Below are 72,089 nucleotides of genomic sequence, written 5' to 3' on the forward strand. Positions count from 1 at the left end.
TACTTTTGGGTGAAGGCTGCGTCCTTCTGACCTGTGATCTCCGTGGAATCTGGTGTGTCTATTTTTACACGAGCAGACTGCTGTTTGCATCTTGTACGTGTTCCACACGGGTCTACGGAGCGTCCGTGACGTGCCGGCTGTGATTCTACAGTGAATTTCTCAGTGAATCACACGGACACCAATGCCTGCCCTCCTGAATGTGTCATTCTAATTATGAGAGCTGCTCTTGGTATTTTAACCACTCTCACACTTCTTAGCTGTCTTTAGATCTTTATTTTCCCGTGGCCATTTTAAATTTTACATTTTTTTCTTTCCTCAGAAAATCCACCCGAAACTTTAAGTAAGACAGCTTTGCATGCATCGTTTGTGGGACACCAATATTTCTATAATATGTTGTCTCATGGATTTATTTTGATGCTCCCCATCCTTTAGTCAGATCTCCCTTTTTGCCTTAGTATATATATTTTCTCATTACTACGTATTTTACGGTATGCTTACTTCATTTTCTATCATTTCACCGTAAACAAATTCTACTGCCTTTTTTGTAATGTATTCATTTATTCAATAAATTTGCTGAGCGCTCATTAATTATCATAGTTTATCGGATGATCATGTTTGTTGCATTCAGAGAAGACACCGTCCGTTCCCCCAAAATTGTTACGTTGTTCGCTTTGGGTTTCCATATTGGCCAGGAACTCTGTTTTCTGTTGAACAGTTGTGGTGGGGTACACAGGCTGGTCCTATTCGCCTTTTAAAAGAAAAGAGTGGGGGCGCCTGGGTGGCGCAGTCGGTTAAGCGTCCGACTTCAGCCAGGTCACGATCTCGCGGTCCGTGAGTTCGAGCCCCGCGTCGGGCTCTGGGCTGATGGCTCAGAGCCTGGAGCCTGTTTCCGATTCTGTGTCTCCCTCTCTCTCTGCCCCTCCCCCGTTCATGCTCTGTCTCTCTCTGTCCCAAAAATAAATAAACGTTGAAAAAAAAAAAAAAAAAAAATTTAAAAAAAAAAAAAAAAAAAGAAAAGAGTGAATAATTTATCCATTAGGTATAATATTTTATGTAGATTTTTGAAACACAACTTTTGCCACGTTAAAGGAGTTCAATTTTATTCCTAATGTGCCGAGGGCTTTTTAAAATTATAGATAGATATTGAACATTGTCAAGTGCTTTTTCTGAAAGTACTGAAGTGATTATATGACTTTCCCCCTTAAGTCTGGTCAGCTGCATCGATAGGTTATTTATTATTGAACTATTTTTCCATTCTTGGAGAAATACTAGCTGATCATGATTTATTTATTTCATGCCCTGTTGGATCGGAACAGACAATATTTTATTTCTATCTGCAAGTGTAGGTTAAATAGACCTATACTTTTTGGTACCTATCGTGTTTTTATCTGTTTTGAAATTAAGATTTTATGGTTCTTATACAATAAGCTCACTAAAATTTTTGAGAATTTTTACAGTATGTTGTTCAACCGGTTGTCCGTTGGTCAAGTTGTTCAGCTGACCTATTTTTTGCTCTTCCAAATAAAAATTCCTTTCACTCACATCATGTTAGTGACTACCGAGGAACAATTCATATTAGTGACTACTGAGGAACAATTTCTTGGCAATAAAAACACTGGGGTTGAATCACTTAAATTTTAAATACTTTATAAATGCGACCAAAATAGCTTCCAAAAAGCTTTGCGCTCCCACCAACATATTTTGAGTTTCTGCTTCTCAGCTGTGTCCGGGCATGTGGTACCAGAAAGGGACTTACCATTTGCAGGGCATTTGTCAAGAATGGATTCTGGAGCCAGCCCTGCTCCAGGGGAATCACAATTTCTGTACTTACTTGCTCATCTCATGGTGCTTTCGAGGGATTCAACGAGTTAATGGCGGAGAATGCCCAGCACCTGACACACGATCTTTGTCATCCATTTGCTAATATTTTTACAGTCAAATATTGTCATTTTCCTTTTCAACGAGATTAAGAATTTATTTTTGACCTCTGTTTGTTTCCTATGGTCTCGTTCAGATAGTTAGCTCTTTCTTCTGAGTCACTCGTCACTTCATCGTGAGATATGTGCGCAGAAAGCTAAATTTAGAGAAACTAAATTAAGAAATTCAGCGCTTGCCACATCATTTAATTTGTGAACTGTATTCTCTGTTCACCAGTGGACATTTAACTTATCACAGTCCTTTTTAATTCGGTAACTTTAAAGATTCATAAAATTAAATGTATCAATTATTCTCCTGCAGCTTTTGTCTTTTATTTATTTATACACTACAATTATAAAAAAAAAACATTCATCCATGTTTCTCTTAACCTCTTAAGGCTTTATGTGTTACATTTAAACCTCGGATCAAACTGGAATTTTGTTTGGCTAAGTAATAAGGTAGACGTCTAGCTTTATTTTTCCAAGTGACAGTAATCCCGAACTAATTAATTTATGAAACATGGTTCCTCTTCCCACAAAACGAAACTCCATCATCATCTGAATTTCTGACTTTCTTTGGGACCCTGTGCTCTGTATCATCCAATGAACTCTTTGTTTCTTTTTTTGTACCTAATGGTGTTAACCTTTGTAGCTTTATACGAAACCAATCTGGCGAAGTTCTGGCCCACCATCATTTCTCCATATTCCCAAGTGTTTCCAGAAGTTCTGTGAGGTTCACAACAGTTTTGTACTTCCTGCGGAATGGGAAGGCCACAGACACCCGCACAAGGAACTTGAATGGCGGTTAAGGCATCCGTGTGTGTACGATGCTTTTTCACAGCAATTTCTAGCTCACAGTTGTTTACCCCAATGGCCCCTCCTCATAACGTTAGCTCAGACCTTCACCTAGCACAGACTCCTGTAGGACTGTCCTGAGATGCCTCATTAGGGCAACAGGATGTTGGAGGAACATCTCCAAACAATAGCAAATTGTCCACAGCTGAAAAATTTTGGCCCGGCACCATTTTGTTCACAAATATAGTTTTTCAAGTCTCCAATTTCGCTTGTTCAAGTTACCTGATGTAAAGGTGTCGCTAATGTCCTAAATTTCCTCGTTCATTTCTGTTTTCACGTTTATTTATTTTTGAGAAACAGAGAGAGACAGAGCACGTGTTGGGGAGGGAAGACACAGAATCCAAAGGAGGCTCCAGGCTCCGAGCTGTCAGCACAGAGCCTGACGCGGGGCTCGAACTCGTGAACCGTGAGATCATGACCTGAGTCGAAGTCGGACGCTTAACCTACTGAGCCACCCAGGCGCCCCGTGAATATCCTCATTCTTAACCTTGGGGAGGAGCATTTCAAACCTGCTATTTCTTTCTGAGGCATCACTTCCATGCAATTCACCTATAGTTTTGCTGACTTGACTGCGGTAATTCTGTTTCACTCCGTCTCCTTGGCTGAGAAATTGTCAGCGCTACCCTCACCGCACCCAGTGTCCCTGCACTGGCCTCTACCCTACTCTACCCACTTGCATCATCTCTACACCAACATTAAGAGTTATCTTCTCCTACCCTGGATTAATCATCACCGCCTCCAGAAGGACCCTTGAGGGTTTCCGATAGCCACTTACATTAAATTGAAACCTCTTATGCTAAGACCCTGAACAATTTTGTGCTTTGCTTCAGTCAGCTGGTCCCTTTCCACTGTTTCTGATAAACAAAATCACTTACACCTATTAACCTTTATTCCTATTGTAAAGGAATTCTCTCTATCTGTCCTTGTCCTTTCCTTCAAATCTCTCTTCCAGTCTCGTTTGACTCCTGAAATGTTTCTTATTTCCAATGTCCCTGGCAGTCCATTTCCGCAAGTTCTCTGAGTGCTCCTCCCTTTTCATTTATTTATTAAATATTGGACAATTTTGGATCCCAGAGAAAATGCTGTCTTTAGACCGTCATAACACAAAGTAATATTCAAAACATTAACTAATCATGAAGAGCATTGAGTCATGTATAGAATTCCTGAATCACCATACTGTACCCCTGAAGCTAATAGAACATTATATGTCACCTAGGCTCCATTAATAAAATATTTCTTTTTTTTTTTTAATTTTTTTATTTTTGGGACAGAGAGAGACAGAGCATGAACGGGGGAGGGGCAGAGAGAGAGGGAGACACAGAATCGGAAGCAGGCTCCAGGCTCCGAGCCATCAGCCCAGAGCCTGACGCGGGGCTCGAACTCACGGACCGCGAGATCGTGACCTGGCTGAAGTCGGACGCTTAACCGACTGCGCCACCCAGGCGCCCCAATAAAATATTTCTTACAAGAAAAAAAAGGTTAACTGAGCAAGTTACTTCTCTATTTCTTCTGCAAAAAGGAAATAGCACTGCCTACATCATATTGTTATTTCAGGATTATACGACTTGTATATGCAAAGTATTTGGAGCCTATCTATCCAGCTTTAGTTTTTATCTGTCTACTTTCTCCGCGTTCGTTCATTTTGTTAGCTATTGCCACAATTACTTCTTCAAAACCTGATCCAAATCTTTGAAGATTATATGTGCTCAATGACATTTGTCAAGTGATATTTACTCAAGAATGAATGGTAATACACCTGTGTGATTCCTCTGACAGTGTTCTTTGGTGAGCATGTATGATACAACTGAATATCTTCATATTAGGATCTATCTTAAAAAATGCCCATTGTTGGGGCCCCCCGGGGGGCTCAGTCAGTTAAGCATCCGACTTTGGCTCTGGTCATGATCTCGCAGTTTGTGAGCGCAAGTCCTGCATCAGGCTCTGTGCTGACAGCTCGGAGCCTGGAACCTGCTTCGGATTCTGTGTCTCCCTCTCTCTCTGCCCCTCCCCAGCTCATGCTCTGTCTCTCTTTGTCTCTCAATAATAAATAAATGTTAAAAAAAATTTTTTTAAAGGCCATTGCTACAAACTAAAGTGTTTTGACTATGTCATCTGCTCAAACTAGTTGACTTGCAGCTCGAATGATAATGAGTACTTGTCTCCTTTAATAATTAACAAGACAATTAAAAACATTTAAATTTTTTTACACATTACAGAACCATCACAATTTAAAAAACAAGCTATTTGTTTCAACTACAATTATATCGTGCTTTCTCTCTCTCTCTATATATATATATCCCTGAAATTTTCAGAAATGTATTCATTTGATAAATACAAATTTATCCATTATGCTCAAACATTAATCTCATAAAATGGCATTCATGATTACAATGTTAGTGTTTTACTACAATATGTGTTCTATAATCCCATGCCAAGAAATGAAGGATTCTCCTTTTATTAATCCCATAATGACATATAATAAAATGGAATTTAGCCAAAGATAAGATTTGTGGACTCCAGCACCAAAATAGTAAAGTGTCAATTTTGTGTTGTTTTAAACTTCTGTGAAACTTATTCTGTCTTTTTCCTCCCCTTTACAGACAGGAAAAGAAAATTGTTATAGCTGAAATAGCCTAATGGGCCCTCATTTTTAGCAGTTGATAGATATTCAATGATTAGAAATTTATGATTTGATTAATTCTTCTGAAGGATAATTATATAGACCTAATTTCATTTTTTTTTAAATTTTTTTTAACATTTATTTATTTTTGAGACAGAGAGAGACAGAGCATGAACAGGGGAGGGGCAAAGAGAGAGGGAGACACAGAATCTGAAACAGGCTCCAGGTTCTGAGCTGTCAGCACAGAGCCCGACGCAGGGCTCGAACCCACGGACCGCAAGATCATGACCTGAGCCCAAGTCGGACGCTTAACCGACTGAGCCACCCAGGCGCCCCGTATATAGACCTAATTTCAAAATATTTCATTTTTTTTTACAGTTTTTTTTTGAGATATAATTGACATAAAACACTGTGTAAGCTTAAGATGTACGGTGTGTCGATTCGATACCCTTATAGATCGCAAAATGATTGCCACCATAGGTTAGCTAACATCACTATCTGGTCACATAATGATTCTTCTTCTTTTTTCTTTTTTTGGTCTGTGTGGTAGGGATATTTAAGACATACTTTATGTGCAACTTTCAAGAATATAATACAGTACTGTTAATTACATTAGATCCTCTGAACTTATTTGTCTTATGACTGGAACTTTGTATCCTTTGCAAACATCTGCTCATTGCCCTCTGCCCCCAGGCTCTGGCAATGACCCCGCCATGCTATCTATAAAGGGATAAAGAGCTGTAGATAGAAATATGGGTGAATATTATCCAACTATGAACAAGAAAGAAGTCTGACCATTTTCAACAACATGAATGAATGTCGAGGGCACTCTGTTAAGTAAAAATATTTCTAAATTAAACATTTTAAATCATTTCAATGTAAGGACAGGAACCTTCCCAAGTAGCCAAAACATGGCTACTTCTATCAAAATTTTGAAGCTGTCTGCACTTTTTTCCCCCAAATTAAAGAAATCTGCCAGATAATTATAAAATAAAATTAGAAAACATAATTTCCAAACACATAAACAATGCACTTCTAACATTTAACTAGAGACTTTTTTTTGTTGTTGTTAATGCAGAGTCTTATGCTTTAGGTCTAGAGTGAGCTCTGAGATTATGCATTTCTTTTTTTTTTTTATGTTTATTTATTTTGAGAGAATGAGTGAAACAGAGCAGGGGAGGGGCAGAGAGAGAGGGAGAGAGAGACTCCCAAGCTGACTCTGTGCGGTCAGTGCAGAGCCCAGTTTGGGGCTTAAACTCACAAACTGTGAGATCATGACCTGAGCAGAAATCAAGAGTTGGACGCTCAACGACTGAGCCCCCCGGGGGGGGGGGGGCCCTAACTGCAGACTTTTCTGAGTACATTCAGTGAGAAGAGATGGCTTCCTGTAGCTCCTCTATGGCAGAAATTTAACTTTTCTGAAAACCATGAACACCCAGTATCTTCTCAGAACTCCTGTCTCAGTGGAAACCTGCTGGGGTAGAATCGCAACGTGAAATAATTCCTCCACTTCATTTCTTCAAGTTTTGTGGTATATTTGTTGTTTTTTAAAATAATTTTCACGCCACCCCAAGAAACCCTTTAATCACCAAAGAAAATTGTGTGGGTAATCTTTTAAATGGAATTGACTCTTGTAGTGAAGAAGTCTCTAAAAGGACCAGAAATTGATCCCTCCTTCTGAAAGTTCAAGACGGTGAACTTTTATGATAAACTGTAAAAATGCAGATAAATGATGTAATAATTACTTCTCACATGAACCGTCTATGAGTTGCTTTATGTTCTTTTAGAAGCCATAAATATCTCCATATTGCAAAGTAAACATCATTTGAAAACACACTTACGTTATTGTATTTTGGATGGACATTTATTTATTTATTTTTACGAAATGATATATTTCAACATCTGAAAACATGAGAACACCCTGGTCCTGTCCCCAGGTATTGTCCATCTTTCATTGTTTTGCATACTTTTTCCAGACATTTTAAAGACAATTCCAAAGGCAACTATTAGCTGACGTTCACATTGTTTAAAATACACTTAATTGTAAGGGCGCCTGGGTGGCTCAGTCAGTTAAACATCTCTCTTTGGATCATTAAAAAGATTGTTTTAAATATATTTTATTTTATTTTTATTGTTTTTTTTTTAATGTTTATCCATTTAGTGTGTGTGTGTGTGTGAGAGAGAGAGAGAGAGAGAGAGAGAACAAGTGGAGGAAGGGCAGAGAGAGAGACGGAGACACAGAATCTGAGGCAGGCTCCAGGCTCTGAGCTGTCAGCACAGAGCCCCACGCGGGTCTCAAACCCATGAACCTTAAGATCATCACCTGAGCCGAAGTCGGATGCTTAACCAGCTTAGCCACCCAGGCACCCCCTCTACTCCATGTTTTTAAAAACTTCCTTGAAAAAAAAATTAAAAAAAAAAGAAAAGAAAAAGGGGCGCCTGGGTGGCGCAGTCGGTTAAGCATCCGACTTCAGCCAGGTCACGATCTCGCGGTCCGTGAGTTCGAGCCCCGCGTCGGGCTCTGGGCTGATGGCTCGGAGCCTGGAGCCTGTTTCCGATTCTGTGTCTCCCTCTCTCTCTGCCCCTCCCCCGTTCATGCTCTGTCTCTCTCTGTCCCAAAAATAAATAAACGTTGAAAAAAATTAAAAAAAAAAACTTCCTTAATAACTGGTGAAGCTGTTTGAGTGGTGGTTTCATTGCTGTTTAGTATATTTTAAAAACTAAATTTGAAATTCAATCAATACGGAGAAGGCTCATGAAAACGTACTATGAATAAAGGTTACGTTTAGTCAAATTCTGAGGTTTACCTGAGGTAGTTTTTAAGAAAGGATAGAAGTCTCAATCTACACAGTTTAAGAAAATCAGTCTGTTTAACTTTAAGTAGATACAGGTGAAATTAACAGGTGCTTTCATGCATGTATTTTTTTTTTTTTTTTAAGCAGCCAGCCACATTCTGCAGACTCTCTTTGGTCTATGCATCTGTCAGTGGGTAGTGGAAACAAGAATTTTCCCGGGTTGCTGATCCCCCCCTCCAGGAGGGGAAATGAAAGGTCAGAGCACTGATTTGCCGACTGCTTGCAGACAGCGGAGTATTGGTGGCTCTCAGCTAATCTTAACACCAGAGATTTCCAGTCGGGGGAAAGTTCATTTCTAAACGATGGGCAAAGCCCTTGGAGACCGGCCAGACTTGTAAGAACGAAGTCCATTGTTCCTGGGGTTCTTTCTTCCTAAAAAACCAAGTCCACAGATTGCCGAAGTAACTTTAGACCCATTCATTGTAATTGTGTAAAATTTCAAAGTTTTGAAGCAGTCAGTGCGGGGGGGGGGGGTGGGGGGAATAATATAATGACAAACAGGCAGGAGGAATTGATACATGGTGTGTACAAACACACACACATGCGCCCGCGCACGCACCCACACGTACAGAGCTAAAATACCAAAGTAGTTGTCATTTACTGAAATGAAGTATGTGTGGATTATTTTGTACACGTTATTTAAATTACCCTCAAGATACGCCCTGGAGACGTGTGTAATGACTCCGTTTCATTGGCCAGCAAACTGAAACGTAAGCAGATGGGTAAGTTGCACCTGTTTGTGTGGACTGTACGTGTTCACCCTGACCGTCGTCCACCTCTGTGGCTCCCAAGCTGCCGCGCGTCCCACAGTCTACCCGTGCATCGTGCTGCCTATGTTTCGCATTCTTTATTCAGGGATGGAATAGTACCGTCACCCCCATTTTACAGGCAGTACAACTGAAGTTTGGGGAAACTAAGTGTCTAAGGCCATAGGGTGGGAGGGATGGCCGGGAGCCCACTCCAGTGCTGGGCAAACCCACCAGCGGAATCAGCGCTCGCTGATTTCTGGGCTGGGCTGGGCTTTGCAAGGATGACGGAAAAGGGGGTAACAGATGACTCCAACCATGTGCCTGCAGTCGTACCCCGGGTCATTGTTGTGGTTCATCCTGATGCCCCACGCCTGTGTTGCCATGGAGGCTGGTGTCTTCCCGTGACATAAAATGTTTTCCCATCATGCGCTAATTTGGGAGCTTCTTAAAGAAAAGATCGACTCTGGCAGAAATTCCAATGCAACCCGACGGGCTTGGAAAAGGAAGGCCCTTTATCCATTTCCAGAGTTAGGACAGTAAGTTCCTTGACTCAGATTACGATAAGCGAATAGCTGAGAAAGTGCTTTACCAGCGCAAAGAGGGAGGCCAAGAATTAATGCAGATTTTTGTTGGCTGGCATTTGGAAAGCCCAGTAGTAATCTTTGTGTACTCTTAGACACTGTGGTCGCAAACTTGATTTTAATTACGTGTGTTAATTCGGTGGTTTAATGAAAAAGAATCTGCTAAATTATTTACAAGTGATAAATTATAGAGAGGTATGCCGGCATGGCCGAATGGCGTGTTCCTGCCAGAGAGAGGAGGCGGAAGGTCATTAGCGAGAGGCAGATTCCAAAAGCATGGACCTTGGTCTTCTGCACGGCTTAGGAGCACCTGAATCTACATCCAGCTCTTGGGGATACGCACACCCCACGTGTCCGTGTGTGATCTGCTGGGTGGAAACCTGGGCTGGGAAGCCAGCGACTAGGTTTTGGGGTGACTTTATCTTATGAAGGTGGTGACTTCTTATTTAACCTCAAGATGATTTTCCACTTTTTTTTTTTAATGATAAACTCTCACTAGAGGGTAAATATGCGAAGCTGGAGAAGACCCAGACTGTCCACTGGAGTTTCCATCCTGGCGGTAAATGAGCAGTTAAAGTTAGCCTAGCCGGGTTAGCTGCCATCAGTGAGAGGGCTCGAACTACCAGGGGACCCTCGCAAAGAAAATAAAGTGGGGGAGGGAGGCAATACTTTAAACTCCACCACGAGATCTATTTTATTTTTATTCTACCTCTGTCTCATTGGTCACGTATCGTCTTTCACTACTGAGCTGGGCCCAGGTAAACACCTATTGGTGTGGAAGTTACGTGAATTCATATTTGCTTGCCTGTTGTTTTTTTTGTTTTGTTTTGTTTTGTTTTGTTTTTTTGGTCTTCAAAAGTGGAAGACACGCCAAGAGTAAAATTGAAAGAAATCTCCGTCTTTTTTCTGTTTGCATAATAATTTTATTTCAAGAGAAACGTCAATGGACTTGGAGTTGAAACCGATTTTTTTTTTCACTGATTCAAGTTTATGTGATTTTGAGAGACAGCACAAGCTGGGGAGGGGCAGAGAGAGAGAGAGAGAGAGAAATCTCAAGCAGACTCCTCGCTGCCTCGCAGAGCCCAACTTGGGACTCGATCTCTCACACACAGTGAGATCATGACCTGAGCAGAAACCAACAGTCAGACGCCTAACCAAGTGAGCCACCCAGGCTCCCCGAAACCAATTTTTTTTTTACCTCTGTAATGAATTATTGGGGAGGTGGAAAGAAATTCTTTACACAGAGTGGGGCATGGCGTAGACATGCTACTTTTTCTTCCTGAGTTTTCCATAGGATGTATTTGGCTCGCAAGAACAGAAACACCCCTCAAGAAGTTGAAGGAGATATTTGTTCTGTCTTGAGCCAAGAAGCTCAGGTCAATGGTGTCTCAAAGACCCAAGTTCTTTCCAGGACTCCACTCTGCCGTGCTCAGGGTGGGTTCCATGTTCAGGCTGGTAGCCGAAGGGCGTCCGCGCCTGCCTCGCGTGTGGACATATGCACAGGGAACTCAAAAGCCATCTCTCCTTGTAAACCTCTCCTTGGCATGAAGAATCCTTTCCAAGAATTTCCCAACAGACCAGTTCGAGCCATTTGTGGAGACGGTAGGCCAGGTTCTCCTGAAGCACGTGGAAAGAAAAAGGGGTAGATACGTGAAACAACATCAAAGTTCTCTCAGGAAGGAAAAAGAGTTTCAGTAGCCAACAAGCGTGCAAGGCCAAGTGTTAGAAGTACAGGATTATGTCTTGGTTTGAGTTGGTCGTTAGAACACGTAAGCAGTTTGTTCCGGGCTACAAGGGATGTGAAGCAAGAGATTAGCAAGCTCTTTGCAGGGACTGGAAGCTACGGTTTGGTGCAGTGCTCGACTGTAGCTCCTTTCTGCTGTTCCGGTTCCCATGCTTGGCGAAGGTGGCCGTGTATGCTTCTGATGTAAAGTCCTTAATTGACTTCCTCACTAAGGCTGCCCTCTCAATTTATGGTCACTAATTCTTATTCAACTTGCCAACGCACATACTGCCCAAGTAATTTGCCCTTTTGAAGTTCTACGCTAGAATACGCACCTGTTAAGACTCTGTGTGGTCTGTGTACCCGTCCCTATCTTTGCTGGAATTAGAAGATTAGGCAGGCATCTAACACAAAGGAAACCCACTTCTGTGCTTTTGACTGGGTAATTTCTTGATTTCATTCCTTTAGCATTTACCTCAGTTTGGCCCTGCAGACCTGAAGTCGGCCATGTTGTTTCCCCGATGTCAACAGACTTTTGATTTATTTCAGCACAGCTCTCCAGAAGCCACACTTCTTGTCCTCAGGGAATTCCACAATATTCTTATTTCCTGTGGGAAATGAGTAGATGTCCAACGACAAGGTCAGGAAACAGAAAAATGTTCTGGAAAAGCTTACGCCTGGGCTATTAAGTTCACACAAACAGGATTTATTGACTAAGGGGGAGAATGGCATATTATCTCACCCTATGTTTGTATGACTACTGTTGAGATTATTGGACTAATGGAGCAACTCCAATGGATATTTTTGCCTATTTTCCTATCCGCTCCCAAACTTCTGTTTCTTTTCTTTTTCTTTTTTCTTTTGTTGGTTTTGTCTTGTTAATCATGGGTGGTGACGGTTACTTCTATTTTCCCACAGGCTCCTCATTGACGATCCAGCCAATTTCCAGCTGAGTGGAAAGGCAAAAATAAATTTATTTGATAGGGTTTTCCTTCAGGTTTGTAGAAATATTCATGGATTTACAGTTGCTCACATCTGTGCTCATTCTGACTTCAAATGGTCACATACGGAAATCTATCTCATTTCTTTGCCTGACTTTCTCAAGTGTATGCACGATGTCACTTTCCTCCTCCATCTTGAGAAGGAGAAAGCTCTGGCTCTTGTCTCTGATAAAACGAAGCCCCTTGTCCTGGCGTTTGGATGACTTTGGTGGCAGGGTTTCTTCCTCACAGGGCCCATGAGTCTTGGTACTCTGAGCTATAGGACTTCGGGACCTCGTGTGTCTCCGTGGAAAATGACCTGGTTGTTTCCTTCTCCTTGGAGTTTGAATTCTTTCAAGTCGGCTTTTAAAATAGCTTCACTGTGTGCTGCGTCTCCGTTATTCTCACTAAAGTGAAATATTATTTGGACTGTACTGGCTGGTAAATGTTCTAGGAGCATGATGTAAATGTTCTTCCTGGAAACAACCAATCCATTCCTGCAAGACCTTAAATTACACTTGCTCTCCGTTCTCCTTACTCATTCGATAATGGATCTTTTCTCACTTTCTTCTGCTCATTAATATTTTCCTCTCCTATTATTTGTCATTATGGTCTATAGCTGTTGTTTAACTCTCTAAGGCTATTTATACCATTTGCATGAATAATGCTACATAAAATAAAACAGTACCGCAGCAGAGATTAAGGAAACTCACTTTATAATATGTGATTAATTGTGCCTACTCGTCCCATAATAAATTAATACAAAATGTGCTTCATCATATGTTATGGAGATATGTAACGCATGAAAAATATTCTATGCTCTGCTTTAATCAGCGTTTTATTCCAAATTCCATTATCATCTATAAAATACTTTGAAACTGTTCATAGGCAACCCAGACAACATAATACTTATTTCAAGGAAAACAATTTGATGTTTTAACCTTAAGTATTACATCTATATGGCAGTAAATAAAAACTAGTGAGATTTAGCTTCTTTTCAATTATTTTGATCACTTCTAAGCAAGCAAGTTTTACATAAATCAGCGCATGTCGTTAATTGGAAAAGCTTATGAAATATTAAAGCAAGAGATGAGACTTGGACAGTTTACGATTTCAGCCTAAGTCCCAGCTCAGTGTGTGAATGTCAAAAGTTCCTTCATATCTCAGCATCTCAGTGGCATCACCGGTAGAATGAGAATAACACTAATATCTCTCCTACCCTCATCACAAGGTTGTTGTGAGCATCGAATCCAGTAGTGACCTTCAGAGTACTCTGTACATATTAAAGCACCATGCACATGCAAGGTGTAATTATGACTGATTCCAACTCTCTGAAACAAAAAATGCCTGTTCATGAGTATTCCCCCCTTCTCACCGCGACCGTAGGAACCTCATGCTGCTGTCAGCCCCGCACACTGTCAATCTTGGCCAACTTGCTTGGGTTTGTGTCGGTTCCTAGGGGTGCTTTGCCCTCCTGAGTTTCCAAGGCACCTGTGGTACCAGCTGAGGAGCCCCTGAAAACTCTGCCATGCTTTGGAACTCCCTCGACTCCCTCCAACCTCCGTGGCTGCCACCCCAGCCTCCTGGCACCTCAGTGGTAAAACAAAGTCATGCTAAGTCACGAAGAGTTTAGCCCTGTTGCTACTGCGTGACAGTGTAGGTACCAACTTAACCTCTTAACCATTCTTTTGCACACCAAAACACTATTATAACCCCCTCTCGTGGAATGGATTTGGTCGTTCACATTAACTAATGAGGATTTCAAGGAATCGCACTTGACCAGTGGAAACAGCCAGTGCCCCACCGGCTCCCCAGAGTTCAGCATATTTTCTGTGAGCGTTTGTACCCCTGGGTGCGAATCTCAACAAGAGGGAGGGCTTCATTCTTACCACTTGGACTCATCAGGGAAGGCTATGTTTGCACAACGGTAGCAAAACAGCACACAGCCCAATCTCTTTCTTCAGAGTGCTCGATGGCTCACTGGGGCAATCTAGGTTGTGGGGGAGGGGAGGTGGGAGGTATGCAACAAGAGCTGTTGTCCAGATGGTCATTCAGGGCCCAGTGGGATGGAAACCCCATCACCCACAGCCTCACCAGGTGCTGTAGAGGAAGAAGGAGAGGCCAGAGAATCGTGTAAGACCTTTTCTTGCCTCAGACAAGATTGGCCAACATCACTTCCACTTGCCCGTCTCGGCAAGAATTAACCGTGCTGCAAAGGACCTGGTTGTCTTCTCTTTGAAGAAAGGAGAAATGGATAACGTCAACATTGTTGAGGCCTACCTCTTCTCTTCTCATCAAATCCCACCCCATGCAGAGGCGCTAGGACAGGGCCTGTGGGATGCTGGGACGTGCTGGCTCAGAACAACCTATGACCAGTAGAAGTCCCTAGTTTGTCTCCGCATCCTCTCCACACACACTGTACCTACCTGCAGGCCCTCCATGGACAAGTGGGGATGTGAGAAGGCAGAAAAGTCGGCAGTACCATATTCCTTTGCACGTGGACTGTACCCACATCAGGGGTCTCATGTAGGAGATCAGAGAAGGTAGCGAGTTGTCGCTTATTCAACCAGCTTTGTGAAGGCAACAAAGACCGTTTCTTCCACTTTTGTTTCTTGTAACAATTGCTTTTGCATCCGTTTGTTATTTACAATTGCTTTTTTTGCAGCGGGGGGTGGTTAGCTGCAGAATAGAGTTGACCCAGCTTTCTGCTGGAGACCCTCAAAAGGGTTTTGAGTAGCAGGCAGACCAATGAAAGGGGGAATCGTGTAGATGGACTTTTCCGATCTTCAGGGCCATGGGGAATTTGGATGGCAACCCATCCATCTTGGACTGATGGATGGACAGGAAGTTTCCCACCCACCCATCTTGATGCAGAAGCTCAAGAATGATTGTGGCAACCATAATTGGAATACATTTCCCATATCTGAGAATGATGCCCTCTGCCTTTGACTTTTAGAACTATGACTTTCAAACACCCTTTCATAAAGACATTTTCTAGAAAGTAAGACTCAGGCTTATATATTTCCATTTTAACTAGAGACACTGTTTTAACCAAATGATTCAAAATAAGCAGGGGTTTCAAGTAGGACTGTTCACGTTTTAACCTAAGGACCTAAGCCAATCTTGAAGCATCGCACTTATAGCATTACATAGATATTCCCCTTAAATCAGAAAATAACAGGACTATGATTTGCTTGGAAATATAGAAAGACTTTAGGCCCACTGACAAGCTGAATGAGGGATGATCCATTGCTAGGATTTGACTACATCTTATTTTCTTGCAGGAGAACACTCCCTGCACATGAGAAACTTGGTTATTGTTTTTTTTAATTTTTGTCCCCCAAGAGGTAGTTTTCTCAATTTTGAAACTTCATAAGGTAACGACTCTTGAACAGAACAAAAATTTTTCTTTCAGCATTTACGATTTGGCTGGATTGGAAGGGAACAGGAAAACACAGAGGACATTCACAGTCATGTATTGCACTGCCCCTGATAAAATCCTTCTAGAACATGTTCTCTCATTAACCATTTCCAAATGTCTGTTAAGAACATATTTCACTGTCCCCCTCTTCCCTATGTTCCATGTCTAAATGGCAAAACCCAGAACTCCTTGAGTGTCTTTCACTCAAGTAAAAAGTAGGCTTCTTTTTCATTCTAGATTTTTATTCATTACGGAGCAAGTATTGGTAGCAAAAAGTTTAATTTGGAGTGGGAATTATGCTTGTCATATAGCAGAGAGCCACAGGCCAAGGAAAGAGGGAGCCAGCAGAAGCAAGGGTCACACCCAACAGGTCAGCTCCTTAGGAATTTGTGACTTGAGTCTTATGGATTTTTTTTCATTCTTATTCTGCCTCACATTTTAAAAAATAATGTATTTAATGTTCTTTTTAAATTGAAACTTTTAATAGCCGTGTAGAATAGTAAATACTGCAAAAAAAAAAAGAGACATCTAAACAGGAGCATTGAGAGCATTTGTATTTTTTCAAAAGAAAATGCCCTGTAACTGGGATCTGAGAGGACTACAACGTTAAAGAGGTAGCAGCACGTGAAGCTTATGTGGTTCTTACTGAGACCAAAGGCAAGGATATGGTACACCGGTGGGGACACCCTCCCTGCCTGCAAGCCATGGACGGATGCATTAGAGAGGCCATTTCTCAGGTTCATCTAGTTCAACTCAACAGGAATTGAAAATATAATGTTGAAGGGTGGCTCCGTCGATTCAGCCTCCAACTTCAGCTCAGGTCATGATCTCACGGTGCGTGGGTCCGAGCCCCGCGTCGGGCTCTGTGCTGACAGCTCAGAGCCCGGAGCCCGCTTCGGATTCTCTGTCTCCCTCTCTCTCTGCCCCTCCCCCGCTCACGCTCTGTCTCGTCTGTCTCTCAAAAAATAAATAAACGTTAAAAACCGTTAAAAATAAATAAAAGATAATGCTACAGAGAGCCCCAAGATGATCCGCAAAAATACTTTCATTTCCACAATTTGTTTTCCTCGTTAGGATTTCAGACTCTTTTCCACCGTTTCCTGAAGGGAGTTTAAATTTCTTTTTCTTCGTCAAGGCTTCTCCAGCACATGACCCCCTAGCCCAGCACCGTCACCATGGGAACCCACCCTGCATCTTCGGTGGACTTGGGGTCCCTGGATGAAGGTGAGGGTCGAAGGGGAAGCCAGCCTGCTGAGCCCTGACTGTTGACCACAGGCACAGCTGTGGTGTGAGCGCCTGCTGATGGCAAAGGACCATTCCGTCCCTCGAGGCGCTCTGCTGGCTTTCAACATCAAAAGAAAAAAAACAAACAACCCTGTGGTTTCCTTTCCTGCAAATGCTTGCTTCTGATGATGGTTCAACTAGCAGTGCCTTCCCGAGACCTGTGATTGACAGGGCATAGCAAACAGCTGAACCCGCTTTCTATAGTTCCTTTACGTGCACTTAACTTTCCACGTCAACTGCATTTCTAAATTAACGTTATCTCCAAACATTCAGCTATCACTTAGCGAGTTCCCGTTCTACGTTCGGGCCCTGTTAAGTGCTTTGCGTATGGTACTCTATCTACGTCTTGCAACAATGGTGAGATCGATTCTGGTATTGTTCCCATTTCGCTCGCGACAAAACTGAAGCCCAGAGAAATCAAGGGCATTGTCTGAGTCATATTACCAGTAGGACATGAAGCGGGGATTCAAGACACAGTCTGGCTCCAAATCTACGCTTGCCATCGAAACACCACATTTAGTGCGTGGCCTTATAATTCAGTAGACTTGGTCTAGGTTGCTGCCTGGAAACATACTGAGCGGCAGCCCTCTGTGCAGGAAGGTGTCCAATGAGCGCCCCTCCACCTTCCTAACTCGTCACTTCACCATGACCTTACTCACCCGAGGCCTCGCGCCCTCAGCCATTTCCCCACCCCGTCGGATAACCCTGGCCCTTTTCCACCCATATGCTCTCTCTCTAGCCTCAAACTTCCCACCCCAAAGGGTTTCTCCTGTCTCCTAGGTCATCATTCTGTTCTCATCTGGGTAATCTGCTACCTGTAGCCACAACAGCAGAGTTTGGTCCCGCTCCAAGTACTGGAATCCATCCCAAAGAGGTGGGTGGGGCCACAGCACCAGAAGGCTCTGGAAGTCAGCAGCAGGGCAGCCTCTGTGCCCTGGAGCAATGGCCCAGGCTCGGTAAATAGAGGAGGATGCACAGGACAGGCTCGCAGGGTGGTGATGGAGTCAAGGCTCATAGGGAGCTTTACAGGCCCAGACAATAGCTAGAAGCCACCTGGGCCACATGAAAGTCCTGAATTTTGGTTTAGACATCAAATTGCGTGATCACAGAAGTGGACTTCTCTACAGTTCAAGGGCAAGAGACATGGCTTAAGAATCTGTGATTCTAACCATTCTCACCAGATGATGAGAATTACAAGGAGTTTTCTTTTCTTCTTTATTCATTTCTTCATGTTTCCCCAAGACATTCTCCAATGAAACACTGGTATGTTTGTACCTCCAGAAAAACCAACAAATTCTACAAAAGCTCAGCGGCAGGTATAACACTGTACGGAGAGGTGTTAAAGGGGAATTTGGGGCTATGCTACCGCAGAGAGGGCACCTATGCTAAGGGGGTCAGTACCCCAGAAATCACATCATGAGGTCTCTGCCTACCTGGGATGGATGTTAGCCAAGGAAAAGGAGATGACAAATGGACTGGAAATCTTACTTTCTGAGGTGGAAGAATGAAAGAATCTCTAGGCTGACGAAGCAATCATTTATAGGAAAGAGTCATTCTTTTAAAAAAGGAGGATAGTGAATTTGTAGAGGTTTTAATAATCATATTTTATGTGATCCACCAGGGCAGTAGGAATCTAAGTGTAAAAATTTTAGAAAGCGATATTTCAATTCAATCAAAGGAAATAATTTTATCACCTAACACAGATATACAAAAAATGAAATTGGGTGATTCCTTGCAGCGGTGAGGTCCCCTACCACTTAAGGTGTTAAACGAGTGTCAGACACCGATCTACTCTGGTTAACCTGAAGATTCTTGCTTTCATGCACTTAGCCCTCAGCTCGGACATTGATGGAGCTCCTACAATCGTCATGTGTTGCGCTATGTCACGGTGATGTGAACACGATCGCATTAAGACAGTATCTTGTCTTTTATCAGCTCATACCCTATAGAAAATACAAAACAACATGTGCTGTCATAGTGTGTAGAATGTGCTGCGGTGGCCCAAAGGAGACAGATTTTACAATAAACAGATTTTTCAAGCTTTGAGTTGCTGTCATTCTTTCATTATAACCTGCGAAACGATGAGGTTGAGCCAGGCTTCATGGGACATTTTTAGAGCCAGGGATTGTCCCTTAACCACACAAAACGATGGCGATTTCATGAGAGTAAGAACCAGACAGCAAGGCAGAAGTCTCCCGGTCATCAACTGCCTGTTATTTGAGCTTCTGTAACTTTTTGAGGACTTCCCAAATTGGATTTTAAGGTAATCTGGAAACACTTTCTTTAAGTTTAGTTATTTATTTTGAGAGAGAGAGAGAGAGCAGAGGAGGAGCAGAGAGAGGGAGACAGAGAAACTCTGTGCTATCAGGGAAGAGCCCAACATGGGGCTGGATCCCACCAACCATGAGATCATGACCTGAGCCAAAACCAAGAGTCAGACGCTTAACCGACTGAGCCACCTAGGCACCCTTGGAACCATTTTTTTTTTTTAATTTTTTTTTCCACGTTTATTTATTTTTGGGACAGAGAGAGACAGAGCATGAACGGGGGAGGGGCAGAGAGAGAGGGAGACACAGAATCGGAAACAGGCTCCAGGCTCTGAGCCATCAGCCCAGAGCCCGACGCGGGGCTCGACCTCACGGACCGTGAGATCGTGACCTGGCTGAAGTCGGACGCTTAACCGACTGCGCCACCCAGGCGCCCCGGAACCATTTTTTAATAAAAGATGTGGACTCAAAAACAATCCGGACCTTTGTAGAAGAAGAAGCCTGGCCAGAAGTTAGAAACCTAAGGGTTCTCTGTAGAAACATTGAAGGGTTATATTGTCACAGAATGTAGTTTGTGTATATGTTTAGTACATTTCTATTGGTGTGCACGCTTACCAGAAAGTATATACATCACATATGTACAGTTCAGCACATCTTCTGAACATTAACGCAAGAGCAAATTCAAGAATGAAAGCATTATCAGCACTCCAACACTGTAGTGTTCCTTCCTGGCCACCATCCCTCCTTCTCCAGAAGCAACAATTTTCCTAAGTTCTACCCTCACCAATGAGTTTAGTCTTCTCTGCGCCTTTATATGTGAACGGTTGCGCAGTGTGCTTGTTGGTGTTTCGGCATTGTGTTTGACATTACACTGGTAAGTGCCATCTGTGTGGCTGTATATGGTGCTGTCGTGCTCACGTGCACTGTCCAATGACGCGGTGTTACACTGTGTGGGCATCCCATCTTTGAATTGCTCATTCTTCTAGACTCGGTGGACATTTGGGTAATTTCCAGCTTGGAGATCTTATGTGCTGTGATAATTTTTGTATTGCTGCTCACATATGGTCATTTATCTTGAGCATATAACTGAAGTATAAATGCTAAAGCATGGGGTACTAAAATATTCAGTTTAACTAGATGCTGAAAATGTTTTTCTAGAGTGATTTTACATATTTACACTCCTAACAGTATAACACAATTCTACATGCTCCGCATGTTTCCAACGTTTAGTTCGTGACAGTCTTTTAACATTTTTAACCATGTGTAGAAATAATATATTTACTTGTCTCTGGTAACTGGTGAGGTCGAGCCCTTTTTATCTTATGAGCATTGGCCATTTGCGTATTCTATTTTAAAAGGTGTTTAATTATTTGGGTTCTTTTTTCTACTGCATTATCTGTCTCTTGTTATTGATTTGTAGAAGCTCATCTTTGTACAGGATGGCATTCATTTTTTTGTATTACAAATGTCTTCCAATTTGTGCCTGGCATTTTTATTTTGATTATACCGTCCTTTGAGGATTGGAAGTTCGTAATTTTAATTTTGCCCAATTGATTGACTCTTTTTTCAAAGGTAGGTGTTCTCCCTGAGATATATGCCTGCCTAAAATCAGAAAGATACAATTCTATGTTACTTTCTAAAAGCTTTTTTTGTTGTTGTTAACTTTTACCCTTGGATTAACAATCTGTCTAGACCTTCTGTTTGTTGTAGCGTGAGGAATGAATCAATATTACTTTTTCCATATGAATAGCCAATTGGCCATGCGCCATTTATTGCAAATGGCCTCCTTTCCCTGTGGAATCACAGTGACACCGTTGTCACAAGTCAAGCACCTAATGTGTGCGGGTTTGTTTCTGGTTGCAATCATGTTCCACTTAAAAACACTGTCTTGATTATTAGAACCCTATTGATTACATTGAGTCAGGGCATTGGAGGGACTATGAGACTACACAGAGCAAATTCAAGTTCAGCTTTGATAAAGATAAATGGTGCAGAGCAGGAAGGCACAGGGAGAGATCAGAGAGGCCCAGAGATGCCAGGGACAGGATGCACCCCTTCCTCTGTTGTAGAGGATGTGTCTCATCTCCGCATCTTGCATCACCAACCTCCACGCTAGATGCCTGGTCACCAGGAGCCCAGGTGCAAGGTTACAGAACAGTCTTTTTGCAGTTTAGCTGGATTCGTTGCTCAGTCTGTAGGCCGAAACCAAGATGCCCTCAGCTGAGGCGCTCACTGGTGTTTGGCAGAGGTGATTTCCCTAATGGTGGAACCGAGGTCCTGTTTTCTTGCTGACTGTCGGCCAGGGGGGTGTTCTGGGCCTGCTCCAGTCCACCAGCAGGTCCTTTCTTCTAGGAGGCCAGCAAGAGTCTGCCATGTGCCTTCTTCTGCCTTTTAAAAGGTTTGCATGATTCACTCAGGCCCACCTGGATAACCTCTGTGTCTTAAGGACTTGGATTTTAATTGCATCTGCAAGCACCCTTCACAGAAGTATCCCAAATGGTGTTCGATCGAATAGCCAGGGGACAAGGCTATTGGAGGGGAGGTAGGGGGTTAGGGGCACCTTCAGATCCCAGCCTACTGCACGCAGCCTAGATGCCAGCCCGGTTCATTGAGCGACCTGCATTTGCATCTGGAAGGACATACCTCATGGCCTCTCCTGGGTCAGTATGTATGTGCTTTCTCCTCTCTTCCCCATACTATATCATCTGTCTCTATTTTGTTATACCCATTTTTCTAAGCCTTTTTACTGGGCTAATCACCTTCCTTTCCCTTCTTTCTGGGATAATATCTCTTCTCCGCAAACAATACGAGCCAACGGTCTTCTCCCTCAGCTTTCTCTCCTCTCCTCATTAAAAAGAAATTCAGGGGCGCCTGGGTGGCTCAGTCAGTTAAGCGGCCGACTTCAGCTCAGGTCACGATCTCGCGGTCCGTGAGTTCGAGTGCCAAGTCGGGCTCTGGGCTGATGGCTCAGAGCCTGGAGCCTGCTTCCGATTCTGTGTCTCCCTCTCTCTCTGCCCCTCCCCTGTTCATGCTCTGTCTCTCTCTGTCTCAAAAATAAATAAAACGTTAAAAAAATTAAAAAAAAAAGAAATTCAGTTATTTCTAGCATTCCTAGATCTATGATAATTTTTCCCAAGACTTTGAGAACATTTCTGCCAAGCTGGTTTACCCAACAATTGAGGACTTACTGTTTATTTATTATTATTTTTTTTTAATTTATTTTTGGGACAGAGAGAGACAGAGCATGAACGGGGGAGGGGCAGAGAGAGAGGGAGACACAGAATCGGAAACAGGCTCCAGGCTCTGAGCCATCAGCCCAGAGCCTGATGCGGGGCTCGAACTCCCGGACCGCGAGATCGTGACCTGGCTGAAGTCGGACGCTTAACCGACTGCGCCACCCAGGCGCCCCGAGGACTTACTGTTTAAAGACATAAAGACAACTTGGATAGATTTTGGACCCTAAAAACGGTAAGTTCTCCAAGATAACGCCATATAGATGGTAGCCATCCCCAAATACACTTCAGTTTGAGTGTGCCAAAGAGCTTTCTCAGACACACTCAGCAAATATTCATGCTCTAAGCGCCAGATAGGTAAGCCCACCGAGTCACCTGTAAATTGATATTGGGTTTGGTTTTCCAAATGTTATTTACCATGATTATTGCTTCACACTTAAAAAAAACAGGGGGGAACTGGTCTGTAGACTTGAGGATAAAGTTACTATGACAAGTTGGGCACGCAGAAGATATTTTATGTTCCTCGTACCCAGGCAACTTTTCAACAGTGCCTTACCCGGCATTGGCCAAATCAAATCACAGAACTTCAATCCTCTTAGCTTGTCGCAGGACATGAGTTTTAACACCGTAGTGGTCGTGGCCACATTTTACTGCTAAAGGTACCACCGTTTCCAGATCTTGCGATTCTATGCGTAATTTCTCCTAACCCATCCTGGACTTTTAAACAGGAGACCTGCAGGTACTCATACACCTCTACCCGGCATATCCTTAATTAAAGCCAAGATTTCCTGATAATTCCAGGTATCCCAAATTGTTCTAAGTTAGCTTCTCAAGATGGTAGGGGTTACCCTCTAACGTGGCCAGTTAAAACAGGGTGAAGACAGTTGCACAACACCCTCTTCCCCCAGTGGTTTGTGTCAGGGGAAAGCCCTCCATTCAGACCGCACCCCTGCTCCTATAACATACATCCTACTGGGAGTTTGCGACTTCATACACCCGACACTCCTAACTCGACTAAATTCCGCTTCGGCTTTTCATGACAGGGTTTTAATAGGGCATTGCATTCTTTACCGCTGTTCAGAAATCTCAGTTTCGTCACTACCCCCAACCAATCTCCCCACATCGAAGCAAGTGGCCTCAGGACGTCTTGGGGGTTTTGCTTCCGAAACCCCCGACATTCTTTAACGCAGAATCATCGTCCTTTCCTTCACCTCACCTGTCGTTGAAAGGCTGCAGATTTCTTTTTCGTGTCATTACTAGATTTTTTTCATTCATCAAGACTAGGATAAACGGAACAAGTCAGTCACAGGTGTTGTTTGTTTGCCTGTTTGTTTTACGTGTTGAGCTCTTTCTGCAACAGCCAGACTCCTAGGCTTTTAGAGCGATTATTACAGTTGTGGTAGCGATTCCACCTGCCCTCCCCCTTTTAGTGAAACATCTGAACCCTTCCGCCCAGTATAACTGTTCTGAATTTGGGGGTTCTTTTATTCTTACTGCTTCCATTTTGGGGGATAATCCTGATCTTTCTTTCTCGTTTTGTTCCCACACTTCAACCCCACTTAGAAGTTCAGTAGCCCCAGGGGTATTCCGTTCAGTGCTTAAGGGAATGCTCACTTTGCAAGAACATTCTAGGTGCCCCACCGTCACCTAGCTCACCGGATTAGGAGTTGGTTCATCTGCCGCATAATGTGGCTAACTGAGTGCCCTTTGCTATAACTAAGACACTCCTCTCTTCAGCAATATCTAAAGCAAGGAAAATAGCTCCTTGGCCGCCAACGTACAACACCCATTTCCTCAGTGCCCGATCCAAAAGCTATGGATGCGCCTCAAAAAGTGGTTTTACTCTGTGACTGAATATCCAGCGATGCAGGCACACATATATTCTTTCTGTGATTATTGGCCAGACAAGGGTCATATTCCAAATAACACCCGGCTCCCGTCTTGGGCTGCACCCGTGCCCTTGGCAGATGGTGTCGTCAGCCACAGCGCACGAGATGTGGACACCTTGTGACCATTCACGGTTGCTCTCATTCCTACCGCATCAGCCAAAGCAGCCAAGGTTCTGAGTTGCTGGCCGACTTCCTTTCTCTCTTTGCTGCTGTTCAGAAATCTCAGGAATGTTTCGTTACCACCCCCAGCCAGACTCCCCAAATCGAGGCAAGGCCCACAGAGATAATTGGCAGGAAGATAATTGACACCAACCTGGTTTGTGGCTGTGGCTTCTCAAACCCCAGTGTGCCATACCAGCCACGGAACATTCGGTAGCAGTTTGAACGCTGATGGCAGTGCCTCAGCCGACCGCGGCTTGCCCACGGCATCCTTTCGCCAAAAAAGGAGACTTGGTATACACTTGCCACCTTGTTAAAAAAAACTAATTCAAAATAAGCCATAGTATTAAACGTGAAATGCAAAATAATATGAATTCTGGATGAAAACATAAATCGTAAGAAAAATTCTGCCTGACCTTGTGTTGGAGAAGTTCTTAGATACGACATCAAAGGCACAAAACTGAAGTGGAAAAAGTATAAATTAGACTTGATCAAAATTAAAAACGATGTTTGTGTTTAAGACTGTAAAGAGAGTAAAAATGCTGGCAGAAAATATTTATAAATCATATTTCTGATAAAAGACTTGTATATAGATTATATAATATAGTATCAAAACTCACCAATAATCAAACAACCCATTTTTAAAAAAGGGCTGCTTGCAAAAGACTTATTTTAAATATAAGAGCACAAAGGCATCCTTTCCTTGTTCAGATGTAGGAAGTCATTAATATTACCTTTGCAACAAGAATAATCTGAATAAACTATACAATCTTAGTGTAGGATAAAGAAACAGTTTTCCTATATAGACAGTTTAAATAGGGCTAAAATCCAGAAAGGGATGATTTGTAACGATTATGCCTGCTTGGAAAACTGCCCCTTTTATCAGGATGTAATATTTCTTTTCATATCTAATAATCCTCATCTTAAATTTCACTTTATTTGAAATATCCTTCATTGAAAGAGTTCCCTATATATCTTACTCTAGTCTTTTACTTTTAATCTCCTTAAAGAAAAGTGGGTTCCTTGTAGACTATATGTGGGTGTTGCTTTTTTTAATGCAGTCTGGAAATCTTTGTATTTTAAGTGGTATGTATAGACCATTCACATTTCAAGTTAGGATTAATACGGTTGGATTATAATCTGTTATCTATTTACCTACTTCCTACTTGTTCCATTTGTTCCTTGACCTTTTCGTTTGATTTTGGTTTTGGTTTTTATGGTTTTCCTTTTTTTTTTTTCTTTTCCTGTTTTTTTTTTCTTTTAAGAGATTGAGTGAGGGGTGCCTGGGTGGCTCAGTCGGCTAGGTGTCTGACTTCGGCTCAGGTCACGATCTCGCGGTTCGTGAGTTCTAGCCCTGCGTCGGGCTCTGTGCTGACAGCTCGGAGCCTGGAGCCTGCTTCGGATTCTGTGTCTCCCTCGCTCTCTGCCCCTCCCCTGCTCATGCTCTGTCTCTCTCTGTCTCTCAAAAATAAATAAATGTTTAAAAAAATAAAAAAAATTAAAAAGAGGGTGAGTGAGAGCACGGGAGAGGGGCAGAGGGAGAGAGAGAAAATCTTAAGTAGGCCCTACATCCAGTACGAAACCTGATGTGGGGCTCAGTCAGGTCATGAGATCATGACCTGAGTCGAAATCAAGACTCAGATGCTTAACCGACTGAGCCACCTAGGTGCCCCAGCCTTCCTTGTTCTTATTGAGCATTTCTGTGAGTATATGTTATCTCTCCCATTGATTTATTGCTTATAAATCATTTAAAAACATTTTAGCAGTCGCCTTAGGGTCTATATCATGCATTTCTTAATAAATGGTTCTACCATCAAAAAATGTCATATTGTTTTACATATGATACAAGGACTTTATAATAATATATTCCTTAAGTCCCCGTCCTATCCCTTATGTCATTTCATTATACGTTTCTGTTTTATATAGGGTGCAAACACGCAACGCTTCACTACCAATCTTGCTTTCAAAAGCTCATTATCTTTGAAAGCAATTCAAGTAAAAATTATTTTATCTTCATTTGGTTGCTTTCTGATACCCTTTGTTGTGGAGACCCAAGTTTCTGACATAGATCATATGCCTCATACTTGATAAACTACTGCTCCCCATTTTTTTGGACAAAGTCTATTGTCTTCGGTTTTTGTTTGCCCAAGTATTTATTTCAATTGAAGGAGATCTTCTCTGGGCTGCCTCGGTGGTTTTCTTTCGTACTTTGGTTTTCAGCATTGTGAATGTGATATTCCTTGTTGTGAGTATTTTGCCGTTTATCCTGCTTTTTGTCCTTATTCTTTCAGGTCTATGATTTGCTGTTTGTCACGAACATTAGAAAATTCTGGCTATTATGTCTTCAAATATTTCTTCTCTTTTTCTTCTCCTCCTGGGATTCCTATTCCATGTGTATGAACTGGCCCCACCCTCCGCCCTGGTGGGTTTTGTTTTGTTTTTTCCATTTTTTGCTCTTTGAATTTCAGTTTAGCTAATTTCCATTGGTCTATGTTCAAGTTCACGCATTATTTTCCCAGACTGGTGTGGAATCAACCAAAGAGCTGGTTGAAGACATTCTTCATCTTCTCTCAACCTACTCTGTTTTTGACTTCCAGAATTTCAATCTGATTTTGTCTTTAGTTTCCCTCTCTGCTGACATTACTCACTTGATCCTCTGTCTCATCTACCTTTCCCATTATTCTCTAATGTGGCAATCATAGTTATTTTAAAAGCCCCGTCTTACCTTTCTAATTTTGTGTCATTTTCGAGTCTGCTTCTGAGAATTTCTTTTTTTTCTTTTCTGATTGGGTTTTTATTACCTGTTTTAAGTCTATATAATAACTTACAAAAATTGAACGTATTATACATGACCGAAGATAATGAAGTTAAATGTTTTTTTTATTCATGAGCTTGTCTTTACTTTTATTATTTCGAAAGTCACCAAATATTAATCCCTTTCGTATTATCCCCATAGTTCTATAATTCCACGTACGATCCTTTTTATTTAACCTAAAGGACTCTTTTTGGTGTTGGTTGCAGTGCAATTCTGCTCTCAATAACTTCTTCCAGCTTTGGTTTGTCTGATAGTACCTATCCTTCTCTCAGCTTGGAAAAATACTTTTTCTGGATGCAAAATATATACATATACAGTTGTACCTCATTATTTATAGATTTTACACTTGCTAATTCACCCACTTGCTAAAATGTATTTGTGACTCAAAAACCAGTACTCGGAGTGCTTTTGTGGTCATTTCTGGACAAGTGTGGCATGGCAAGAAATTTGAGTCACTGGTGCACACGCTCCCAGCTGAGGTCTAGTCCACATACTGAGAACAAGTGGTCTTGATCTGTTTAGTGCCATGGTGGGTTTCCTTTTCTCTTTTCTTTTCTTTTCTTTTTTTTTTTTTTTTTTGCTCTTTGTCAGTGATTTCCTTTAAAATGCTGAAGTGCCGTCTAGTGTTTCTAAACACAAGAAGGCCGTGATGTGCCTTACAGAGAATACGCATGTTAGATAAACTTCTTCTAGACATGAGTCGTAGCTGTAGTTACGATGCTGTTGACCATGAGTTCAAGGCTCGTAAATTTACAATGTACACTAAATAAGATGTATTTAAACACAAATGTACCTAAAACAAAGTTATGTATTGGTTAGTTGACAAAAATATTCAGACCGTAAGTTTGAAGGAAGCTAACTGTGTCTTCCCTCTGAGACGTGGCTCTATTCATGAGCACAATGTTCATGGTAACTTTCCAGAACCTAGCTACCATGAGTAATGAGAATGAACCGTATATATGCAGTAAATGTGTGTGTGCTCCAAGATTTCTTGTTACTCTGAGTGGTCGCACTGATTTAGTTTTCTCTGTCTCATTATTATCAGAAGCAAGAGTTCCCTGTTTAATTCACTTCTGGTGTTTAGGTGTTTTAAACTGAAATAAGGCAGCACAGTATACGTGGTAATAAGGGAAAGTGACCAGCATTTGTTAGTCACCAAATACTAATTGACGACATTAGCTACTTAATTTTTAAATTATTCCTGTTGTTAGACAGTCTCCCTTATGAATGAGTAAATGGGGATTCAAAGAGATTAAATAGCTTGCGAAAGCCTGGATTTGAACTTAAGTCTGTTGGCTTCATCACCAGTACTTTTACTTTGATTGTCCCTTCACTCATTGATTCAGTTTTCTCATCTAAAAAATAATTGCTAATAATCCTACGTGCACAAGAATGCCGTGAGTATGAATTAGAGGATGTCAGTGTCGGAGACACATGGTAATTGCAAAACAGTGCCTGTCACATCAGATCTGTCATTGCTCCTCTCTAAAATACACTTAGCCTAGGAGAATGGCATGAGATTTCAGAACAAGTACCTACAATGTGTGTTAATGAAGATCCAGTGGTAGCTAGAAAATCGATACATGACACACTTTTTCATTATGATGTGTTGCGACGGTTCTATTTGCAATGTTTCACGGAGGACGGCTATTTTAGCGCTTATAAGAGTTGTTGGCAAGGCCCTTTGGGAGTGCTAATGCTTAAGTTTCTTCATTAACTAGAAAGATGAAAATCTGCCACTGGGCACCAGACATATTTTAACAAATCACTCGAGAGGATAAGGTCACTTCTCCAAGTTTAGTCTCTAACACTTGGGTGTTTCTCTGTGATGACTTAGAGGAAAATGTCTACTGTACTCATCAAAACTCGGGACTTGCTCATATGGACGAGCCCAGCAGCGCTTTAGAAAAAAATGCAAAAGCCCTATCATTCATCCACAGTCCGAATGTCAGTGGATCATTGCACATGCTCCTGAGATGCCTCAAGTCAACTTGGCAAAACAGCTTGTCCTATTACTAAACTAATGACCTTCCCTGTAACCAGTGCCCTCTGCATTTTATCCTGTAGGTAGAATCACTAACCACCCAGTCGCCCAAGCCAGAATCTTGGGAGCAATGTTGAATTTCCCTTTTGCCACACTTACATGACTAAACAAAACCTGTATTTTCATTTTCTCAGCTTCTCAAGTGCAGTTCACGCCACTAGACTCATATTAAGGATGCTTTCAGATAGTAGGGCCATCATGGCTTCTTTGGATTACTATAAGAGTCCCTTAATGTGCCTTCATGCCTTTGGCTAGGCCCTTCAGTCCAACCTCCACAAAGCTCTCGAGTGATCCTTCTGAAGCACAAATGACCATGGCACCCTTCTGCTGGGAAATGTTATTGCCCACAGCAGATTACCTAGCACATTGTACTTCATGGTAAAGATTTGTTCAATAGTGTATTGAACTGGTCGATGTAAATGGACTGCACTTCAGCCGGGCCGATTTTGCCAACTTCATTTAAGGATCAGAGCCTGTTCCTGAACTCAGATGAAAAAAACTCAAGAATGGAGATCTAGATTTGATTTGATTGCTCTCCGCTTATAGGTGGGAGGTTCAAACCATGATAGCAAGCATCATTGATTAAGAAGCTAGAAAAATTTCTATAAAAACGAAACATCCTTCACCAGACGTCACATTGTTTCCTACTTGATTTGGGGATATTGTATTAGAGCCTGTAATTTCACAATGTTTTATAATTCACAGAGAAAGAGCCTCTGTATTCATTCACTTGAGATTTTTAATAACTCTGTGAAGCAAAGTTCATATTATAGCTAGTGCAAGGTAGGCCCAGAAAGGTTTAGTAAAATTTTCAGGACATTACAGCTAGGAACTGGTAGAACCCATACTTGATTTCTAGGTTGAGGGAGTCTTTCCAGGAGACTGCATTGCATTTTTTCTATGAATGCCAATGGCGTTGCTTTTGCACCAGTTGACCCCAGCTGGAGACCCTGCATTGCGCTCCAATGTGTGCTACAAAGATGCACAAGGCCCCGCATTTCCAGAATTAATGTGAAGATGGAATAAAAATCACTAAATACAAAATGATGCACCTAGTGCTGTTATAAGGCTACAGATAGAAGATCGCCCAGCCCAGAGACGTATCCATGGCGACAGGGGAGGCAGCGGCATAGAGGAAGGCAAAGCTGTGTCTCTCCACTCAATGGACTAATAGTTATAATTTCCTTCTGCTTCCATATTCATCGTTCACACAACAAGTATGGTCTGAGCAAGCACAGGGATCTGATCCTGTTCTAGGTGCTGGCAGAAGGGCAACAACTCAATAGTACTTTGGTGAAAAGCCTTGGTGAGATGTCTGTTAAGGTCTTTGGCCCATATTTTCTCAGAGTTATTTGTTCTCATGGATACATAGACCCTAGCATGATGGGGAGAAAGAGAATAAACAAAATGCCAGATGGTCATTAGTGACAAGAGAAAAATAAAGCATGGAAATAAGGCATGGAAGGTGGAAGAAGCCCATAGTTTTAAGGGGAAAAGTCACACAAGGTTTCACAGAAAATGAGGCTTTTCAGCAAATAGTTTGCATTAGTTTCCTACTGCTGCGGTAACAAGTCACCACAAAATTTTCTGCTTAAATAGTGCCAGTTTATGCTCTTACAGTTCTAAAACTCAGAGGTCCAAAACCAGTTCCCCTGGACTAACACTTCAAGCTCTCAACAGGTCTGTGTTCTTTCTGGAAGTCCTGGGGAAGAATCCATTTCCTTGCCTTTTCTAGATTCCCGATGCTGCCTACAGTCCTTGGCATGAGACCTCTTCATCTTCAAAGTCAACAGCATAACATCTTCAGATCTTTCTGTGACATCTGTTACCACTGTCACCTGTCCTTCTCTGACTCCAAAGACCTCCCTCTATCGGGATCCTTGTGATTGGATCAGGCCCATCTGGATAATACAAGATAATCTTCCTATCTCAAGAAGTTTAATTTAATGACATCTGCAAAGTCCCTTCTGCCATGTCAGATAACATATTCACAATTTCCCGCCAGTAGGACATGGACGTATTTGAGGGACCATTATTTTGTCTACTGCTGCCATGAAGGAAGTCTTACAGAACTGCAAGCAGGCCATCTGGGGAGCGCATTGTAGACAGATGGAATCACAAGTTCAATGATCTGGGGACTGTGTCTGCCCTTGAAGGTACAGTAAAGAAGCAATTGTGGCTGATACTGAGTGAACAAAGGGAGAGGGATAGGGCATGAGGCCACAGATGTATCATGGGGCCTGATGGTGTAGGCTGTTGTGGGTTATTGTAAATAGTTTAGCTTGAATCCAAATAAGGTGATATAGGACAACTACAGAAGATTTTAAGTCATTGAATGACCCACTCAAATTTATATATTTTTTTTTAATTAAGAATTTGTTTTTTTTAGAGCAGTTTAAGATTCGCAACAAAATTAAAAGAGATTCCCCAAATGTCTCTTGCCTCCACACATGCGTAGTTTCTTCCATTATCAACAGATATGGCACATTTATTACATGTTATGAGTCTACACTGACACCTCATAATCACTTATAGTCTATAGTTTAAGTGTCTCTCTTGGCTTTGTATATTCTCTGGAGTTGGGCAAATATATGATGACATGAACCCATAATTATGATATCATGCAAGGTACTTTCACTGCCCTAAAAGTCATCTGTGCTCTATTTATCCCTCTTCCTACTCCCCCAGCTTCTGGTAACCACTGATCCTTTTACTGTCTCCATAGTTTTGCCTTTTCCAGTCATATAGCCAGTAGTCATATAGCACATCGCCTTTACAAATTGGCTTCTTGCGCTTGGTAATACACACTTAAGTTTCCTCCATGTCTATCTATGGTTTGATACCTCGTTTCCTTTTAGTGCTGAATAATATTCCATCATCTGCATATAGCACAGTGTATCCATCCATACTGAGGGACATCTTGTCTCCTTCAAACTTGGGCAATTATGAATAAAGTTCACGTGAGCATCCAAGTGTCTATTTTTGGGTGGACATAACTAATCAACTCCTCTGGGCAAATACCAAGGGGCCCGGTTGCTGGGTGGTATGTTTAATTTTGTAAGAAACTGCCGAACTCTCTTCCAACATGGCAGTGCAATTTTGCATTCCCGCCATGAGCGCATGAGCTTTTGCACATCCTCATCAGCCTTGGGTGTAGTCAATGTTCCACATTTTGTCCATTATGAGAGGTGTTAGTGGTATCTCATTTTTGTTTTAATTTGCATTTCCCTGATGATGTGGAGCATCTTTATTTGCTTGTTTCCCATCTGTATATCTTCCTTGGTGAGGTGTCTGTTAAGGTCTTTGGCCCATATTTTCTCAGAGTTATTTGCTTCCTTAAAGTTGCATTTTAAGTGTTCTTTGTATATGTGGTATAGTAGTCTCTTATCAGCTGTGTCGTTTGCAATATTTTTTCCCAGCCCATAACTTGGCTTCTCATTCTCTTGAGATTGTCTCTTGCAGAGCAGAAGTTTTTAATTTTAATGAAGTCCAGCATATCAGTTGTTTCTTTCATGGGTCTTGCCTTTGGTATAACATCTAAGAAGTGATTGCCATACCCACAGTCATCTAGGTTTTGTCCTATGTTATCTTCTAGGAGTTTTAAAGCTTTGCCTTTACATGGAAGTCCGGGATCCATTTTGAGTTAATTTTCGTAAAAAGTATAAGGTCTATGTCTAGGTTCATTTGTGTATGTGTGTGTGTGTGTGTGTGTGTGTGTGTGTGTGTACATGTTCACTTGTCCCAGCACCATTTGTTGAAAAGACTGTCTTCGTTTCATTGTATTTTCTTTGCTCCTTTGTAAAAATCATCTGACTACCTTTATATGGGTCTATTTCTGGGCTCTCCATTTTTTTTCCCATTTACCTATTTGTCCATTCTTTAACCAATACCACACTGCCTTATTTACCGTTGCTTTATAGAAAGTCTCAAAGTCAGTTACTGTCAGTTCTCCAGCATCCTTCTTCTACCTCAATATTGTGTTGGCTATTCTGGGTCCTTCTTTATCCTTATAAACTTTAAACTCAGTTGGTCAACATCTACAAAATAACTTGCTGAGATTTTGATTGGCTTTGCACTAAATCTATAGATGAAATTGAACTACAGTGAAGTACAGAGAACTGAAGTCTTGACAATATTAGTTATTCTTCTCCATGCAAATGGAATGTCTCTTTATTTTTTAGTTCTTTGCATTTGTTCCTTGGTTTATATTTTTCCTCATATAGATCTTGTATATGTTTTGTTAGATATATTCCCATTTCATTTCAGGGGGTGCTAATGTAAATGGTATTATCTTTTTTATTTCAATTTTCACTTGTTCATCGCCTGCATATAGGAAAAGACTTGGCTTTTCATTACCTTATATTCTGCAACCATACTATAATGACTTATCAGATCCAGGATTTTTTTGTCAGTTCTTTCAGATTTTCTTTTCTTTTTTTAACTTTTTTAATGTTTATTTATTTTTGAGAGAGAGAGAGAGAAAGAGAGACGGAACACAAGTGGGGGAGGGGCAGAGAAAGAGGGAGACAGAATCTGAAGCAGACTCCAGGCTCCAAGCTCTGAGCTCCGAGCTGTCAGCACAGAGCCCGATGCGGGGCTTGAACTCACAAACCGCGAGATCATGACCTGAGCTGAAGTCAGAAGCTTAACTGACTGAACCACCCAGGTGCCTCAGTTCTTTCAGATTTTCTACAGAGATGACCTAGGTGTCTGCTGACAAAAATAAATGTATTTCCTCTTTTTCAAACTGTACATCTTTTATTTCTTTTATTTGCCTTATTCTATTAGCGAAGACTTCCAGTATGGTGTTGAAAAGGAGTGATGAGGGGCGCCTGGGTGGCTCGGTCGGTTAAGCGTCTGACTTCAGCTCAGGTCATGATCTCACGGTCCGTGAGTTCGAGCCCCGCGTCGGGCTCTGTGTTGACTGCTCAGAGCCTGGAGCCTGTTTCAGATTCTGTGTCTCCCTCTCTCTCTGCCCCTCCCCTGTTCACGCTCTGTCTCTCTCTGTCTCAAAAATAAACATTAAAAAAAAATTAAAAAAACAAAAAAAGAAAAGGAGTGATGACAGTACTATTTTTGCGTTATACTTGATCTTAGCCAGAAAGCTTTGTTTCTCACCATTAAGGATGATGTTATCGATGGATAACTTTTGTAGATAGTTTTTATCAAGTTGAGGAAGTCTGCCTTTTTTTCCCAGTTTACTGGGAGTTTTCCTCATAAATGAGTATTGGATTTTGGCTTTTTCTGTATCTATTTACATGATGATGTTAATTTTCTCTTTTACTCTGTTGACACGATTGATTACAGAATTTGATTTTCGAGTATTAAACTATTTTTGCATATCTTAGATAAATCCCGCTTGGTCATAGTATATGATTCTTTTAAACATTCTTGATTTCAGTTTCCTAATACCTTGTGGAGAATTTTTGCATCTGTGTTCATTGAGGATATTGTGTTGTGCTTTTCTTTCTCGTAATGTCTTTGTCTGTTTTGGGTATTCGCATAGTATTGTCCTCATAGATGACTTAGAAAGTATTCCCTCTTCTTCTAGCCCCTGAAAGAGATTGCAGACAACTGGTATATTTTTTTCCTTAAAGAGCTGGTAGAATTTACTAGTAAATCCATTTAGGCATGGTTTTTTTTAAGGTTATTAATTGGTGACTCAACTTCCTTAGTAGGCATAATAGGCCTTTTCAGGTTAAGTATTTCTTCTTGTATAAGTTTTAGCAAATTGGGTCTTTCAAGGAATGGATTTATTTCATTTAGGTTATCAGATTTGTGGGCACAGAGTCGTTCATAGTATTCCTTTATTATCTTTTCAATATCCATAGAGTCTTGACAAACTTATGTTTTAGAACAATAATCTGGATGATGTCATGAGAATAAACTATAGAGGGACAAATGTGGAAGCCAGGCAGACAGTTAGAAAATGACTTCCATAATCCAATTGAGAAATGACAGTTGTTCAAGTCAGTATGCTAATATTGGTGGTGGTAAGAGAAAGAGATCAGTCAGTAAATACTAAGGGTTTTAGTAAAAAACAAACAAACAAACAAACAAACCCTGGTAGAATATGGAGAACATTGTGGTAGGAATGGGTTTTGACACAGGGCAGGTCAAGAGTTCAGTGCCGGGTAGGCCAAATTTGAAAGTCATATTCATATTTCAAATGGAAATGTTGACAAGGCAGCTGGGTCTTTAAGTCTGGAGTTCAGTAGAGAAATCCAGTTTGGAAACAGAAATTTGGGTTGTATTCAGAAATGTGAGATTATGTTAAATCATCAAGTTTTGGTAGAGAAGAGATTGTTATACCAAGCAAGCCCTGAATCACTCCAAATGAGGAGGAATGGCTACCTCGCCAAACATGAATGGCCAATGAGGTGAGACTAAAACCACGATACATTTGTTGTCCTGCAAGTCAGGCATAGAAGGAGCTAAGAAAGATGAGGATTGAACAATAGATTCAAATAATGTCAAATTTTACTTGTAATAGTAAATTGTCCAATATTAATATACCAAAATGCCAATTACTTAGTATACATTAAGTACAGTAATATATGTTATTTTCAGGCTCACATTGCAAAATTAGAGTTAGTTTTACCGTAAATTATTTTTGTTTCCAGGAAAGTGGAAAATGCTTCACAATAATGATGTCTCAGAAAGCATCTACTTAAAGAATCATATAATATTGTGGCTTCTAAAGATAGAAATAGATTTTTGGCAGAGTTACATTATTTCTATAAAAAGATTTACAATGCACAAGGCATCCGTCAAGGGAATAGTTTGGCAAAAGCCAGATTGGTCTAGGTTCAAGGATAATGGGGGGTGTAGAATCAGAAGTAGGACATCAATGCAACAGTTTGAGGGGGTTAACTGTAGAGTGAAATGGAGTATGTACTAAGGAAATGCAATCAAGAAGGATGGTGTTGCTTGCTTCTAACTGGAGAGAAAGAATGTCAGTGCTGATTGAAACAACGAGAGCACAGTCAGAGGGGAGAAGCAGGAGAGATGGGCGAAGATGGTTCCACATGGTGGTGGGAGGTGGTGGAAGCCCTCGTCTTCGTTTCTTCAATTTTTTCAATGAATTTGGAAGCGGGATCATGACCCGAGGGAGGCTGAGCGGCCATTTTGAAGTTTTGAGGAGAACGCAAAGGATATTGACCTGAGAGAATTGGAGAGTGAATGAACTAAAGAAATATATGTACTGTGAATAATAGTCGTGATTAAGGATCCAGTTGGGTCATTGTTTCTTAATTTAAAGTGGCTCCAGTTCACAGGGCTGCTGGCTGCTCCCAGGCCGCTCATTTCCACATGTGCAGGCTCGGGAGGGCAGCTGCATTTCCGGGATTGGGGCTTGTCGAGCAAGTACAATGTAAGCTGCCACTCGAGGCCATTCATTGCACATTTTCGTCTGCCTGATCTGTAATAAAGTACGGAACTCCTCGACTTCTCCTATCGGTCCCAATCGAGGGATAGTTTAAGGCAGAAAACCATGTGCTGACCATTCAACTGTGGGAGAGGTGGTTCTTGAGTACCTCGGCGTATTTTCAAAAATCCTTGTGAATCTTTAGAGCTCCACATTGTAGGAAGAATCTGCACAGATCCGATGAGCCATGCCTGACGTGATGAAGCAGTGCCAGGAGAAGGGCTCTGAATAGCAAGCAGAGTGAGAGGGATTCATTTTCTGGAATTTTTTAATCCATTGATTTGAAGTTTAGGGAAAGTACAATATAAGTCACTTACTGATAAAAAGGTATATACACCGTGATGTGCTAAGAGACCACTTCGTGTTTCACCAAAACAAGGTCAACAGTAAGTAAAAATGTATTTTTTTTAATTTTTTTAATGTTTATTTATTTTTGACAGAGAGAGAGAGAGAGAGACAGAACACGAGCGGGAAAGGGGCAGAAAGAGGGGGAGACACAGAATCCGAAGCAGGCTCCAGACTCTGAGCTGTCAGCACAGAGCCCGACGTGGGGCTCGAACTCACAGACCGCGAGATCGTGACCTGAGCCGAAGTCAGATGCTCAACCGACTGAGCCACCCAGGCGCCCCAAGTAAAAATGTATATTAAAGAGAGGGGAGGGGAACAGGAATTGCTGATATACCTGAAGTCAGTAGGGAAGCCAAGATTTTCCTTGGATTACCCAGACCTGCATCTTCAGTCATAGTTATGCCTAAAACAGTAAGACGGTGATTCATACCTTGCTATGGTATCACCTGACATAATGATCATCTCAATATTTAAACTGTACAATGCATTTCAATTATCAAGGGTGTTTTTTCGTAACAACGTGCACTTTCTTTCAGTAGATGCTTTATGAGACATCATTATCTTTAAGCATTTTCCACGTTTACGGAAACAAAATAATTTACGGTAAAACTAACTCTAATTTTGTAACGTGAGCCTGAAAAAAAAAAGGAGATATTCAATGTAACATTTAGAGACTTATAACTTTTTTTGGCTCCAATCAGTCCCGTATAGAGAAGTAGACGTGTCTCAGATAGTTCTATGGCTTAGTCAATTACACGCAACCAATTACACATCTGTGATTCCTCCCTGTTGACGGTTTGATTCTAAGATTTCTTGCATCATTGTTCCAGATACCATCTTTTTAAAGAGTCTAAGTATCTGAGTTGGCTTTTAAAACATAGATAAAATTTAAGAGTATAGGGCTATATATATAAATACTGAGCAATTTATATTGCAAAATACCCATTTGCTATAAATACTGAGCAAACCAGGTATAAGTGGGAAGCCGATAAAAGTGGAGTTACAAAAATACGGCCAAATTTTTCAGTATAAGAAGAAAAAAGGAACTATACCTAATTTGTATTAGAATTGATACATTTAGGTACCTGCAGCTCCGCATCTGGGGAAATTCTCATCCGAACTCGAACCAAAACGTTGGTTTCTCTGGTTAAAGGACTCGTGTAAAATGGGGTGGTTGTCACGTAGGGAATTGTTGCTGGGATCGAGCTGCAAGGCACCAGTTGGTCACACAAATAACTCCACGTTGCCCCTTACAGGAGATGTGCGTGTCAATTACAGATGCTGCTGTTTGCATATAGATTCAATGAGCGTCAGCACTAATTTCACTGATTTATAAACTGTGACAATTTTACAGCCTGCTTTAAATACTCTGTACTCATTGGGAAAAGCAGCCCGTGTTAAGGATTGTGCGGCATGTAGGAGCTTCTCTGTAGATATTCCACAGGCCATATGCATCTGTGTGGCAGTCCTAAACCTGCCAGTGATTCATACACGAAACTAACTCAGATTAATGTTGGCAGAGGAGAGAGAGAGGTTGCTGTAAATAGTAAATAAATAAGGCAGTTTCAAATTGGAAATGCTTCTTATTGAAAAGCTGAAGTGCCTGGCTATTTTATTTCCTGGGTACCCGCACAGGAGAGGAAAGATATTCTTGAGCTGTGATTTAAGTTTTGTTTTGCTTTTGTCTTTTAACGAACTGCTCATTATTAATTGACACGACAGGAAGGAGCTGCTGAGAGACACAAAGGTCTTCACTGAATGCCCGCAGTGACCCCTTTCTTGCCAGTGTCTCCCTCCACTGGTACCTCAGCGTCTGACGGTCATGAGCCAGGCGAGGCAGGGCCCTCACCCCCTACCCGCTGATATTTCTGCAGAGAGCCTCGTAATGGAAAGTCACAGGGGGCGCGGAGGTGAGCCATCAATCTTGCATCCACATCGTTGGCCAAGGAGGCCTTCTTCCTTCATGTGACTGATTTATAACTCCAGAAGACATTCTCCTGGGTAATGGCATTTACTAGAATTTTCCCAGCTCCCCCAGAAACCAGGGATCTTGTCATAAAACTCAGGAGCAAAGGAGAATGTCTGAACAAAGGCGCCACGGGAGAATTGTGCACTCCTCCTGCTTGGGCATGCAGGAAGAATTTTCTTAAGGAGCTCTGGTACAAATGTAAAATACGACACGTCTGGCAATTTCAATTTTTAACAACCAAGTCGTCAAAGAGAAGCAGGGCTAGGCGAGAGAGAGAGAGAGAGAGAGAGAGAGAGAAAGGAAGAAAGGAAGGTAAATTGTGGATGCAAATGAAGGGCAGCTGCGGCAGTGCGGGAGGGAAGGCAGTATGGTAAATGTGCCCATGGAGGAATTTGTAGTAGGTCGTTTTGGGTTCTTCTCTGAGGTGGAAGAGCCCTCCCAGCGGTACCTGGGAGTGATGTAGATGCAGCCCGATTGTCGGAGAAGGGAGGGAGGCTGGTGTTTTCTTTTCAGAATTCATGGACTTCAAACGAGGATCAGGTTCACTGTTATCACCAAATCCGCAGATGTCAATTCAGGACAACGGAAGACAGTAAAACCTTGGATTGCGAGTAACTTGTGCAGCGAGTGATCCACAAGACGAGCAAACATGTCTAATAAATCTTAACCTGATAAACGAGCGATGTCTTGCAATACAAATGTGTGATGCCGAATGTCACATGATCACCACTGAGCCAATCGTTCTTCTCTCTCTCTCTCTCTCTCTCTCTCTCCCCGTGGGATTGTTGGTGATCATCTCTTATGCTTGGATGCTTGGTCTCAGGCCACAGTGTTTGGCAGAAATCAATGATTTTTCAGAACGTTGGAAGGTGCCCACAACTGGCACTCATGTATTTTTGGTCACTTCCAAGCACCTATGGACAGTCCTTTGCTTTTCCATCCAAGAGTAAGCTTAGGAATGCTTTGCTTCATTCTAGGTCATTGGATAGGTTCCTCGTTAAAGCTGCACAAAAAGAAAAAGATGCCATTGGGCCAACAGATTTTGTTAGTGATAGTGAAAGTTGTCCTACACGGTAACCCTCCTCTCTCGTGTGTCCCTTACACCTGCCACAAAGGTTTTCAAAGGTAAGTGCAGGTTAATTTGCTTATTTTTCTTTGTATTTTGTATTTTCTGTATGATTTTGTATTATGTTACAGTATCCTAATCACTTTTATGTGGATATTTTTGGGTTGTGAAACGAATCATTTGAGTTTTCATTATTTCTTCTAGGGAAATTCGCTTTGATATACCAGTGCTTTGGATTGCGAGCGTGTTTCCAGAACAAATTATGCTCACAAACCAAGGTTTTACTCTACTTGGATTCAGAGCTGATAAGTCTGAGTATGTATCCATGGGGTGTTCTCAGGGTAGGGCCACTGAAAGTGGAAACAAATGGCTACACCCTATAACCACAGCGGGGTCTTACTCAAAGACAAGGTGGGAGCCTGATTCATACCTCTCCCCTTCCCCCTCCCGCTATACTTCTCTTTTGGTTTGCTGGGCAGTGGGAGCTGTGAGGATGATTCTGAGAAACAAGAAGCATCATGCATAGTCCCAAGAAGTCAAACCAGTCAGAACCTTGGAGAATTGATCTGCTGGGCTCTGGGGCTCTGGGGCTCTGTGGAGTGAATCAACAATACAGTGCACTGGTACGACCAGTGGATTCCAAGCAAAGACGCTTCTAACGAAGAAAGGACGTTCCTTCCCAACCTCCCTTAGAAACAAAATTGATCAAGGACGATCGTAGGGGGCTTGTGCTGCTGTTGAAGTAATCCACCGTAAGTCAAATATCATTCAGAGAAGTACTCCATACAATCTACAGAGACCAAAGGTGAAGGAACACCTCTGAGATCATAACGCACAAAAATTATTATAAATGGTTAGGCAATGGAAGGACTATCTCCACATCTTTTGGGTGAAAACAGAACATTTAAAGTAACGAAAACTCTTCTCCTTCTAGCCAGACAGACATTTCAGCAGGGCCTGGGATTGCAGTCTGTGTATTAAAACAAGGGAGAGCATTTTCTGTGGGCACCAGGGCCTCTCCACACCAATCCTCCGCAATCAGACCAGGCTGGCTCTGTCAGCCTTGATGGCAGTGGGCGGACTTGAGAGGCATCCAGGGGGTGGAATCAGTAGGACTTGGTGACTGGCTGGATGGAGAGGGTGAAGGGTAGGGAAGTTAGGGATGATCCCACTTGCTTTCAGGCTTCTGTGTGTGGAGGCTGGTGGTGCCCTCCACCGCGACACGAAGCACAGGAAGCCGGGGTGGTGGTGGGGATGCGGGAGGGAGATCACTGGCCATGATACTTGGAATTTTTAACGTTGTGAGTTTAAAGTTCTTCCCAGACAGGACGGCTCAGTCGGTTAAGCATCAGACGTGATTCAGCTCAGGTCATGATCACACAACTGGGGAGATCAAGCCTTCCTCGGGCTCTGCCCTGGCAGTGGGGGGTCCGTTTGGGACTCTTTCTCTCTCTCTCTCTTCCATTCTCTCTCTCTGCCCCTCCCCTGCTCACACACACACTCTCTCTCTCTCCTAAAATAAATAAATAAATGAACATTCTAAAGAAATAAAGTGCTTCCAAGATAGGAGAATGGATGTGATTGAAAGGAGTTATATATGACTTCGTCTGTGGTCATGAAAAGCATAAGCTGGAACCAAGAATGAAGCATGGAAAAGGAAAGGGGTTCTTTCCCCAATGATAATCCTGTTCCATCTGACCTATGCCCCAGACATCCTTCCCCCTCAGGAACCAAATGCTCCACTCTTGATTCTCCAGTGGAAGAGGAGTCCTTGGTTAACCCCTCCTTAATTATCCTTTCCCTTGGAGAGTGGATACTGTGTATTTTATGCCAAGCAACAGGGGTTCCTCCTGGGTGCGGGACTACGGGCACCTCACTTACCTTTCTCATTTCCGCATTGTCCACAACTGTAAAATGGGTATACTAATAGTAATGGCAGTAGAGAGTTGTTAGCAGAATTAACTGAGATACTATTTACAAAGGCTTTCAAACAGTGCCTGGACCTGATGAGTATTAAACTTGTGTTTTTGAAATAAAATAATGAACACCTCCAGCTAACTCTTACCGAGTAATGATATGGACGGAAAGGATTGGTTTAGTAACTTGTCCAAGATCACAGAACAGAGCAGGAAGTTAACGGAGACCACACTGTTCAAGACAGCATGGAGTGCTGCTCGGCGGGATTTCTATAGTGAAGCAGTTGTCAAAATTCGTTTATTGGTTTAGAGGAAAAGTGATTTCAGAACTTCTAATTTCAGCGTGAATAATAAAAATAAATTCCTGTTTAGTGGTTAATAAGATCCGTTGGCAGAAGGACGCTTTATTTTATTTAGATGCGTAGAGTTACTACATAATAAATTTTAGATTAAGAACTCAGTAAATGCCATGGGTATAATATTACCAACAGCAGTAACCAAGAGGTCAGCTAGAAGAGAAACACAATACTGATCATTTATTCCTGGAATTAGCCTGGAGATTTGCAAACATTTTAGGCTAGGAGAAAAATCCTTCTTTTAGCACTTTTGGGAATATTACATTAACAGAATTATCTTACTTCTCAGAATTGGCATGCATACTATCCATCATCTGTCACCGAAACTATTAAAATATGTATTTTCTGTATGCTTTCCGTATGCTTATTTTTATCAGTAAAAACATTTGGGTAAACAGGAAAATGGAGTTTGATTCCCTCTTTTTTTAAGTTATCAGTCTTATTAATTATTTTCATATATTTTCAACAATTGTAATATTTCTTTTGTATTATGTTTGCACCCTAATCTTTTCCTATTAAAATTATATGCATACACACACATGTATATTGTGTATTAGAATAATTTTTGACAATTTATATTTGCTTTTGCACCTCTATTCTTTTTAAATGCATAGAATTTTAATTTTCCTGCAGTTTGGCAAGTTCTCATTTACCAGTTTTTCAATGTGTTTATGCTACAAAATGCCTTTTCCCTCTTATATTTTCACCCTTTTCATTTAACTCTTTAATTTAAGCATACTTTACTTTTATGTACAATGCATGGTAAAGTTTTTGTTTTACTCATCATGAAATAACTGAGCAATTGTCCCAGAAATACTTAATAGATCACACACCTCTTCTCTAGTCATTTGAAAGATAACAGTGCAAGTTATAATTTTTTAGAATCCTTTTCTCCCATAACACGCAAAAGGAACAAAAAGAAAAAGAAAACTAAGAGGAAACTCTACACCATTAATGATGATGTTTCTTCGACGGCACTGTGTGCTCATGATCATATGTTTTTCTCTCTTGAGTTCTTACCTCAAAAAAAAAAAAATCTGACAATTCCGTTTTCTATTCTATTTTCCATCTCTTACAACACTGTCGTGTACCATCACCTTTCTCTGGATCAACGTCACCTGCCTTCTCTGCTCTCCCCTCTTGCCATTTTCAACCATGCTAAATTTTTACCAATGATAGCTTCCACCACTCTGTTCTTTGGAACACTATTCCTCACCAGATCAAGATTTTCCCAAGTCAAAGTTTGCAAATATAAATTTGTCCCACATGTATGATTATCATATAATTAAAATAAATAGTTCTACCACGTCTCGTTTGTCCTGGATCAGCTTTTGCGATCTTCAACGTCACAAGTTCCTGTGTCAAAAGCCAAAGCCAATGTAGCCAGGCTTTTTGGAGAGTGAGGACATCCTCTTTAAGTCTTCCAGATGGCAATGATCTTATCGATCACCTATTTGTCATATTGACCCTCCTCTCTCCTCCTCCTCCTCCTCTTCTCCTACTTTTCTTTCACCCTTCTTTCCCTTCCTTCTTCCAGTGCTGGCTAGCTTCTATTACTGGTTCTGGGAACGAAAGAAGTAAAAGATACAGAACTGACTTTTGAGATCTTTATCATATAGGCAGATAGACTGACAATTATTCTTATAAGAATTTCAGTGAAGTTTAAAACGTAACTCAAATAACTTAGTAAAGATGTCTGGAGTTTCGTATTTTTATATTTCGCACTGTAAGTGCATAACTATCGTTAATAAGTTGTATAACCAGGGAAGACTTTATTTTAAGATAAAAAAAGTTTGAGCTTTTAAGTATATCTTCTTGATTCAATCAGTGCTGAATTAATGTATATCAATGTATTGTGTAATTAATCTTGATGTATTTTCTTTCGGTTAAATAAATGCAATATACTATCAAATGTGGATGATGTTAATATCAGCCTATTAGTTATACATGTTTTCAGGGTAACTAACAGTACATTCCTACAGTTTTGGTTGCCTACTTCTGTGTCAAGGTACATGAGCGTTACCATAAACATTTGAGTGACACCACTATAAATGAATACATTCCCTTTTGGGACGTATTGGGAGAAATAACAGGAAAGAATCAAATAACATTACAGAAAATAGAGTAATATGGGTAGACATGAAAATCACTGGTTGCAGTGGGAAAATGTCAACCTGAATGTATTTTAAGAAAAAAAATAGACATAACAGCAGATGATAAAAATTTAATGGAAATGTTTATTGTGATCTTAGTAGCTTCAAACAACAGACATTTATTCTCCCACAGTTCTGGAGACCAGCTTCTGAAATCAGTTTCACCGAGTGTCTTCTGGGCATGCTCCTCCCCTCCCCCAGAAGCTCTGGCTGGAGAATCCTTCTTATCCCTTCCAGATTCTGGTGGATGCAGGTGTCCTTGACTCGTGGCTGCATTGCCCTCATCTTGACCTCCATTTTCATCATGTCCTCCCCCTTTATGTGTCTGTTTCATCTATGTCCACTTGTCACTTATGAGATGCTGGAATATTATTCGTCCATAAAAAAAAGAAGGAAATCCTACCATTTGTAACAACATGGGTAAGCCTGTAAGACATTACGCCAAGTGAAATAAGTCAGATTCCGAATGACAAATCTTGCGTGATCGCACCTCTTTGTGGAATCTATAAAACTGAACGTGTAGAACCAGAGAGTAGAAAGGTGATTTCCAGGGGCTGGAGGGTAAGAGAAATGGGGGAGATGTTGGCCAAAGACGTTTAGTTATAAGATAAGTTCTAGGGATCTGATGTACACAATAGTGACTATAGTTAATAATGCTGGGTTGTATATTTGAAAACTGCTAATGGAGTAGATATAAATATTCTCACCACACTTCACAAAAGGTAACTAGTGTGAAATGATGGATGTGTTAATCAACTTGATAGTGGTAATCATTTCACTGTGTACATATTAAATCGTCACATTGTGTGTCTTAAAAAGCACACGTTGTGTTGTACAACCTAAATACAGACAGTTTTTATTTGTTAATCTTACTTCCATAAAGCTGGGTGGGGGAAGGACACCTATGATTGCATTGGGGACCCACTCTGATAATCGAGAATAATCTCATCCCCAAATCCTTAATTTAATCACATTTGCAAAATTTTTACCCTAGGTAATAGTCACAGATTGCAAGAAATAGGACGTGATATCTTTGGGCATACCTGAAGCCCACCACACCTGATGCTTCTTTTTTGGTTGTTTTAACTTTCTTCTGAATGTATTTTTTTCACCCCAGCTCCCTGCTTTTTAGATCATGCATAAGGATTAATAAAATAATTTTATATGTAACATATTAATTATATGACTATGTGTCATATATTGCATAACATATATTACTATACGTTAAACATATACTTGATTTAAAATAATTACAAAATCCTTACATCTGCTGTTCCTTTATATATTTTCTGTCTGCCAACTTACATCTTTTCATATAAAATATAATTATAACTGTATATTATAGGTACTCGAATGGAAGGATAGATTTACAATTCTGAGTAGAAAAAGAGGAAATCCTCAAGTACATCTAGAAATTTTGTAACATGATAAGAAAGAAATTCCGAATAAGTATGAAAATAATGAATATAGAATAAGTGATATTGTGGCAACTGGCAAACTATTTGGAGACAACAAAGAGGTAGAACTATATCTTATTCATTTATTTCCTTGGCCAAATGTAATTCCCGGTGGATTATAGATTTAAACGTAAAAAGGGATGATCATCAAAAAAGAAGCAAGCCAGAATGAAGATATAAAATAATTGGGGTAGGGGCGCCTGGGTGGCTCAGTTGGTTGAACGGCGGATTCTTGATTTCTGCTCAGGTCATGATCTCACGGTTGGTGAGGTGGGGCCCCGTGTCCGGCTCTGTGCTGACAGCTCAGAGCCTGCTTGGAATTCCCTCTCTCTTCCTCTCTCTCTGCCCTTCCTCGCTCGCTTTCTCTGTCTCTCTCTATCTCAAAATAAGTAAATAAGTAAGTAAATAAACTTTAAAAAAAAGGAAAATAATTGGGGTATATATTGAAGTAATAATATGTTTAAATATATTTGGTTATAGGGTGTCTGGGTGGCTCAGTCGGTTGAGCGTCTGGCTTCAGCTCAGGTCATGATCTCACAGTTTGTGGGTTCAAGCCCCGCATCAGGCTCTGTGCTGACGGCTCAGAGCCTGGAGCCTGCTTCGAATTCTGTGTCTCCCTCTCTCTCTGCTTCTCCCCCGCTCATGCTCTGTCTCTCTCTCTCTCCTTCAAAAATAAATAAAAACATTTAAAAAATTAAAAAAAAATATATATATATATATTTGGTCATATATTTGTTTATACAGTTAACCCTTGAACAAAACAGGCTTGAACTGCATGGGTCCACCCATATGCAGGTTATTTTCAATAAATACAGTACTGTAAATGTAGAGTCTCTGCTTTATGATTTTGTTAATAATATTTTCTTTTCTCTACCTCACTTTATTGTAAGAATACAGTATGTATTACATATAATAACCTACAAAATACATGTTAATTGACTATTTATGTGATTGGTAAGGCTTCTGGTCAACAGTATGCTATTGGTAGTAATTAAGTCTTGGGGGAGTTATGCATAGATTTTCAACTGTACTCCACTGGTAATTCAAAAATTATGCATCAAAACAACAAAAAAAGTAAATTTGTTTGATTATTACATTGCCAAAGATGAAACACACAGTACACAAGCTGATGAGTTTCTCTGTTGGGAAACCCCAAGTACCAAATGAGAGTTACCCAACTAAGAGCGGTTTAAACAATAAAAGTATTTATTATTTTAAACAATAGGAAGTCCTGAGATCAGTAACTTCAGAGTTGTTACAAAGCCTCCATTATGATTTCAGTGACTCAGTCTCTTTACATATTTCTTCAATGTTGTCTTTAATCTGTTAGATCCATGCTTATGCTTGTTCTTTGAGTTCCAAACATCAATATAAACCAAACATTCAGCCAAGTAGATCATATTTTTTACTGTGAAAAACCTTTCCTAGAGGCCCATCAGAATACTCTCTTAAAAGTCTGAATGGTCAGGATTAGGTCATAGGCAGATGTCCTGGGTCTACAAAGCTCAGAAGTCTAGTATATGACATATTCAGCCTCCATAGTGGGAGCCAAAGCCTTCCAAGGGGGCAAAGTGTCCTGAGAATCCTGTGTATGTTGATGTGGAGCATAGGCACATAGTAGATTAGGAGTGCCTTCAATGTCTAGGCACAATCTGTTAATCAGGAGATGTTTCTGGAATTTAGATATCTCAAACTGAAAATAATGATGGAAAACATCTTAGTCCCTATGGCATAATACATGATATGAACCTTTACTTGTGAGAAAAAATAAAGAAATTTGTAAGTATTTGTTTTAGAGAACATTTTTCTATTATGTGTTGGTTAAAGAATGGGTTAATTTTGGCAACAGTAATATATATCTACATCTATCTATCTCTCTATGCATACATACACGTATATATACTTAACACTAAAAAATAGTAAATATTAGATATTTAAAGATATAAATATAACGAATACATTTTCTTAGTATTTTTCTTCCCAATCTCAGAACATAAAATTTATGCATTTACTTAAAATTTATTAAAAAAAACATAACTATCATATAATAAATACAGGCAGTTTCGATTTATAAGAAAATCCTCAATAATCTTCAGGTAATGGTGTAGCAAAAATCATTTCCCAGCATGATTTCCTTTAATAGCATCTGGACACAAAGAAGAAAGTGAGGACAGGACAGGGCTTTTGAAAAGACCTCCGCGTCACGTGTTTGCTGTTGAGATGCCATTTGCTCACATTTGCAGCCAATACCGCCGGAGCATCTCCCCATCGAACAAATGATCTTTATTCAGTGCAATTTGGGAGATTTTCCCAACACGAAATAACCCTTGAGTGAGCCATTTTCCACCCATCCATTAGCACCAATGGGCCTCTGTGTGTTTCATGAAATTACCAATCATCTCCACATTACCAATTGCTAAATAAAAATTTCCTTCATTTTTAAAATAGCCCTTTTAAGAATAATTCATTTTTTGAGTATCTTTTTTGGGAGTGACATTCGAATACTGATCCAAACATAAATAATCTTCTATTGTGTATACTTTTAAAGAGATAATTTGATAACACGGATCAAAATATAAACTGAATATGTCCTCTGATCCAGGATTCATTTGCAAGCATTTATTCTAAAGAGATATTTGGCCTAGTGAAAAAAATATGTAGATTGATGTTTATATCAGTGAGAATAGATCGCTTGAATCCATTATGGTGCAGTAACAGACAGCAAACATCTTAGTGCCTGAAAGATGACAGTTTATTCTTTGCTCATACTGTATGAACACTGCCAGTAGGTGGGGACTCTGCATCCTATGTCCTCACTTCAAGACCCTAATCTCGAATGTTCTCCGTGGCAGAGAAAAAGTACCTCTTGAGGAAAGTATATGGCAAGTAAGTACTGGAGCCTATGAGTGACAGGTGGCATTTCCACTCACAATTCACCCCGTCCACCTTGCCAGCGGGGTCAGGCGATGACATTTAGCCTTGTGCGTAGAATGAAGAGAGTCAGAGGAAATTGGGTGAAAAGTGTTACCGCACACTACCATTGCTGCGTACCTGAGTTTCCTGTCAGAATGAAAATTGACAACTATCAAAACAGTTATCAAAGCGGGTTGGCTAAATAAATAATTGTATGCCCATGTATTGGAATCCTCTATCACCACTTGAGGTGATTGAAGTCAAAATTTATTGACCTAAAAGATCCCTGGTAAATAAGGTTGGGGGAATGAAATACTGTTAGTTTGTAGATGATATTTGGTCTCATTTAGTTAACTATCTAAGTAGAAATACATAAGGCATGAAATAATCATAGAAAGAAGTTCAGATATGGTAGCTGCTATCAAGGAGGGTATAACTGGACAGAATATTCGTTTCTCTATTCAGCTTTTCTCAACTATTTGCCAATTTTCTCTAAAAATATACATACTGTTTTTGCAAACAAATACCATTTTAAAATTAGACTTGTAAACAAACGCTCCGTATAGGCTTAGATGGGACGGTGGTTGAACTTCCCATTGTCATTGTGATGCTCTTTGCTTGAATGTGGAACTAAGTGATTTTTTTGATTTTTCACTCGGTAGTTGATTTGCAACCTATTGACTTTGTCATTTGTCAGCAGTTAATTAAAATATTCTGTTATTATTTTCATGGACTTTTTGGATTTATGGTCAGAATAATCTTACCACTCAAAATTAATGATGACTGCACTAACTTCATTTTTTTTTTTGCAAGTATCCTTTTGTTATTCACATATTTATTTATTTATTTATTTATTTATTTGAAATTAGAAATTGCTTTTATTAGAAATTACTTTTCTTTTTTTTATATATATATGAAATTTATTGACAAATTGGTTTCCATACTGCACTAACTTCATTTTTTTTATATATGAAATTTATTGACAAATTGGTTTCCATACAACACCCAGTGCTCATCCCAAAAGGTGCCCTCCTCAATACCCATCACCCACCCTCCCCTCCCTCCCACCCCCCATCAACCCTCAGTTTGTTCTCAGTTTTTTTTTATATATGAAATTTATTGACAAATTGGTTTCCATACAACACCCAGTGCTCATCCCAAAAGGTGCCCTCCTCAATACCCATCACCCACCCTCCCCTCCCTCCCACCCCCCATCAACCCTCAGTTTGTTCTCAGTTTTTTTTTTTATATATGAAATTTATTGACAAATTGGTTTCCATACAACACCCAGTGCTCATCCCAAAAGGTGCCCTCCTCAATACCCATCACCCACCCTCCCCTCCCTCCCACCCCCCATCAACCCTCAGTTTGTTCTCAGTTTTTAAGAGTCTCTTATGCTTTGGCTCTCTCCCACTCTAACCTCTTTTTTTTTTTTTTCCTTCCCCTCCCCCATGGGTTCCTGTTAAGTTTCTCAGGATCCACATAAGAGTGAAACCATATGGTATCTGTCTTTCTCTGTATGGCTTATTTCACTTAGCATCACACTCTCCAGTTCCATCCACGTTGCTACAAAAGGCCATATTTCATTCTTTCTCATTGCCACGTAGTATTCCATTGTGTATATAAACCACAATTTCTTTATCCATTCATCAGTTGATGGACATTTAGGCTCTTTCCATAATTTGGCTATTGTTGAGAGTGCTGCTATGAACATTGGGGTACAAGTGCCCCTATGCATCAGTACTCCTGTATCCCTTGGGTAAATTCCTAGCATGCACTAACTTCATTTTAATAGTTATTCCTTTCACTTCTACTTGCCATCTTGTTGAAATAATGTGGGCTTATGGATGTGACAAATAATCGTGAGGATGGGGCAGAGACTGGTTATTGAACCAACTCTCCCAACAAATTTAGACTGTAACTACACAAAATATAGGAGAGAACTGTTTCCGTCAGCGGACAGAGACTACACAAGACCAACATCTCTGCACAAAAAGGGAGACTCTCATGTGGAGTCTCACGATGAGCCCACTGCTCTGCCTGAGGACACTTTCCCAAACATAATGCAATGAGCTGGAGTCCAGGTAAAGCCCAGCACGCCAGAGGGATAAAGAAGTAAATCATAGTCTGTATAGCTTGGGGACCCACAAATTCTTACCGAGTGTGAGTGCTCCCCAAATGCTTGCTTGAGGTTTGGGTCGCACAAGTGCAGGGTGAAACGCCAGACGTTTACAGGAGCTCGGTTGCAACAAGCGGAGAGAGGAACAGAAATATCTTTCTCCATCTTGGGAGCGAAGACATCCTCCTATTAAGGATGTAAGAGCTATTCTAGGGGCGCCTGGGTGGCGCAGTCGGTTAAGCGTCCGACTTCAGCCAGGTCATGATCTCGCGGTCCGTGAGTTCGAGCCCCGCGTCGGGCTCTGGGCTGATGGCTCGGAGCCTGGAGCCTGTTTCCGATTCTGTGTCTCCCTCTCTCTCTGCCCCTCCCCCGTTCATGCTCTGTCTCTCTCTGTCCCAAAAATAAATAAACGTTGAAAAAAAAAATTAAAAAAAAGAAAAAGAAAGGATGTAAGAGCTATTCTGGACACACCCTCACAGAGGTAAAGATCCAGAAGTAAGAGAGAAGTAGGAAGTGGAATCTTGGCCAGCTCAACGTGCTTGGGGAAACCTTGGATCTTCCATAAACCCTCCCTAACACAGGATGAAAGGAAGCCCACACAATGTCAAGGTGAGCAGTCAGGAACTGAACTGCCTCCTGTAACAAAGACACGACATTCTGCAGGGGGAAATAACAAACTCCCGGCTCTCTAAAATGTCACCCCAAGCCCAGCAAACAGCAAAGTACTATTAGATCTCAGACACGTGTGCATGGGTGTTTATAATATATATTTTCCCAGGCAAAGAATAAAAGCGGAGGACAAAATAAAAAGCAGTCCTGAGATAACCCAGAGGCTATTTTATTAGGCAAACGTGATAAAACAACTATCAAGGATATAGCAGATAATAAAAAAAGATAGAATCTCAAGGAGTAAGTGGGGAATTTCCCCAGAGAAACGAGAATTTCATAAAGAATCAATGGCCAAACCTAAAACTTAAAAGTTCCATAAGTACAATGGAAAATTATTGAATGGGCTTAATATCAGACTGCAAAGGGGTGAAGAAACAGTCATGTATCTTCTACGGTTTCTACAGAACATTTTAAAACTAAAGAAGCAAGAGAAAAAGGATTGAAGAAACGTGATCAGAGCCTCAGAGAAGCGGTGTGGCAAACATCGAACATTCTAGAACCCACGCCATTCACGCTTCCTAAGAAGACGGTGGGAATGGAACCGGAAAACTACTGAAAGACACAGTGGAGGGACGTTTCCAGAACGTGACGAAAAACGCCTATCTAGGGTCCCAAGCCCTCAGTGACCCCCCCCCCCCGCCCCAGCTAGAAAGGATAGAGACAAAGAACCACCCGGGTCCTTCCTACCCAAAGTGCTGAAAATGGAGCCCAGGTGAAAATCGGAAACCAACGAGAGGGAGGGAGAGGATTTGCGTCCAGGGCAAGAGTCCTGTCAGTGGCAGCTTTACGGTGGCCGGAAAAAGAAGAAACAAAACCCGCCACCCTCGAGCTCTCTGTTCGGTGAAAACATCCTTCCAAACGAGGGTGGTGAGTGTTTTCGGATACATGGAAGCCGAGAGTTTCTGTGGCAGCAGCTGTTCACGACAAGAAGCGCTCGAGGCCGTCCTTCCGGCTGAGGTAACAGACCAGCTGGAGAGTTGGGTCTGTGGGGGAGGAAGACCAGCATCTAGAATCTCTGGATGACTCACCCCAGGGACCTGCCCCCTCAGGAAGGGCAGAGGCAGCAGTGAGGCCCAGGGCTCCCAATCCCCCGCCTCCATCACTGCCTTGGGGGCCTGCGAGGAGGAGTCTCTCTGGTGGGTCTTTATGCCCTACCCCGCCCAGAGAATTTCTTCGGGCTCCTCACGCCCCGACCCCACACCCACGTCCACGAGGCCGTGCCTCCACGTCCGGCCAGCTCCGACACTTTGGGCTCCCAAACCCGGTCTCCAGGTTCAAACGTTCGGATCGCCGGCTGTTCTTTCAAAGGAAGAGAGCAGCTGCCTCTCTCTCCTGAGTCCACACCTTGTTTTTTCTGTAAAACACCTGAATTCATACACTCCTCAAAAAACGGCACCAAGCACGTCCAGCTGGGAGTTGGCGAGATTGCAGAACCCGTCATGGGGCACCTAGGCACCCAGAATCTCTGTCTTTCAAGTGTGGGGACACCTTTAAAATACACTACGTAGATGACAATTGCATTCGAAGAGGGAAAGCGATGCAGCAAAACAAATAATAATCGTGGGAGAACCAAATTTGTCTTGTTCCTTGTTTCCACAGAAAAGCCGTGACTCTATATGACGAGGGCGGTTGATTTCGGATGAGTATTCTTATCAGGTTTTAGAAACGTGGTTCTCTCTCCGGGTCCTTAAGCACCATGTGGAGAGTTCCAGAAACGTGGTGAACGTAAGTTCATGCCGGCTGATGTTACCCCCACCCCAACCTCTGCGAGTGCACGCTCATAAAAACACGGGACGTAGAACACAAATGTCATCGCGAGAGATCATACTGACCCACCATTTCCACTCAGATATAGAGCAGACAACACTCACTTTGCACGCCCAAGGTCAAGCTCCAAAATTTCTTTTCCCTGCAAACCTCGGCTCCTAATGGACTTCCCGTATCAGTTAAGTGGAAATCCCTTCTTAGGGATATCCAGTCTCCACTCTCGGAATCTTCCTTGACACCCTTCTTTCCTCACATCTCACAACCAACCCGTCAGCAAATCTTCTCAGCGTTACCTTTACATTCGACCGTGTTCAACAGCCTGGGCCAACCTATTCCAGCCTTCCTCCCGCGTTGTTGGGATAGCCTGTCATGGTAGCTCAGCTGTGTCCACACAGCCAGGCCACGGTTGTAAATAGCAGAGACTTCTCTGCTCCCAACCCTGCAATGACATCCTGTGTCCCTAGGATTAAAACTCAGAGATTCTGGAATGGTCTGCTGGGCCCTCCGTGATCTGACCCCACAGTATGTCTGACTGATACAGACTGAATTGAGCCCCCCCGCCCACCCAAAGCATACCCCCAACGTGACTGTATTATTGCCCGTAAGAGGTAATAAAGGTTAAGTGTGGTCTTAAGTGTGGGGTCTTAATCAACATGACTGGTGTCCCTATAAGAAGAGGAAGAAACAACATACCAGAGCTTGCCCTCTCTCCCTCTCTCTCCAGTCACAGAGGAAAGACAGAGGACCCAGCGAGAAGATGGCCGTCCGCAGGCTCTGAAGAGGTCTCACCAGAAACCGACAGAGACATCTCGATATGTGGCTTCCAGCCTCCCAAATGGTGAGGAGATACTTTCTTTTGTGTGGTTTCAGCCCCTAGCCTGTGGTGTCCTGTTATCAGCCTAAGCTGACCAGCACCCTCACCTGATTCCCACCCCGTCCCCTGCCTTCAGGCAGCTCCATCCACACGTCTGTGGGCCTCAACTCGCCCCGCCACGCCCCAGCCTCCTCGCCTCTACCTGCTGCTCTCCTGTGCTGAAAACTGGCCCTCCAAGGACGTCCGTGCCCTGGAAAGGTGCCTGGTAAAGCAACGCTCCGTCAGTATTGTTTGAAGGGGATGATCTTTCCGCGTTTTTCCTTGCCAATTCCAGCACGAAGGAGCGAGCGGAAGGAGCTCTTTGGTCCACAGGGATCCCCACGACTGTAGCTGTGAGCTGCCTCTCACTGACTTGACATCCCCGTCCGGACCAGTGCGGGGAGGGGGGCTGCTGCCCTACCTGCGGGCTTAATCAAGGCTTTCCAGCTATTTCCTACTCCACCCACTGGTCTAGGCAAAGGGGATCCTGCACTCACACAAAAGAGGCAAAATCGCCATCATCATCGTCGTCATCGTCGTCGTCAAACAAAAACAGCTTTACATGTGGTTTTCAGTTAGTCTGACTATGATGTAAGACCCCCCGATCCCTCTCCCCTGCCACTGTTCCGATAAATCCGCTGTTCTCAGCAACACGGGGGTTTTGGTTTGATTGTGTGGGTTTCTCGGGGAAGTTAGGCGAGTGGCGATTTCGAGCCGTTTTAACGAGAGAACAGGGCCAAGGCCCAAAGCACCGAGGAACCCACAGGCTGCACTCTGGAGACTTGGAACTCGGAGCCCAGAGGTCGCCAGAGGTGACCAGGAGAGGTCAAGCACCTGGGAACTCACAGAAGCTATAGGGATAGCGGGGGCACCTGAGTGTGGCTCAGTCAGTTAAGCATCCAGCCCTAGATTTCGGCTCAGGTCATGATCTCAGGGGGGGTGAGTTTGAGCCCCGCACTGTCAGAGATTCTCTCTCTCTCTCTCTCTGTAAATAAATAAACTTAACAAAATTATACGGATAGTATTGGCTTGCTATGAAATAGATGATCCGGATCTATTCTTTTCTTTTGACTTGAGGAAAATACAAAGCTCATTACATCTTAATTATACAGTGTCAGCACTGTCCGCACACGTTTTTCCCACGAGGAACAAAGTGAGGGTGTAACACACAGGTGCTTATTAACCCCCCGGACAAGGGCCACGCAGTTTGATAGGTGAAAATATAAAAAGCAATCACATCTGGGTATGTTGAGTAATTCCTGACAATACCTCTCTCCTGAACAGTGAAGACAGAGAGTCACTTGAATTGTAAATGAAATCCAAAGACACCTCTTCGTAATCGTTTGAACGTTGATGGTAATGGTATTACGATTTCAGAGAACAGAGAAATCGCAGTTCTGAAAATCAGGAAGGAAAGGCGCATTTTCATTATTCATAAGTTGCATTTATTTATATTGTTAAGCCGCACATATCTTCTCCCACAAGTCTGTTATTTTAAACGTTTTTTGTGATATCAATATTTTCAGCTAAAAATTAAGAAACATATTTTTTTCCAAAAAAAAAAAAAAGTGAGATGATCTTATCCAAAAATATTACCCACATCTGCCTCTCTCCATTACTTCATGTGTTTTAATCTCTTATCTGGCACAACGTAGAAAGACGAGCTAACAGAGGCTGCCTGCTGACTGCTGCGGGTTATGTTTCTAGCGCGCTTAGGGGAGGTCAAGGCACGTTTACTCGGGCAGAGGTTAAGTGCAAAGAATGGAACCTGAGGATCTTCGCCGCTCCGCACGTCCTGGACCCGTGATGAGGCAGAGACTTCTAGCCGCCCATAAAATCCATGCTTTCGTCTTCTTTTATGGTAACACATGCTGGTGAGTAAGAATGTTTGGAATGACATAAAGCGAGGGCTTAGGGATATAAAATCGTCATGATTTCTATGAAGAAGGCAGTGGCCCGGGGAAGCAGAGGTATTTCTATTTTGTTATAATAATACAGAGAGAGGGGATAGTTACTATCTAAGAGCGTCCCGGGCAAATTTAAGTAATACAACTCTTCTTCGGGCCCAAACAGGATCGTAAGACATACAAAGCGGACATCGTCCCCACTTTAAAGTGATCAGCTGAAGCGGATTCTTTAGGGAAGAGACCGACAGTTTAGCACTTTAAGGAGATCGCCATCACTTTAAATAACAGTCGAAGGGTTAGAATGACACATGTTAAGTTGACCAGGGAAGAAACGATGACGGTGATTATGAGGGCCACCATGGTGATGTGAATTATGGTAGCGACGATTGACGTTCACGATAGCGCAGCGATAGCAGACCTTGTAGTAAGAGGTGCCGCGCTCTGTTCCCATTTTAGGGGCGGGTAAGCTGAGGCTCCAGCATGTAAACAGCCCGTAACCACATGCGGTTACAGACGGAGCTGGGACTCCCGGGGAACGTCCGGTATGAGAGAGGGGACGGCATGGACAGACGCGGTGTGGGTACGGAAGGCTGCGTGTCCTGGTGGGGATTCGACGATCGAAGCACAAAGAGTTTCACAAGCGTACAGGTTGTCGAACGGTGGGCGCGACACAGATCCCAAGGTGGCCCCGGGGCTGCACGCCGGTCTGTTCCCGTCGGGGGAATTTGAGCGCAGTCGAGAAAGCGGAGACTAGGAAAAGTAGCAGCGGTTGGTCAAGTTTACGCAGAATTTTATTTTATTTATTTCTTTGGTTGGTTGGTAAAGTTTACGCAGAATTTTACTTTATTTACTTCTTTGGTTGGTTGGTAAAGTTTACGCAGAATTTTATTGATCAGATTTTATGTTATCGTCATTAATGTGCGTGACGGCATGTTTAAAATGCTATATTATTGGATCAGACCCAACGCTCTGGCCGGCCCTTGTCATGCAAAGAATGGCAAGATCGATGAGTCGCATCAATGCCACAGCACCGCAGAAGTGAGCAGAGCAGGGTGACGAAGATGAGAAATTAGGGAGCCGTGCCTTCCATTTTTCCCTCCCTTCTGTGCCAAGGCAAGAAAGAGTGCTAACCGCATGCCAAGAGAGGCTGAGTTCCTTCCAAAGCCATCTGGAAAACACAGTGTTTTAGCTGATAGGTGCACTCCAACGCAAATGCCTCAGGTTATACAGCAAACCGCAGTTAACGGGCTATTATTAAGGGTCTAATTAATTATCTACCTCTAAACCACGGAGGTCCCTTGATTTTCTTCTGGGACGCTGATAGCATCTCCCAGAGAGAGAGAGAGAGAGAGAGTAATTAGTGTGCTGTGCATTTGGTGACAAGTAAGTCCCTGCAAGTAATCTGGTGGTGGCGGTGGTTTTAGGTTCAAAGAGCAACGCGAGGCCCACTGAGGTGGTGGCCTGGTCCCCGACCCTCCCCGCCCCGCCCCGTGCCCCGGTGGCGGTGCTGGGCTCCCCGCCAGAGGGAGGAGGGAGAGGGAGGCGGGTGGTCCTCCCGGAGCAGCGCTGGCTGCCCCAGGCCCCGCCGGGTGCCCGTCGCTGTTCGGGCCTCACCAGAAAGACACCCTGACAAAGCACAGAAACAGACCCCGCGTGGATAGAGTCCCCCCTCTACGGGACGGAAGTCACGGGGGCCCTTTAAAACGTCTCTTCCGCCGGAATGGCAACGCGAGGTGCCATTGTCAAGTGGAGCCTCTCCCTGGATCGGTGCAGAAGGGGCTTTCCGGGAGCAGGCGGAGGGCTGCTCCCTGGAGGGGGCAGCAGGGAGGACTCAGCGCTCAGCACTCCCGGTGCCCCGGGGCCGGCCCTCCCCGCAGCCTGCGGGGCGGTGGTTTGCAGAGCAGGACCCCCCCCCCACCAGGGGCTGGCTTGCGTGCTGCGGGCGCCTCTGCGCACACACGGCGCACGCTGTGGTTCCCGTCTTCTCGCCTCTGCTGCTGCTCTCCGGCGAGTCTGTTCTCTTCCTTCTTCACCCCGGCGCTGCACCCCTGCACCTGTCGTCGCAGCCTGGTGCTCCCCGGGGTGCCCCACGTTGCCCGGTCACGAAGCCTGGGATTGCCTTGCTCTTCCGGCACCGGGACCTGATCGTGTCTGTCATGTTTATGTCACTGGGACTGTAAGCGGGATCGAGCCTCCTTCCCGCTCCACTCTGAGCGTGGAGCCCGCTAAGATTCTCTCTCTCTCTCTCTCTCTCTCTCTCTCTCTCTCTCTGCCCCTCTCCCTGCTCAGGCTTTCTCTTTCTTGAAAGTAAAATATACAGAACATTAAAAATATTATGATTTCCATTTCGCCATTAGTCAATCGATTCGTTAATACCAGCAAAAGCTGCCGTTTACTTCATGGGCAACGGAGAACACCTTCTTCTCACCTTCTCCACCTCATGCAACCGGTCCTTCTCATCCCAATTCCTATGAGCCAGTCCTGAACCCTCAGCGTCGGTCAACACTGCCTGGTGTCCTTTCCAGTCAACACCCAGACACCCCCTGAACTGTAGCCCTTCTTCTCACCCTTAGTCTATCTCCCCGCCTCTTCTCACTGGTGCTCTCAACGGGTTGCCCGAATGCCAAACTTTTCACACCGTGACTCCCGGGTATAACTAATTTTGCTTGCCTGGCTCTGGGGTCTTCAGTGATTCTCCCCTTGCCCCTGGATATAATATAAATGCTCCTGCGATGTTCAAGCCCCTCCACCATCTGACCAAACCTATATTCCTGACCTTGGGTACCGATAACCAATGACTTGGGTACCAATAACCCCCACTGACACTGAGCCTACTACTAATGTTAAGTCATATATGATAGCATTTACTGAGTTCCACGCATTAGAGATATTTCAAGAATTCTTAGAATAACATGACAAAGAGGGGTGTCTGGGTGGCTCAGCAGGTTGAGCATCTGACCTCAGCTCAGGTCGGGGTCTCATGGTTCATGAGTTTGAGCCTCACATCTGGAAGGTTCTCTGCTATCCGCCCGGAGCTCATTTTGGATCCTCATGTCTCCCTCTGTCTCTGCCCCTCCCCTGCTCGCATGCTTTCTCTCTCTCTCGTTCTTGCCCCAAAATAAACACACATTCAAACAAAATAAACATTAAAAAAAAAAAAAAGAACAACGTTGCAAAGCTGACGTTCTGGTCTGCTAGGGTTGTCCTAATAAAATATCCACAGAACGGGTGGCTTAAACAGCAGATATCTGGAGCCTGGAAGTCTCGGACCAAGAGGTTGATTTTGATCAACCTCAGGTGTCTCCTGAGGCCTCTCTGACCTGCAGACGACAGCCTTCTCGCTCTGTCCTCATGTGGGATTTTCCTCCATATGCGCACTGTGGGTGTCTCTGTCTTCTAAGGACACCGAGCCTTCTGGACCAAGGCCCACCTCCATGACCCCATTGTAACCTGACTTCTCTTCGAAGGCCGTGCCTCTGAATAGGGTCACAGTGGGGGCCAGGGCTTCACCGAAGAATTTCAGGGAGACGTCATTCGGTTCCTAACAGATACTATTATTGCGACCCTTTTACGTGAGAAAATTAGAGTTTCTGAAGGTGATACGACTACTTCTGTGGAGGGCCAGGATTTTAACACAGGTCTGCCGGATCTCACTTCATGGGCCATACGTTAATTCTCCTGTAAACATAGGTGCCGTTTGTGATGAAGTGTCTTTGATTACTCTTGGCCTAGTGGCCCAACGCCCTCTTTCGCTGCCAACTGCCCGACCCTTACGTACCCTGCGAGGGCCACCGTAAAAGCCACAGGAGAGCTTGACCTTACCTCTTAGGCTTGAAACGCCATGTCTGTTCTGTAAACTCTCAGCTTGTTTTTCATTTCCTCAAAGAGAACAGAGGAGTTTTACTCTCTCTCTTTTTTTTCTTTAGAGAGAGAGAGGAGGTGGAAGCAGGAAAGCAGGGCGAAGGGAGGGGTGGGGAGAGAGAGAATCTGAAGCAGGCTTCACGCTCAGCACAGGGTCCACGTGGGGCTCAATCCCACGACTCGGGGATCATGACCTGAGCCGAAATCAAGAGTTGGATGCACCATCAACTGAGCCTCCCAGGCAGCCGGGGCCTCACTCTTTATTCTCGAGCCAGGTTGATTAAGGTCAATCTTGCGTACAATGAAACGTATCCTTTCGGTGGATGGTTGTATGAGTTTTGAAAGGCATCTAGAGCCAGGTGAACACCACCACAATCAACACCTAGGACTCCTCCACCCTAAAAAGTCCCCTTGTGCCTCTCTGGAGGCAACATCTCCCCCACCTCACCTCCTAAGCAACCACAAATTCGTGTTCTGACACACCTGTCAGTTTTGACTTTCTCCGACTGCTAGGTCAGTAGACTCCTGTGGTACGAAATGTTTTGAGTCGGGCGCCGCATAGCACAACACGTTTGATGTCCAGCTGTGTTGTGTGCGTTAGGAGTTTGCTTCTTTTTATTCTTGAGTCCCGTTCCATTATCTGGGTGATTACCCGTTCCTCAGGAAAGGGACGTTTGTGTTCTTTCCAATTTGGGGTGGCTATCAGCTATAGCTTATGAACATTCATATACAGATTTCTGTATGAATAGATCTTCTCGTTGCTCTCTGGTGGATCTGCTGGTGCTATAGAAAGTCTGTATTTATCTTCGCAAGAAGTTGCCACACTGCTGTCCGAAGCGGCCGTAAAATTTGGCGTTTCCACCGGCAACATCTGAGAATTCTTCCACATTATTGCCAACGCTCAGGATTCCTTCTCTGCGGTCTCAATTCTGGTGTCTGGGGTAGTGGCATCTCATTAAATACCTTGCATTGTAATACAAAAAAATCTAACACAAAATTTTTATCTCGCTTGCTATGCGTGTCACTCTTGGTCAATTTCTTGGTCAATTTCTAGTCCAGCTAACGTTTACTTCATTTTTACTGCCAACTTCTCAACTTTTTATTTTGGACATTTAGCTTACAGAAACTCTAGAAAAGAATGTGACCCTCGCATAGTTTCCTTTAGTGCTATTATCATAAATAACCTGAGTACAATGATCAAAACCAGAAAATTAACACTGGGAAAATGCTATTTACCATCCTGAAGACCTTATTTGAGTTTCATCAATGCTTCCCCTTAACATCCTTTTTCTGTTTCCTTGGCGTTTCTCCTTAAACTTTGGCACTCGGGGATACTTCCTCAGTCTTTTCTTTGCCTTTCATGACACACGCTCTTGAAGAGCATTGATCAGTTATTTTGTAATGACCCTCAACGAGAATTTGTCTGAGTTTTTCCCAGTGATCAGACTGAGATTACCTCTTTTTGTTAAAAACACCCAGAAAAAAAGCTTATTTCACATTGCATCACATTGTATGGTTCCCGGTCTCAGTGCTGCTGGAGATGCTGACCCTGGCCGCTGTCGTCTTGTTTTTGTCGTTTAATAACTATCATGAGGGGCGCCTGGGTGGCGCAGTCGGTTAAGCGTCCGACTTCAGCCAGGTCACGATCTCGCGCTCCGGGAGTTCGAGCCCCGCGTCGGGCTCTGGGCTGATGGCTCGGAGCCTGGAGCCTGTTTCCGGTTCTGTGTCTCCCTCTCTCTCTGCCCCTCCCCCGTTCATGCTCTGTCTCTCTCTGTCCCAAAAATAAACAAACGTTGAAAGAAAAAAAAAATTTTAATAACTATCATGAGGACTCGTTGAGATTTTTACTTGCTTTTCCCCACTGACCTGTGATTTGTATTTGTTGTTTTATATCTAAGAAATTCAGGCCAAATTCATAAAGATTTCTTCTACGTTTTCTTCTAGAAGTTTGTAGTTTCAGATGTTTACGCTTAAACTATTACCCCCCTTTGTTCTTTTATTGAGGTATAATTGACATAAAACATTATAGTGGCTTCAGGTTACGACATAATGACTGGATATTTGTATATATTGTGAATTGATCATCAAAATAGGTCTAGTTGACATCTGTTATCATACATACTTACAAAATTTTTTTTCTCACAATGACAACATTTAAGATTTATTTTCTTAGCAACTTTCAAATATGCAGGTGCAGCATCACCTATAGTTTCCATGCTGCACATTTTGCTCTCATGATTTGTTTATTATGTAACTGGAAGTTTGTATATTTTGACTCCTTATGTTCATTTTGCTTACCCACAACTAACCCACCCATGTTTCTGGCAACTACCAATCTGTTCTCCATATCGATGAGCTCCTTCTTTCGTTTTGCTTTCTTTTGAGTTTTTAGAAGCCACATATAAGAGATATCATACGGTATTTGTCTCTTTGTCCGACTTATTTCACTTAAGCATAATGCCCTCAAGATCTATCCATGTTGGGGCGCCTGGGTGGCGCAGTCGGTTAAGCGTCCGACTTCAGCCAGGTCACGATCTCGCGCTCCGGGAGTTCGAGCCCCGCGTCAGGCTCTGGGCTGATGGCTCAGAGCCTGGAGCTTGTTTCCGATTCTGTGTCTCCCTCTCTCTCTGCCCCTCCCCCGTTCATGCTCCGTCTCTCTCTGTCCCAAAAATAAATAAACGTTGAAAAAAAAAAAAAAGATCTATCCATGTTGCCACAAATGGCAAGACTATACACACACACACACACACACACACACACACACATATACATATATATGTGTATATATATGTATATGCCACAATTTTTTCATCTATTCCTTTGTCAATATGCACTTAGGTTTTGCCATATCTAAGCTATTATAAATGATGCTCTATGAACATGCAGGTGCACATATCTTTTCAAGCTAGTGTTTTCACTTTCTTTGAATCAAAACTTAGAAGTGGAGTTGATGGATCATACGGCAGTGTTCTATTTTTAATTTTTTATAGAACTTCCATTGTTTTCCATAGGGGACTACACCAGTTTACATTCCCACCACCAGGGCACAAGCGTTCCTTTTTCGCCACATTTTCACTAACACTTGTTACCTCTTGTCTTTTGCTAATAGCCATTCTAACAGGTGTGAAGTGACATCTCATTGTGGTTTTGATTTGCGTTTCTTTGCATGTACTTGATAATCTGTATAATAATCTTATTATAATTTTTATATAATTTATATAAATTTTATAATTATAATTATTTTATATGTATATAATTATTATAATATAATCTGTACTTGATAATCTTCCTTGGAAAAATTGGATTATTGGATTTTTGTTTTTGTTTGGCTGTTGTGTTGTATGAAGTGTATATATATATATATATATATATACACACACACACACACACACACACATATATATGTATGAAATTAACCCCTTTATCAGATATCTAATTTGCAAGTACCCTCTCCCATTCAATAGGTTGCTGTTCATTCTCTTGATAATTTTATTTCCGGTGCAGAAGCTTTATAGTTTGACATAGTTCCACTTGTTGATTTTTGTTTTTGTTGTCTTTGCTTTTGGTGTCAAATCTAAATAATCATCACCAAGACTCACGTTGGGGAGCTTACTGCTTATGTTTTCTTCTATGATTACTATGATTTTAGGCCTTACATTCAAGTTTTTAATCCATTTTGAGGGTCATCTGGGTGGCTCAGTCGGTTGAGCATCCAACTTCGTCTCAGGTCATGGTCTCGCAGTTTGTGAGTTCAAGCCCCGCGTCGGGCTCTGTGCGAACAAACAGCTCAGAGCCTGGAGCCTGCTTTGGATTCTCTCTCTCTCTCTCTCTCTCTCTCTCTCTCTCTCCCTCCCCCTCCTCTGCTCATGCTCTGTCTCTCTCTGTTCCTCAAAAATAAATAAATGTTAAAAAATTTTTTTTAATCCATTTTGAGTTAATTTTTATTTATAGCATTTAGAGTAAAAGAGTAGTCCAGTTTTATTCTTTTGCACGTAGCTGTCCAGTTTTCCCAGCACAATCATTGAAGGGTCTCTCTTCTCCTAGTTGTACATTCTTGGCTCCTTCATCAGAAATTACTTGACCATATACGCATGGGTTTATTTCTGGGCTCTCTGTTGCATTCCATTGATCTATGTGTCTGTTTTTATCTCATAGCATACTGTTTTGACTTCTATAGTTTTGTAATGTAGTTTGAAATCAGAGAATGTGATGCCTCCAACTCTGGTCTTTCTTGTCAAGATTGCTTTTTGGCTGTTCAAGGTCTTTTGTGGTTCAGCACAAATTTTAGAATTCTTTTTTCTATTTCTGTGAAAAATGCCATTGTATTTTGATAGGGATTGCATTGAATTGATAGATTGCTTTGAGTAATATTGGCAGTTTAATAATATCAATTCTTCCAGTCCACGATCATGGAATATCTTTCATTTATTTGTGTCTTCTTCAATTTCTTTCATTAATTTCCTATAGCTTTTACTGGACAGGTCTTTTCACCTCCTCGCTGAAATTTATTCCTAGGTGTTGTGTTCTTTCTGATGCAATTACAAATAGTATTGCTTTCTTAATTTTTCATTCTGATACCTTCTTATTAGGGTATGTAATGCAATAGATTTCTGTATATTGATTTTGTATCCTGCAACTTTAATGAATTCATTTATTAGTTCTGCCAGTTTTCTAGTGGAGACTTTAGGGCTTTCTATAGATAATATTATGTTATCTATGAATAGTGACAGTTGTACTCCTTCCAATTTGGATTCCTTTTTATTTCTTTTTCTTGCCAAATTCCTCTGGCTATTGCTTCCAGTATTTTGTTGCATAAAAGTGGTGAGAGCAGGCATCCTTGTCTTCTTCCTGATCTTAGAGGAAAAGCCTGCAGTTTTTCACCATTGAGTAAGATGTTAGCTATGGCTTATCAAATATGGTCTTTAGTATGTTGAAGTATGTTCCCTCTACATCCACATTATTAAAAGTGTTTATCATAAATGGAGGTCGAATTTGGACAAATGCTTTTTCTGCATATGCTCCCTTTTGAGTTAATTATTATATGTGGTACAAGGGAGAGTGGAGGACATTTTTGCATCTGGATGTCAAATTGTCACAACGCCACCTGTTCAAAGACTCTAATTTCTCCACAGAGTTTGCTTTTGTACATTTTAGAATTTTTTTTAATGTTTACCTTTATTTTTGAGACAGAGAGAGACAGAGCATGAGCAGGGGAGAGGCAGAGAGAGAGGGAGACACAGAATCTGAAGCGGGCTCCAGGCTCTGAGCTGTCAGCACAGAGCCTGACACAGGGCTCGAACTTGTCAACTGCGAGATCATGACCTGAGCCAAAGTCGGACGCTCAACCGACTGAGCCACCCAGGCGCCCCAAGTTTGCTTTTGTCCTTTTGCTGAAATCTACTAACCATATATTTAAGTCTATATCTGGATTCTCTACTATGTTTCATTGCTATATATGTATCCTTTTCCAGTATCGCCCTGTGATTGGAGCTTTATAATTCATCTTGAAATCAGGAAGTCTGAGTCTTACAAATTTGTTCTTATTCAAAATTATTTTGTTATTTTAGTTCTCTTCTATTTTATATACATTTAAAAATACTTTGTTGATTAATACAAAATTGTTCATAATTTTAATTTGAATTCTATTGGTCATCTTGGGATGGATCTTGTCTTTGCAATATTGTCTTTTCATCCACAAATATTGCATATCTTATTTATTTAGATCTTCTTTGAATCATCTCACTAAATTTTGTAATATTTTTAGAATACAGATCTTGTGCATATTTTATTAGACTTTCACCTGAGTACTTCATAATTTTTGGAGCTATTATAAATGGTGCCTTAAATTTTAATTTCCAATTGTTCATTGCTAATATATAGAAAGACAATTGATTTTGTATATTAATCTCGTATCCCAGGACCTTACTAAACTAAATTGTATATTCTAGTAGTTTTTCTCGATGAATCTTTGTGACGTTTATACATAGACTCTCTGAAAATAAGGACGATTTTATTTCTTGCTATGTATCTGTATTCTATTCTTTTCTTCCCCTTGCTTTATTGCTGTAGGTAGGACCTCTATTACAATTCTAATAGGAGGGGTGAGAAGAGAAATCTCGTCTTATTCTTTAAAAAATTTTTTTTAATGTTTATTTATTTTTTGAGAGAGAGAGAGAGAGACAGAGTGCAAGTGGGGGAGGGGCAGATAGAGAAGGAGACATGGAGTCCGAAGCAGGCTCCAGGCTCCGAGCTGTCAGCACAGAGCCCGACACGGGGCTTGAACTCACAAGCTGTGAGATCATGACCTGAGCCGAAGTCAGATGCTTAACTGACTGAGCCACCCAGGCCCCCGAAATGTTGTCTTACTCTTGATCAAAAGGGGAAAAACTCAATCTTTTGCCATTAAAAGTATGATGTTAACTGTACCTTTTCATCACTGCATTCCTTTTATTATATTGAGGTACTTTAATTTCCAGGTTGCTTAGAGTTTTTACGCTCAGGGCACATGGATGTTGAACTTTGTCAAGAGCTTTTTCCGCAACTATTGAAATGATTATGTGGTTTTTGCTTTTCTTCTTTTTTTCCTGGCTGTTTATATGACATTGCATTGCATGTTTGGCAAATGTGAAACAAAACTTTGCATTTCCAGGACAAAACCCACTTAATCACGATAAATAATATCTTAAACATATTGCTGGACTTTAGCTGCTACCATTTTATGGAAAGCTTCTGTGTCTGTATTTATGAAGTATATTAGTGTGCCGTTTTCTTGTGATCTGTTTGCATTTGGTGTCGGGGTAATGCCGGTCTCACAGAATATAACGGGAAATGTTTATTCTTCTCCTACGTTCTGGAAGAGTTTTTTGTAGCATTGATTTTATTTTTTCATTAAATATTAGGTAGAATTAAGTAGTGAAGTCAGCTGGTTAATTAGTTCATGTTCCCGTCGTTCCCTCTGTTTTTGTCCTGATGACCTTACGCCAGACAGAGAGGTTGTTCTACGTACTCCTGCTTCTCCCCTAGCGTAACCACTTGTCGCTTAGTGTTCCTAGGGGGGCAGCAAGTGGGGGGGCAGTCTCTGCTATCCTGGTCCCAAGTCAGTCCTAGGTAGGTTCGCTGTGCCAGGTTCTGGGGTAGAGGAGGGCCATCCGAGTGATTTACATCTCTTTCTCAAGGCAGCTGAACGTTGTGCTGGGTGGGTTGACTGGATTTGCTGACCTCCTTCAGCAGCTTAAAATTTCATTCCTGAGGAACGAGGACCCAGGCATTGGGCTTTTCCTACAGCATAGCCACTCTTGACTTCCAGACCTGCACTGGCTGTCCGGTCTCACACCAAGCCCCCAGACTTTCTAGTGAGCACCTGTTGGCGATGCCTGAAGATGATCCTAAGAGTGGATCCCCTGTCTGAAGATCTCAGGGTCTCTACATTGTCACAGCACCTCACCCCAAGGAACTGAACATTTGTGGCCCGCCGAAATGGGTGTGTGGACTTCCTAATCCCCAGTGTGATGGAATTAGGAGGTCTAACCTTCGAGAGGGAATTAGGGCATGAGGCTGAAGCCCCAATGAATGAACTTCGCGCCCTTACAAAAGAGACCTCAGGGGGCCCCTCTGCCCTCCGCTGCGGAAGGACGCCACGCGAAGACAGCAATCTGCAACTTGGAGGCCGGGCTCCGCCAGAACCTGACTATGCTGGCACCCTAATCTCAAACTTCCAGCTTCCAGAACCGTGAGGAATTCATTTCTGCCGTTTGCGAGCCACTCCGTCCATGGTATTTGTTACGGTAGCCCAAACTGACTGAGACACCCACTCTTGGCAGTTAGCAAGTCTTCAAAGATTTCAGCTCAATCCTCGTCCCCCCCCCCACCCCCGTATGGCACCAGGCATTGGGTCCTCGAATGCTCTGCCACAGGTGACTCAATGTTCCCATCCCTCTCCTTGGAGGAACCTGTCGTTCCTTGGCTTTCCTTGGCAACTCTGCGACCACAGCTATCTTTTGGGTTCAAGGAACGTCACGATTTTGTAGTCTTTCTGAACTGGTTTCCTGGTTGGGTGAACACTCCTTCCAGGTTTATCAATCCTATCCAGAAGCAGAATCCAGATTTTTGGGAGTACTCTTGTTGGGGAGCCAACAAGAGATAGATGTTTATCTACATGTTCGTCGTATCGAAGTTAATGGATAGGTAGGCAGACCATCTTCCCACCTTATATTCTCCCCACCTTAAATACATCATCAACATCTGGTTAGATCTCCTCACCACCTAACCAAGAAACTTGCACATGGGAGCCTAATAGGGCACACATTAAAGTTGCAAAAAAAAAAAAAAAAAAAGAAAATAGTGATGGTAACAAGACTCCGATGTTCAAGCTCTGGGTGTATTCTAATTTCAATAATGCAACGGTAATGTCAGTGCTTCCTTCTCACACTGCAGTGTGGCGAAGGCAAAGCAGTCAGTGTGATACAAGTGAGCACTAACTCACAGCTCTTGAGGGCGTCTAGGAAATGGCCCGTCAGGAGAGCGGTTTTAGGATTCCCACCCCCCCCCCCCATTTCTTAATTTTTTAAACCTCCCGTAATAGTTTCCCTCATTGAGATGCATCTTTTATCCTGGGTCAGCATTTTCCCCTGCCTTGATTGAGAGGTAGTGGAAGGAAAGGGAGGCTCAGGGTGGTTATAAAAGGCTATTCAACCGCTCTATTTGTCGGAGTCTAAAATTTCCTTGCACTTGAAACACCCCATTGATTCTCACACTCTGGAAATAGAGACGGGCAGCGCCCAGGCAACAGAGGGATTAATTGTAATTGCCAACTTCTTTTGAGTACATTTAACCAAGTAGCAGAAGCACATTGCACTGTTCCATGAATCCAGGAGCCCGCTAGCAGGCAGTGTTATATTACTCCTGGGTGGGAATGAAATCATGTGGGAGCAGCGAGAACAGCTCATGGAGAAAAATTACCATTTTATATTTATTACTCTGGCTAGTTTAAGTGCCATAGGAATAGACTCTCTAATGCATTAAAGAACAATTCCCCAACATTTGACTCTGTTGCTTGGTAAACTATTTTTAGGGACCGTCTCCGTCGGCTTTTAAAGGCACACGCCATCCCATTTTCAAAGGTGATTTTAGTGGTTTGTCAAAAGGATATAAATAACACCATCTTTCTCTTCGGATTAGAGAAATATGGGGCATTCTGGGATGAAGTCTGTATTCTTGAAAAAAAAAAACAAAAGGCCGGGTTTTTCTTGCTTGTGTATTTCCTTGCTAAGTTCTGGCGCAATTTCCTTTCATCGTTGATAGGATGCTTATCTTGTAGTTTAGCTTTGCTTAGTTGCATAATCAGATAATGGGATTTTCTTGAAGCCACTACTCGGAAGATAGCACGGACTTATCTTTGGCAGAGGTCTAGATACCAGGTCAGCTCGCTGGAGAACAGCACAACTACCATTAACTGTGAAATGCACTCACTGTTTTCATCCCGACAGACTCCACTCCGGGATTTACTTAACGGGACATGGAATATAGAATCTACATTTTGATGTTTCCTTTGTTCACCTGAACAAAGTGGTAACCAGGAGCCTTTCTGGGGTGTATTTACTTGAAGGACACCTTCCTAAGAAACAAACAAACAAGCAAACCAGTGCCTAATATCCCAAGGCAATTTAAACCCTGTATCAATTGAAGGAGCTAGAGTTGGTCAGGGCCTTTGTATGAATATCAGCCAGGGGCTACTGTCCCCACAAAACACAGCCTTGCAGTTACTGTTTGTGTCAACCGATTCCCTTTTTGAACTAATTATGCTAAGTGCCTCATAATAGAGAAATAGAGCAAAGCAGGAAGTTTTCTCCCAATTTTCGTTTAACCCTTGGGAGACATACCTGTGGCCTTTTAAAAAAATATATTCAAATAAACATATTCACTACAGAACAGAGTCAATGTGATTCTGGAGAACCGCGTTAGAGATAAATTCTAAGTTCTTTCTTCGAATAGATGGTCCGGACTTTTAATGTCGTTCATTAAGCTATAACTGGTATATAACGCTACCATGACATTGGATATGATCATCCCTGCATTGCTGGGCCCGAGAGATGTGCTAAAGAAAACCAACTATGAATTCAAGTGATAGACAAGTAATGGTTGGCATATTGGGTTTGTTGGCATAATGCGACTATTGTTATAGTGCACGGAGTTCTTTCTGCCAATTAGGAAATGAAACACATTCCAACTATTCTACCGTAAACCTTTTGAAGGCTGGGGACTTACTTATCTGTATATCACAAGTGCTTAACATTATAACCAGCCTGGGATTAGTGTTCAAGAAATGTTTACTAAGTAAACGAACTGATGGGTGAGTGGTGGGCGGCTGAAGAAAAAAATCTTTGAGGGCACAAAGGCCTGTGAGGTCGGAATGTGAAGAAGTTTTCTTTACTGACCAGTGTCCTCGGGGCCCTGAGTCTGGAAGGGACACGGACTTGCTAGAGACACGTTTTATTATCTTCTCCTCGTGAGTGGGCTTGAGAGTATGCCTTAAAGATTTGTATTTACTTGATAAATAGTACTTTACTTCATGGAAAATATATGTAATATTAGATAATAATTAAAATATATGTAATATACGTAAAATTAGATAATATTAGATGTGTAAAAGTAGGTAATATTAGATAACATTAGGTAATGTAATATATGTATATATGTAATATTGGACATGCAATATTACGTAATACGCCCTTCTTAAATTTAAAACCAGATACATTATTACCAAGTGCAATGTCTCAAGTGGGTTGCGTGCCCCTCCCCGTCCTCCAAAGCACAGAGGTAGGCAAAGACACCCATGTATCTCCTTGCGTTTTCCATTTTACTCCCAAAGCTGTAAAATCTTCATTATGTTTGTATATGAAAAATTAAAACAGCCGGGGCGCCTGGGTGGCTCAGTCGGCTCAGCATCCTATTTCGGCTCGGGTCATGATCTCACGGTTCGTGAGTTTGAGCCCCAAGTTTGGCTCTCTGCAGTCAGCACAGAGCCCGCCTCAAATCCTCTGTCCCCCTCTCTCTCTGCCCCTCCCTCACTTGCGTGTAGGTTCTCTCTCTCTCTCTCTCTCTCAAAAATAAATAAACATAAAAAAAAGACATTCCAAAGAAGTCAAAACAGGTGTATAGGGGCGCCTGGGTGGCCCAGTTGGTTAAGCGTCTGACTGATGATTTCAGCTCAGGTCATGATCTCACAGTTGTTGGATGGAGCCCTACATCAGGCTCTACGCCCAGCTTAAGATTTTCTGTCTCTCTCCCTTTGCCCCTCTCCCGCGTTTGTATTCTCTCTCTCTCTCTCTCTCTCTCAATAAATAAATAAATAACTAAGTAGCTGTCTAATGTGGGAACATGCACATTCTAAAAGTTGCTCGGTTGAAAGACAAGACTTGAAATAAATACAAAGTCAAAGGAGGCCAATTGTGGCCACGAGGTTAAAGGCATCTAGGAAATACTTTGCTTTTCTTCTGCACAGAATTACTTTCCTGGAACTAGGAGAAAACAGTAGTCGGATGCAAAAACTGACATTTAAATCCTTGGGTTTAAAGTTTACTTTTTTCTCTGGCAGGGGTGAGTACAGTGGGCGTTCTAACACACGTGAGGCACAGCGGTCTCATGTAGAGCAGTGGACCAGGAGTACCTTACCCACAGGTGTCTTGTGAATATTCAAATAAATACCTGCGAAATCTTGGCCCGGTGGATGTCTCATATTAGGAAGTCAGAATAGTCAAATGTCCAATAAATGAACTTTCAGGTTACTGACTTCTCAGAATCCTGTCATGTGCATTAGAGAGTGGTGCTAATCCTGCTCGCTGATCAATAAGAACTTGACGATAAAAGGCCCTCCCATTGTTTTTTGTCCACGGTGAACAAATCCAATGTCCTTGTGTTTT

Source organism: Lynx rufus, unplaced genomic scaffold (genome assembly GCF_022079265.1).
Source record: "Lynx rufus isolate CCGP_SWC_20201006 ecotype Redwood Valley unplaced genomic scaffold, mLynRuf1.p SCAF_32, whole genome shotgun sequence".
In the NCBI taxonomy this organism is placed as follows: Eukaryota; Metazoa; Chordata; class Mammalia; order Carnivora; family Felidae; genus Lynx; species Lynx rufus.